Source organism: Pavona decussata, unplaced genomic scaffold (genome assembly GCF_977016875.1).
Source record: "Pavona decussata unplaced genomic scaffold, jaPavDecu1.1 SCAFFOLD_219, whole genome shotgun sequence".
Classification (NCBI taxonomy): Eukaryota; Metazoa; Cnidaria; class Anthozoa; order Scleractinia; family Agariciidae; genus Pavona; species Pavona decussata.
The window spans coordinates 1,786,257-1,847,204 of record NW_028145624.1 but is presented as its reverse complement, the minus strand read 5'-3'; the positions used below and the strand labels follow the sequence as shown (position 1 = coordinate 1,847,204).

The 60,948-nt window shown below is 37.9% G+C and overlaps 4 protein-coding genes across 6 annotated transcripts in view; 2 read left to right on the top strand and 2 right to left on the bottom strand.

Moving 5' to 3' along the window:
- The first annotated feature begins 1,131 nt into the window (after positions 1-1,131).
- LOC146459464 (insulin-induced gene 2 protein-like) lies at positions 1,132-8,396 on the top strand. Its single transcript, XM_085089543.1, has 4 exons — positions 1,132-1,638; positions 3,698-3,864; positions 4,589-4,688; positions 7,381-8,396. Exons 1-4 carry the CDS (start codon positions 1,234-1,236, stop codon positions 7,420-7,422), a joined length of 714 nt encoding a protein of 237 aa, XP_084945669.1. The 5' UTR covers positions 1,132-1,233; the 3' UTR covers positions 7,423-8,396.
- A 2,961-nt stretch (positions 8,397-11,357) lies between these two features.
- Positions 11,358-23,292, bottom strand: LOC146459463 (phosphatidylinositol 5-phosphate 4-kinase type-2 alpha-like). 2 transcript variants are annotated; one of them, XM_085089406.1, is made up of 10 exons: positions 23,048-23,292; positions 22,870-22,967; positions 18,624-18,720; positions 18,186-18,335; positions 16,619-16,804; positions 15,877-15,990; positions 15,031-15,355; positions 14,652-14,752; positions 13,694-13,780; positions 11,358-13,187 (listed from the first exon to the last, which is right to left on the bottom strand). In XM_085089406.1, the coding sequence occupies exons 1-10, from the start codon at positions 23,165-23,167 to the stop codon at positions 13,107-13,109; spliced, it is 1,359 nt and encodes a 452-aa protein (XP_084945532.1). In that variant the 5' UTR covers positions 23,168-23,292; the 3' UTR covers positions 11,358-13,106. The 2 variants fall into 2 exon arrangements, with proteins under 2 accessions (XP_084945532.1, XP_084945531.1); XM_085089405.1 differs by lacking the exon at positions 13,694-13,780.
- Positions 23,293-25,292: 2,000 nt separating this feature from the next.
- LOC146459462 (deleted in azoospermia-like) lies at positions 25,293-34,663 on the bottom strand. 2 transcript variants are annotated; one of them, XM_085089511.1, is made up of 8 exons: positions 34,619-34,663; positions 32,902-32,991; positions 32,604-32,695; positions 31,950-32,004; positions 30,719-30,796; positions 28,614-28,650; positions 28,130-28,194; positions 25,293-27,343 (listed from the first exon to the last, which is right to left on the bottom strand). In XM_085089511.1, the coding sequence occupies exons 1-8, from the start codon at positions 34,640-34,642 to the stop codon at positions 27,203-27,205; spliced, it is 582 nt and encodes a 193-aa protein (XP_084945637.1). In that variant the 5' UTR covers positions 34,643-34,663; the 3' UTR covers positions 25,293-27,202. The 2 variants fall into 2 exon arrangements, with proteins under 2 accessions (XP_084945637.1, XP_084945638.1); XM_085089512.1 differs by lacking the exon at positions 34,619-34,663 and adding an exon at positions 33,619-33,974.
- An 8,931-nt stretch (positions 34,664-43,594) lies between these two features.
- LOC146459461 (dolichyl-diphosphooligosaccharide--protein glycosyltransferase subunit STT3B-like) overlaps positions 43,595-60,948 on the top strand; it is a 23,974-nt gene continuing 6,620 nt past the window's right edge. Inside the window, exons 1-17 of the mRNA XM_085089486.1 lie at positions 43,595-43,800; positions 45,946-46,054; positions 46,362-46,471; positions 47,531-47,619; positions 49,207-49,295; positions 49,661-49,726; positions 50,519-50,618; positions 52,041-52,139; positions 52,785-52,931; positions 53,771-53,819; positions 54,225-54,379; positions 55,320-55,552; positions 56,318-56,532; positions 57,382-57,453; positions 57,849-57,948; positions 59,762-59,935; positions 60,329-60,442. Coding sequence (XP_084945612.1) covers positions 43,607-43,800; positions 45,946-46,054; positions 46,362-46,471; positions 47,531-47,619; positions 49,207-49,295; positions 49,661-49,726; positions 50,519-50,618; positions 52,041-52,139; positions 52,785-52,931; positions 53,771-53,819; positions 54,225-54,379; positions 55,320-55,552; positions 56,318-56,532; positions 57,382-57,453; positions 57,849-57,948; positions 59,762-59,935; positions 60,329-60,442 — 2,115 coding nt within the window. The 5' untranslated portion in view covers positions 43,595-43,606. The remainder of the gene's footprint in view (positions 43,801-45,945; positions 46,055-46,361; positions 46,472-47,530; positions 47,620-49,206; positions 49,296-49,660; positions 49,727-50,518; positions 50,619-52,040; positions 52,140-52,784; positions 52,932-53,770; positions 53,820-54,224; positions 54,380-55,319; positions 55,553-56,317; positions 56,533-57,381; positions 57,454-57,848; positions 57,949-59,761; positions 59,936-60,328; positions 60,443-60,948) is intronic.

Below are 60,948 nucleotides of genomic sequence, written 5' to 3'. Positions count from 1 at the left end.
CTCAATTCCACTTGGTTTATGAATATCGAAACAAATCAGTCTCCTCTTCGTTTGAATTTTCATGCATCCACTTATTACAATTAAGTTATCCACGAATTACAAGTATACTACTTGGAATTACAAGTATACTAATTGTAATTCCTGTTTTCGTCGGTTGATTTTAATACTTCGATTTATCCAAGTTCCACCCGACTGTAAGGCGACCGTTTGTCACAGTTCAGTCAAAGAACTCCTAGCTACTTAGCCGGCTCCCTTAGTTTTAAGTGCCCACCCTCGTCCCAGAGGTTTTCTTTCAGTTTTCTTTGCAAACAGAATTGAGCTGCGAAGCGGCGACAAAGAGATGCGGAGTGAGTGGTGAGAGTTTCAAAAGCAACGTCGATTTTCGGCTTTAGCCTGGTTGCATGGCGTTGGGGAAGGAAGATTTCGCTGCGAATTTCAGCCCGGGCGCAAATTGAAACAACGTGGAGAAAATGAAACCAAGATGAGACATTTCCGTTCAAATCACAATCATGACTTTGCATTTGTTAGTTCTTTCTCAGCCCGGATTGACAGTTGATTACGTTTACACGAGTTTTGATTTTCAGCCTAAGTCGACCGGGCTGAATTTCTTAGCCACGCGATATAGCAGGGATTCTTTGGTTAGTTCTTACTAATTATTTTAAAAATTCTATTGACGTATAAACTAAAAAATGTTTTAAAATACTCGCGACACAATACAATTTTAAAAAATTCTTAACCAAAAGTCAGTTTGCTTGGCAATGATATTCACAAAGCCACAACAATAAAAACAGATCGCGTTCCCGGTGGGACCGAAGTGTAAACTTTAATTAATTTGCTATCCGCTTTCATCCCACCAGAGAAGGGTAAAAACGAGCCACTTAAACAAAGTACTTTGTAAATTTATTGACCGTAAAAAATATAATATTTTATTTATTGCTACGACCTAAACCTAGGTGAACGTAGAAAAATCAATTCATTATTTACATTCGTAATTTTTTTTCTCAGCCGGTGCCAAGTGGCGCGGATTGCAACAAGCGCTATGATTGGCTGATTCGGTATCATATGTCGTGTGATTTTTACCTTTGCCCTTCCGTGGGCACCAGATATTTGGAGCCCTCTGATTGGTCAAATTTCATCAGGCCACTGACAGACCATCGGAAGACTTTCGCTTCTTTAGCCAAACAACTATAAATTTGTGAGAACGAGTGTAAACGTCTCTTTCTCTCTTGCTCAATGGGACTGTCAATGCAGTGCCTACTTTGTGGAAGACGCTCTGCCTCGAGCGGGCAGTTTTTTCTGAGATTATTTCGACAAATAGCCCCGTCAGTTGTGAACGTTTTCGTCCGCGGAGTTGTGCTGTTTATACTCGGGGCCTTCTTTGCTATGGTTCTTTTCATGTTTTCTGTACTACCAGAGGCTCGTAGAAAGCGAATTCCAGCTTTGGACTTTGGAATTATAGCAAATCTATTCAGTGCTGTATGGTGGATCGCTCCTTCATCAGGAACAGCGGCTGCCCTAGTTGGTATTATCTATCCATGCTCGGATATTCGACTTGGAAAACCTCACAGATTGCAGCGAGAGTGGTCCAGTGTCGCCAAATGTGTTGTTTTTTTCCTTGGAATCAGCCACGCTTGTGCTGTATCCTTTCTGCAGTTCTATTTCATGTTTATAGTAAGTATTTTAAGTGGGTAATAGGGACACTTCGTTTAGCTTCGCATTACACTTCTTTCATGATCCTCATTGCATTTCATTTCCGGTTAACTTTCAGGTGAAAAACAAACATTTAAAATCTCAGACGTGGCCAATTTCACCGAAGTATTTTTTACTATACCTTGTGCAAACATTTTATAATTTACAGCAACTAACTGGGGCTTCAATTTGTTCTTTATTTTCATGCATGCATGTCAAATCTCGAATTTCTGCGACATCACGAGAGAATTTCGATTCAAACTGCTTTATTTAAACTTGTCATGTGACTCGAATTGAAACAACAAAGAAAGATAAAAATAAAGTTTTGAGGCATTCTTTTTGGATTGCAAGTTGGAAGGAGTGTTGATGGTTGCTATTTCACTGAAAATACGTGACAATTCTACTCTCAACGTGTATTAATACCAGCCAAAAGAATTACGAAGATCCATACATATTTCACAAGTCACCAAACTGGTTAAACCGGCTGTATGTAATGCATAAGCAATTTATTTTCGTCTGGTTGTCTTTATGAAAAATTTACTGATGGAAAATTGTTTAAAGGGGCTACGTCATGTTAATTTAGCGTCAAAACAGTTTTCTCAGACACGAAACCCTCCTAGAACGCAAAGGGAAGATATCAAATGATTATGTAAAATGGAAAACAAACCATAATATTCTTTTCTAGTGATATTTAAAGGCACAAGGGAAAAACTTTTTTTAAAGTTGCCATAGCCTCTTTCAGATGTAAAATTGTGGGGAACAGCAAAAACCAGCATGCAAAGGAACAATGTTGCGAGTGTGAAAAAACAAATTGAAACTGGGCTCTCCTTAGTCTACTCACTTTTGCATCGCAATGTCTTTGTGCAGCTCCCCACTTATGCATCAGTCAATTCCAGCTGTGCCCATCCCCCCCCCCCCCCCCGGGCAATAGTGAGGCATTTTCCCGCACTGTCCATCCCATGGGTCGGGCATTAGCCTTCCTCCCAATTACCCCGGGGCATTTGACCATCTCGCTCTTTAGAATGCAAATGGGATGCTAGAGTTGCAGAATGACCTATTTGGCACTAAATGCGGGAAACAAGACCTAGCTGGGGCTAAATTTGGCCTGAATTACCTTAGATTTTAATGCAAGTAAGTCAAGAAAGGAAGAAAACAAAACATTTTATGAGCCCCTACCCCGGGGCATTTGAACAACGTTTTGTCCCGGCTGTGGGGGATTTGCCAGCTTATTTTCAAAATATCCTAATTCGCGGGGGTCGGCCCAGGGCAGGGATGGGCACAGCTGGAATTGACTAATGCATTATAATCTGACCACCTGGAACAGGCGAAGTTTCCGAAAACTTGTAGTAAGAATAAAGCAGACCTCACCCCTCCTCCAAATTATAGATACTTACTGAAACCAAGATTTTTCTGGTAGACTAAATAGTTGTTTAATATATGGCCATTTTTCAGGTTATGCTAATCATTTTCAACAGAGGCATGTACCATAATGGGAAATTGTTAATAAATTAAGTGATACTAATCATAATCGTGACAGACAAATTTAATTTGCTTTTCTGGTTGTCAAAATTTAGAATTGCTGTTTTGTCCTTTTAATTTTAAAATCAATGCTCTAGTACCTGAGATTGTGTTATCAGTGGCATAGGTCGTAACTTCAATTCGTCATGAGAAAAAAAGCAAGAATAAAGGGAGCTCACATTAACACTGTTTTTATTTTATTTATTTATATATTTATTATTATTGTTATTAATATTATTATTATTATTATTATTATTATTATTATTATTATTATTATTATTATTATTTTATTTTTTTGCTCCTCTTGCTGCTTTATTGCCAACAAACAATTTCAGCCGGTTAGGTTTGTGAAAACTGACCTGCAGTCAGTGCAAAGTCAAGGAATTTTTTTTATCTTGGTGCATGTCACAACCTGGCATGCTGGTGAATTATTAAAAAATTAATATGTTGTTGGTCTCTATTAATTTTGAAATCCTTGACATTTTGGTAGAAAATCTCCTTCAACAGCCCAGCACACTTTTCTCTGTTCATGGCTATAGCATCATTTAGTCTGTGGTGGTTATTTGACCGATCTAAAAATGGCCTCGGTCTTGCTGTTCTTGTGACTGTGTGTGCCTGTGCAGTCCTGCAGTTTTTGATCTACCTTGGAGTGTACAGGTTAGTCGTTTACTTGCAATACCCTGGTGTTGTTGTGCATCTTAAATACATGGGAAAGGTTGTTCTCAAACCTCAGTCCGTTGTGCAAGTTTTCTTGCAACCAAATACAGTCAACTTCCTTTATTGCGGCCACCCTCGGGACCACAAGTTAGTGTCATAATAGTGAGAGTCCGTAATAACAGGAATTTATTTCAGTCAAACATCTGTAATTATTATTCTTTTTTTTTGTGGGGGGGGGGGGGGAATTAGCTGCTGTGCATATTATCAGGGTGTCTGTAATAGTGAGGTGTCTGTAAGGTGAGAGTTGACTGTATAGGTAGGTTACATTTAAATAGGTCATTTGTCTTGTTTTCTTTTTAACCCTCTCACTCTCAAAAGAGTGCCGTATGGTGCAAAAACGCATTACTTGCTTAATATCGGGTCCATTTGTATAAAATTAAATCTGGACAGCAAACAGATCAGCTTGTACAATGATTGCTAAGCATCAAATCTTACCCCCCGCGCACTGAATTCGCATGTGGGCAAGGCTAGCCGTGCAAAAACAAAGCTTTTGTTCCCCTGAGACTCAATATGGCTGCCGAGTGAGAAAAATAAATACTCACCAAGTGATTTGTAATAATTATTGTTAAACTGACCTGTGATTGGATATCAAAGTAAATTCATCTTTATCAAAGCACATCATCACAGAAAAAAATAATTCATTTATGACTGTTGATTCTTTCAGACATGATGAGCCAGATTTTCTGTATGCCAGGGCTTGGATCCCATGGTACTTTTTCTCTGGTGTTGTGACATTTGGTTCAATTGGTAGACAGCTTGCCATGGTGAGTAAAGATTTAACAGAGTATTTTAGCAGTGGTTTCACTAAAAGGCAGCACAGTTTATTTGACATGAGTTGTAGAACCCAAGCAGTTGCCTTCTCACGAAAAACTACCTCGCGTTGGTTAGCCATATCTAGTTTGGTCAGCTTTTAAAAAAATGCTTGTAATGTTGCCTACTACAAAACATTTTAAGAGGGTTGGGTAAGATGAATATACAGTCATGTTAGATAATGGTAAAGGGTTAACATGCCAAGGACAGTCACAGTATTTACACTCTTTTGATTCACACTGGCAAATATACCATCACTGTGTGTGTTGCTGGGCTGCTTGCTACTGACAAATGACTTGACTTAAATGTGACCTGGGTCCCGTTTCTTGAATGTCCCAGTAACTTATCGGGACCAATAAGTATATTTTTAAATGTTTTTTTGCCGATTACGCAGTGATTACAGACATGGTACTAGGCCAAAGTTTTCATAGAATTTTAAGATTTTAAAATTTAGTATTCAAAAATAACAAAAATTAATCATGCCTGGTCCAACAACCATGTCATTGATTTTGAAAACGCGTCAATTATTGACAAAGGCACCTTCAGAACCAGAAAAACATTAGAAGCGTGGCATACCAAAGTGACACCTAACGCAGATAACAATTCTTACCTGTTACCTGGACAATAGTTTATACAACATTCTTTTTAACAAACATTCATAATTTTTTACATTTTTATTATTTCGCAATTCACGTTTTTTGTTTAAAATTTTTTTTCTCATCGCTTTCTTATCACTCATTTTACCCGTCAAAGACTGCAGTTCGGGCAGTCGAAAGCTCTTAGTTTTTAATCATTTTAGCCAGAGATCGCTTTCTTAAATTGAAGGGCTGGGAGCATAACCGACTTATGTCGAATTTCAGCCCGTTTTTCGATGTAGCTCGGATTTGTCCAAACTGTTGCACGTGAACTGCAATTCGATTGAAAACCATTGTCCAGTATTTTTTTTACGCCGCTTTGTGTTTCGTATTAATGCCATTGAGAAATTTTACCATCTTGTAAAGATATATCGGTATCATTATAGACACTGGATGACCAAAAGGACAATGCACTGAGGATTAAATACTTGTATTCAATATACACTCGTTGTCTTTGAAACACGGCACACGAAAGCGGTGTTTTCCGCGGGAGCAACAAAAAGAATGCTGTCACGCTTTTATTTGATTCTGTTACAAACTACTACGTACGTGACAGGAATGTCCGAAATGTAAACAGTTACATTCTCCAAGAGAAAATGTGTCCATTTCCTGGCATAAAATCCAGCTTTGTCCCGTTTGTCGACATATCACTCTTGATAACGCAAAATACTAGCATTCTACACAATTAACAGGAAGACATGTAGCCATTTCAACGATTAACAACGATTAACGGCAGTTCTATTAGAAGGTAAAGACTATCTATTATTTTTAAGAGCAGTCGGTGTTAACCGTTGAAAATCTATGTTGATCGTACTTTTATTGAATCATTGCCTTGAAATTGTCAAGTTAATCGTTACATACCGAATTTCAAGCCTGGCAAACCACAACTAAGGCTTGCAAAACACCTTGCACATGGCGGGATTTGTCTCTGATGCTCCCGCGGGATTTGATAATCCAATTGAAAAATTCGCCATGGCACAGTCATGACTACCAAGGAGGGATTCTTTGAACAACATTTCCACCAGTTCCTGTGAACTGCATTCGTCAATTTCATAGCTTTTCAAAAGATCCATAGATGTCGTGCGTTTACACACTTCACCAAACAAAAGCGAAACCAGCTAGCCAGTACGATGCGCAAGTTGTTTATCCCGACTGCCTTGATCTATTTTGGGCTTGTTACAACCCGCAAAAGCAAACCATGATATCATCTCAAACGTTACTTATAGAAACAACAACTGGTGCGGCTAAACACGGCTCGTGGACAGTGGAAACTTTTAGCCTACCGATAATTTGGAAAACGAATCTGCCGTGGACAAAACCTACAAAAAAATTTGCCTTCCAAGCGCGTTCACTTGTAGTGAAGCAAACTACCAAATCCCCCTCCCCCTCCCCCTGACTCAATGTTGTCTTTTGGGTCACGAACAGTTTCCTGGCAAGCATCACTTCCCACATCAACATTGCATAAGGGGGAGGGGGGGAGGGAGAAGTAACTGTGGTAGAATTATGAAGGGAGAAACAGTAAGTGAGTGGTTTTTTGGCTGTCTGTGTTCGCTTCTCATTGCATAGGGGGAGGAGGTGGGAGGGAGAAGTAAGCAAGTGGTTTTTGTTCTGTTCGCGTTTGGTTTTCTCAAGGAGTTTTGTCCGCGATTGTAAAACCGTGAAATGTTTTCCAAAGCAGGGAGAGCCAAAATTCGTACAAATCCGTGCGAAATCGAAAGCTGCGCTAAAATTCGACATAAGTCGGTTATGCTCTCAGACCTTCAATTTTAACAAAAATTAACTTCTGTTAAGAAACATTTATCACCAAAGACACTTATCTGGCCGGATAAGTTACCAGGACTTTCATGAAACAGGCTCCTGTATCAAACTTGGAGTTTGAAATAGCGGGTGCTCCAAATCATGTGTAGCTTAAATTCTCCGAGAATTCAGAACGTAGGCAAGTTGTCTTTTTGAGTCAGCCATTATGACTTGAATCTATCTTACTAAACTTGTGGGACCTTTTCTTCTGCAGACTGAATACAACTTTGGAAGAAGTAAAGAGCATGTTGATTAAGCACAGCTGTGATGATGTCTAAGAGTGCAAGGCTGAACACGGCAAAACAGACTTGTTGAGATCGATATGATAATGTCTTAAAGGACAAAAGTTTTGAAAAAAATAAATGAGACTGTAAATAGAAAATAATGGGATTTAAGGGAAGGATTTAGTACATATAGTTTGGGATATTTTTTATTTATCGCTGCAAAAACAATATTTTGCTTTATATTGTCATAATGGTGGTTTTTCAACAAAACGGTTTTCGGTTACATTATTGCCAGATTATTATATTTTGTAAATATTGGATAAAAAGGAAGAGCGGATTATGGCAACAAAAAATTTTGCAAGACCTGTTCTTGTTGGGGCTCTTTTTTGACTGTTTTCTGTAACTTTGGCCCGCACAACTTGTAAAACTGCGTTGTAATGGTACCTCCTTCTCCAAACCTGCATAATAATAATAATAATTATTATTATTATTGTATAGCTGTATAGTACACACGATATCATATTAAGTTATTTAAGGTTATTCAGATTATATGTCTTCTATGTTCAGTTAGCGATGAGGTGATGGTGTTATATTGAAGGCTGAGTGTCCTGGTTGCAAAAATTATGTAACGTTTCTCCAGTGGTTATGTCTGAGATCTGTAATTAAGTGAAGTACCAATACCAATTCATTAAAATTTCTGGCTGGTACCAGAAATCTTTCAGTGGCAGGGCGACGGTCGAATTGGTTTGGCTTTGAAATGAATCAGTTTCAACCACTTTGTAATGGAGAGATTAAGAACTAAATTTCTTGCAGGGCAGGTGATTCGTGTTCTTTTTTGCAACATAAGGAAGTGAAATATTACAAATTGTATTGAAGCCTTCTTTTTCTTGAAAAATTATGTTCATCTTATTTGTTATACTTGGAAGTTTTAATAAGTTAAAATCACTGTTTGCCTTTTGTAATAATAACTGATAAATAAAATTAATATACTTACGCATTAAAACTGTTTCATTGTATGATACAATTTTAGGGATTTGATTGGCTTAGTGGCCATGGTATATGAGCCATTATGCCATGCCCAAGAAATAGCGACTATTGTATTGTCTTCTGGTTGTTCTTGCAAAGCGAAATTGGCAAGATCTGATCCTTGTAGCAATATTTCTTGGTTGTTTTTTATTAAACAATAAATAATTTATTGTTCCACTCACGCTTGTTGGATATGAGATAATATTATAGCCAACCCGGCGCTACGCACCTCATTGGCAGTCTATAATCTCATATCCAACACTCCCTCGTGGGATAATTTTATTATCCTCTCCCATAGAGCAGCCTTTCAGGGATACTGGAATAAACTGGACAGAAGCAAATATTTTAAATAGAACAACCTTGGCTGTTCTTCATGTGCAGAGGAAGAAAACTGTGCTGATGAAAATGAATGGGATTGTTGAATACCCAGAATGAAACAACTGAGCAATAGAGAAACCACGAGACTAAGCGTTCCTTTATTGGTCTTCATTTGACATCACATCCCTTCTATCCCCAGTCTCCAAACTTGTGCGGTAATGTACCCAACCAGTGGTGAAATTGGACGCTTTACGCGGGGGAAAAATTTGATAGGAATTTTTCTTTAGATTTTTATATGAGAACATGTAGCCTCCCACGCAGATGTTCTTAGGGGTTCGTCACACGTTCCTGGGGCAGGAACGCGTGACGAACCCCTAAGAACGTCTGCATGGGAGGCTAGAGAAGATGAAGATTTGTCATATATGCTTTAATGGTAGGACTCAACAATAAAAACAGCTTGAAGCTAACTTCAGCTTGCTAACAGCCCAGGGGCTTATTATACTCAGAAGAGTTTGTCATCGGAAGGATGTTTGGGGACTGAGCACCTTGAAAGGGAGGTTACTCATGACGAGGCATTTACAAACAACCTGTTCTGTCAAACGACAGCTGTGTGTCTAGAGACAAGTTTACGGTATATCGGGCCAGCAAATCATACCCTCGCGATTTGTTCATATATGTATCTATGAAAACAAGCATGTTTTTTTTTTTAGTGGGGGAAGTAGCATTCCAAGGGTGAGTTTGGAAGCTAAGGTAAAGGTAAGGTAAAATCTTTATTTAGACACGGTGTTTCCTTCAGGAAGGAGGGATCTTGGTCTCGCAACCCCACGGAAACTTTACATGAGCACCCCCTCTCCCCCTGGGATAACCGTACACGTGCAAATCACACTATTAGTGACTGAAGGTCGTCAATAAGAAAAGACGTTTATCCCGTTGTTAAATATTACCCTGCGAGCAGAGGCCCTTCGATCTTCCTAGATAAGTCTCTTCCCAACTTATCCAGGAAGATCGAAGGGCCTCTGCTCGCAGGGTAGTTAAATATTGCACAAGGACCACAAGCTGTAGCAGTGAGATTTATTTTAATGTAAAATATTTTAAGAATGTGTAAATAGCTGACAAACAAGGAATATGATTATTACATTAATAACACAGTATCTCAATAAATTAATTTTTATAAATTGGGAAAATGTAGATTTGGTAAATAGGAAACATGCCGAGGCAAAATAAAATTGACAATGAGAAAACACAAAGAATTTAAAATTATTTTTAAAAATTAATATTTGATACGTTTTTACAAGCAACTGTTAATTTTTGAAAATTTTGCTTATACAGGAAAATTGTATTGATATAAAAGAAAATTTTTACAAACTTTCTTTAATATCATACAAACTTCAATTGAACAGTATCGTGTTTTCTTGTGCAGTAGATTCAAAACTGACATAAGATTTCTGTAACATTTTTCAAAGACAACAACCAACTTGACATTTTAATTATTAATAGGTCTTGTAACAGACAAGTGCTGGAAGGAAATAATTAACAATTAGATTATTCGCTCTCAATTTCTATCGCGTGATAGCTGATGAGGGCACAACCCGAATCAGCTATCACGCATAGAAATTGAGAGCGAATAATCTAATTGTTTTAGTATAAATCTACTACTCGTTCAAACTAAACAAGTAAATTATCTATATCCTCATCGCAGACACTTCGAAAACGCGACGAAGCAGCCGCCATTTTGAGTAGCGTAGCCAATCAAAGAATGGCATTCATGATAGAACACTAGTAGATTTATACTAATAATCAGGTAGTCACAGACACAGTCATTAGCCGACACCCAACATAGACAGACAGTTCTCCTTGGTACACACTGACTTGTGGTCATAGCAACAATCAAACAATACATTAACTTTAATGGTATGGTACAATGGACTTTAGAGGAGAGTGGAGACCACAACAGAGATGGTAAACTGAATGAAGACTTGCAAATGGTGCAGGACTTCAACTGACAGTGGAAAGTCTGGACTAGGGGACAAAAAAGACGGTCTCCACTCTCCACTAAAATACTACACCATTAAAATTATTTTTGTGAACCTTCATGAACTCTTTAGGTCACAATAGTGAAGCTCCTCACCATATCACTAAAACATACATGCCATGAGAATTAAGGAAACTAACAACATAAATGCCTTCATGTCTAAACAAATTCTCCTAACAGACACCATAAGAAATATATGAAGCATGGTGGAGAACATACATATTTAACAATTATTCCACGAGCGCGCGTTGGATATGAGATGATAGATAGCCAACGAGGCGCGTAGCGCCGAGTTGGCTATAATCATCTCATATCCAACAAGCACAAGTGGAATAATTGTTTTATTAAAAACAACCGAGAAATATTGCTAGATCTTACTGATTTCGCTGTGCAAGAACGACCAGAAGGCAATTTAATGGTCGCCATTTCTCGGCTATGGTATAATTGCTCATATACCATGGCCGCTAAGCCAATCAAATCCCTCGAATTGCATTATACAATGATGCAGTTTTTAATAATGATAATTATATTGGGGCTCATAGGATAACTGACTGTATTTGCTTGCCTGTCAGAATATTTACTCAAACTGAAGAAAATTTCCACTTAATGTATGGAGTACCAGTAATTATTAACATTTCTTTTAGTTATAAACTCCTTGCAACTTTCAACCACATTTTGGACAATTTCACAGGAACCTGTAGCATACCTGAAGAAATGGTGGTTGGATTTACAAGTTTTTTCTACATTGATAGACCACTGAAATACTTTTCAAAGTTCACTCTATGGTGGATGTTTGTTATTTTCAAGGAAATGCTATTCAGAATTGAACTACTATTAACTGTTGCGGTTTCTCGTAAACTAGGAATTTTTTAGATTTCTTAAATCATGTTTAAAATCAATGACAGTGCATTCTGAAAACCAAAGCAGCATTTTGAAATGCTTTCACAAAAGAAGATGGAGATTCTTTAAATGTAAAAACAATCTTTTACAGCTTGTCTTACTTCTTCTTACTGACAACTACAATACTATTTTAATTTAAAACTTAATTCTTAATCCTGTGTTTTACAAGACCAATAATGTAATAATCTAGTTTGAAAAACACTGCAGAGGAAATCCAAATTTGAACTACAATGTTTTTCTGGCAAATGACGCTCAAAAGACATGAAGACTGCAAATTACACCACAACTAGAAAAAGTCATTGAAGAATTTCTATTATTCTATATACTCATACACAGTTAACTTTTAAAACCCTACCAGTGATCAGCATCAAATTTCTCCTTGTAACATCAATGCTTATTCAACCCCTGAGGTCATGAGCAGTAAGGATATGAACACGCAAGGTGAATTTTCTTGTTGTTTTAGTAACTTCTCCACAGTACTTTTATAAATAAAGTACAGGGATAGGATAGGAGAATTTGCTCTTTGATATAAGGAGTTAAAGGGTTGAATGGGAATCATAAAATCAACATTCAACGAGTTGACTTCTACTATACTTTGTACCACCACTACCGTAAAAGCTAATTAAAACAGTTACAACACTATGCTCTAACGGGTGGGCTGATATCAATGCAAACTGCGGTGTGGTAAAACAAAATCTAATTCAGCATTTAACAACAACGAAAAGAAATATTTGGTAAAAGAATTTGCCTTGAGAAATGTGATACCTGAAACCAGTAACATAAACTGCAGGAAGAGGAGTCCAGTAGCTAGTCTTAAGAAGACTTCCATGGCACAGACTGCCTTGCAACTAGAAAGTGACTGTCATAAATTTAAATAATGGTAAAGAATTAAGATTTATGTCGTGACTGTGTATGTCACAAATTAAAAAATAACAATTCAGTTCACATTCAATGTACATGTACAAGCCTTGGAGATCCAACTCTTTAAAGTGTTAACTACATTAATTAACTGTTACAGTCAATCCACATCACACGTGACTGGTATTTTTGAAATTTGAACGGAGTTTTGAAATTAACATGTCAGTTTTGAACATCGCCAACGAGATTTCAGAGTTTCTATAGAAATTTCCCTAGTTTATTGACGGTATAAAGCTTTGACTTTTTCTTTACATTACAGCATTAAGTATTTCAAGAATAACAATTATTGTTTCCCTTGAGAATTTTGAATCTTTTTTCCCCTTAATGCGTCTTTTTCAGAAAGATTTCCAGAGAAATATTCAACATTCCATTCAAATGCCGGACATTACAAAGAGGATTTCGAATGTTCATTTCATTCTCGGAAATACTGGTCACGCGTGACGTGGATCGTCTGTAAATGCAAATTGTATGTACATTGCAGAACATACTGTATCTATAGTCTAATTTTCTGAGCTAAATTGTCTATTCAAATATCCTCTCCATTAACTCCAGAAATCTCTTGGCATAAATCTCTGGTTTTACAGTGGAAATTTCAGCTCCCGCCTAAGGAACAAGAATAAAAAAGAAGAGATAAAGATGGGATAAATATAACTTGTGGTGGTACTAACTGAGATAAAACAAACAGCCCTGTCAGAGTTGAATCAGTAATGGGTTTGTGCCAGTACATGTCTTACACTTTCGTTACAGCTGCAGACTGGAAGAACCTTAATTTTTTTTTATTTACATACTTTTATTGCAATTACTTGACAGTTTTATGCTCACTGGATGAAACTGTGTTACATGTTAAACTCAGGCTGAGGCATCTTTAATGTGTTTGGAATGTATCTTTCATTAATATTCTTTAGAAATTCAGTTATTGAGATGAGTTGTTAGACAACAGAAACAGATAAATATTAAAGAGTTAGTTGGTAGACAAGGGGTAATATTCTACGAAGAGTGTAGCTTCCTCATTAAAGATTTATTTTAATTTGTTTATAGCATTAATGCAGTTGTATATACCAAGGTGCAAAGAAAATAAGTTAGTAAGGTGTTGAAAGAGAGCAAGTTACCCTAGGAGATGTTAGCCAGATGCTCTCACGCTGCTCGGCAATCCCTGTCGTTTGCCTCACACTCACACGCCAGTGTACTGCAGCAATCTATGACATGGAATGTCATTGAGCATGGTATTGGCCCAAACCCAACAATGAAAGAATTAAATTGAAATGCCCGCAATTGAATTAAACAAGAGTGCATCCATGTCTACAACCTCTCGCAGCAAAGTTTGATACTGTTTAGAAACTTTTTCCCTCAGTCAGACTAAAGAATAATTCTTTAATCTGAATAAGGGAAAAAGTTATAAAAATATTATTATATTACGTGATTAATCAAGGTACACATATGTTGTTTATTTACGCGGGTGAAATATTATTGAAATGGAAAATGTTTAAAATCAAAGGAAAACAAAGACGTCACCTATAGTTATCATAATATTAATTGCACACAAGTTCACTCTACAAAGTGCTCTTAAAAGTTACATTCTAACACTCAATACTAGAACTTTTATTGCAGTCTGTTGGAGTTTCTGTGAATGGGTGTTTAGACAGTAAATGCAATTTAAATCACATAACATTACATTCAGTTATATTCTTTTTATCCATAATAAACTATTTGCTAGTTTTTATCTATTGATTTCATTTAGCTCATTCTTTTATTCAATACATCAAAAGTTCAACATCTCAATATTCATGTTACATTAAGCAAGATAAACTAAAATAAAGCACAATCACCATTATTCTTTTCTTTTCAAAAATTGTGTACTTTGAAAGAAAACGTAGAGGATTAAGTAGAACCAAGACCTAGCAAATTAGAAAAATTGCTAAATATTGTAAAAAGTGAGCCAATGCTGAAGTGACCTAGGGTTTTTTTCCATGTGCCCTTTCAAATGATGGAACAGGTACAGTTTGTGTTGGCTGACCCTTAGCACAAGGGCAAACTGTTACGACTATAACCACACAGCTACTCACTCACCCCATGTTTCACAGTCTTGGCTGCGTGAGCCGCCTTTTTTCCTGCACTGTAGAATGTTAGGACATCTATGATTCCAAGGAAATATAACTCTCGTCTGTTTTCTAAAGGGAGAATAATTGTATTGACAAGAGAACAAAGAGTTGTCAGATATTTGTGAAGAACCCCAATACCCACCCCCTCATTGGGTACAGGCCCCCTACATTAGCTATATAATTATACACATTTCTGACCTCCCTCCCGCCCCTTTTGGTAAAATGAATTAGTGAAACTGCAGCTAGCGAAAACTTTGTGAAATCAGACCTGCTAAAATTCTATGACTTTCAAGGTATAATATTATTTTCCATGACCAATACAAACATTAGGAACAAATTAAACATACCATCTACACTTTGAAACACTTCAGTAGCATCCTCCTCCTCCCTTTCATCAAGTTCAGCACTTCCAAAACTTGTATTTCTCTCCCGCTCGCCATTAAAATTAGCTGGAGGAGTCGTGGGTGGAGTGTCAGTGAATGACATATCTCCCTCACCAGGGGAGTCGGATTCCTGAGGTGAATCTCCCTCACGAGGGGACTCAAGATCACTGTCTTCGTTACTTTCTAGACCACCAAGGAAATCATCAACATCATCACCAGCCTCAGCAAGATTAATATCATGAATGCCCAGCAGCAGACTGTAGTCCATGATGTTAAGTTGTGTTAAAAACTGCACAATTTGTAAAAAAAAAAAAAAAGGAAAACAACCAAACAGGTGAGTCAAATTTGAGTACCTAGACAATAACACCCTTGTTGCAAGTATGTAGACTAGTTGGACAAGTTGGTTTAGACCTTGAATTAACAGTCAGACATTAAACTAATGGTCTACCAAGTTTCTGAATACACGGCATTCATAAACAAAATTTTCCTTCACTGCTAAACATAATCACACTTGGGGTGTGGTCTACCTGTGAGTACAGCTTTATCTGTAATCTGCACTGCAAAATCCTATATCTCATGACAAGAGAAGGCCTTCAGTTCTCCAAACAACTTGCAAAATGACTGTTACAGACGTATTGTACACCTCTTGAGATACATGTATGATCAGGACCTTTTGACACAGGAATTAGTAACATACATGTACTGTAAAATGTGATTTTGTGTCCCTTCAGAGTATGGCAACTTACCCATACATGTACGTTTGAGTGAAACTGCAGGTAACAATAAATATTGAAAAAAACGTTAGCTGACCTCCACATCATCTTTGATTCTTTGGAGCAAGTCCTTCTTAACATCATCACCAATGCGTAACTTTGCATTGTCTTTAGTGAAGTCATTGTCTTTCAGAGTTGGATTTTCTTTTGTCTGAAATGTTATGCAAGCATTCAGTTAATAAAAGATTTGAACTACACATAACTATACATACATCCCATCTTAATAAAAAAAAGAGGTACCACATCTGAAATATATCACAAAGACTCTGGGGCCAAAGTTGAAAATAAAACTACACATAAAGTGCTATATGCAAAACTGTACCAAGGATTAAATTAAAAATAACCTTGTTTGTGTGCACATACAACATTCATTGCTGAAACAAAACATTTATAAAAATTCAGAAACATTTTGCCTTTTTTTGGAAGCAGATCTTGCTTCCTTGGCAAAATAATCAAATTACTGTGCACACACCCAACCAGGAAAACAAAATGGGAAACAGTGACGCTCATAAGCTTTAATGTTTCAGCAAATGTTCCCTCATCTGTAGGGCAAAAACTGTTTCCATCAAGTTACAGGACTAAAACAGGATCTCTGAGGGCTAACGCTCAAAACGTTAGCACTTAAATCTCTCCACAGTGGCCAATTTACCTTAAGTTATCGATGCTGTTGATAAACCAAACATTCCTCTCTGAGAATACAATAAATTACATCAAAAAAGCAAGTCTTAATCACTTGCTTTACTTTTTAGTTATAATTTTAATTAGTCAGCATCTTCTACCTTTTCTTTGCTGCTTGCTTGTCGATCTACTGTTGAGCCTTTTAAGTCGTACTTCTTGTGAACCTTATACTTTGTGCTAAACACACTCTTCATAACCAAAAGGTAGGTTTCCTTGTTGTCCACAGTAATCCTATACACACCCAAATACTGAGGCAACAGGGTCTTGCCATGCTTTTCTACAATGTACTAAGGAAAATAAAGGAAAAGTTACTTTTTTGTAAACAAACAAGCCACTTTACTTGAAAACTTAACAAGACCTCTATGACAACAATATCATTAATAATTATTTCAATGTAAAAGTCATTACGAATAACCCAAAATAAAATAAAAATTCTGCTCTTTGTATAGAATTGGGAATACCGTATTTATTCGTCTATAAGCCAAGTGATTTTTTCACAAAGCTTTACCAAAACTTTATGTCTCTTTGAGCACATGACAGTAGCCTGGCCTACGCCAATACAGCAGATAATCAACTTTGTTTGTTTGTTTTTTAATGAGGGTGACACTTAAAAGTCTGTTACAACTGACAAACCTGCGGCCCTCAAATTCCAGATCGAATTGGAATTTGGACATGTTGGTTTTTGAGGAGAGGGGAAAACTGGAGTACCCGGAGAAAACCCTCTTGGAGCAAGGATGAAAACCAACAACAAACTCAACCCACATATAGCGCTGAGTCCGGGAATCGAACCTGGGCCACATTTTGGGAGGCGAGTGCTCCCACCACTGCACCATTCCTGCTCCCCTGTAATCTTAACTCGAATGGGTAACAATCTTTAAGGGGGTCATTCCCCTCTGTAAGAAATGCTATTAAGGTTGCTTTAAACTCAATTCAAAACTTAAGAACACCATGTAGTTCAATGCAAGGATGACCCTGTGGAAAATACTTGGTATTTCATTACTGTTAGTTTTGGGGTTCTATCCACTGGAGTAGAAAGATGAAAGCTATGCAATTTGTTAAGTTCTGTGAAAAGTGATTATAAATAAATTAACAATGCATGTAAGATCACATGTATCACTTGGCATACATGTGTATGTTGTAGGTTAAAATGAATCGAGGTTAAAATGATTTCAACCTAGGTTGAGTTGTATTTTCCTTTGTTAAGGTTGGGTAGTTTACATCTGAAACAAAGGAAAATACAAATCACGCTAGATTGAAATCATTTTAACCTGGGATTCATTTTAACCTACAACATGTACATGTACTTTATCTTATTTATCTATACAAATATTTTTATAGGAAATGTCCACATCAAAAGTGGTGGTTTAAATGGAATCCTGTATTTACATTGAATTATTATAAATATTAACAGCAAGGACATACAGATGTAGTTTACACTGAAACACTTGTAAAAACATACAAAATTGCCAACTAAAAAAGATGGAACAAAAATAATTGATTTGTACGATAAGTATGCATTTTATGTAAAATATGTACACAAATTAGTATTTTATTTTATTTACTTTTCTATTTGTTGTTAATGATTCCTACAAAAAAAAGTTAGAAAATTTGAGAAAAGTGAAAGCATAATACAGCACTGCACATTTACAGGAACACTAAGCAACTCACACGATGATACTGGGGAAGAATGTTGTGTAGTCTTTCAATGTCTTCACTCTCTATTGTTTTGACATAGAACTTCTTGTTTTTTGAAATAAAAAACTTGGCACCACTGCGACCAGGTGAGGGCATAACCATAGGGGACACCTGAAAGGCTGCCTGCAAAACACACACAGTTACTACAAGGGCAAATGCGAATTTTAAGAGGTCTGGTCACACTCAAATCTTCTCACCAAGGATGTTTTAATTATTGCATGAAAATTTAGTAACTTATCAAGCTCATTAGAAATTCACCTTTTCTGAAACAAATTTGATATCGATTTCCCTCCACTGGTTAAGACAGCAATGGATTCACAAATACTCACCAACATGAAAAAGTACATATGTGCATAGAAAATAGTCAAAATGAGACATTACAGATAATGACACAACAAGCACACCACTCACCACATACTGACTATCATCAACACCAAAGCGATCTCGCAGTTGCCTGAACACCAACGGACAATATTCTTTGAACTTAAAATGACTTGGAAAATTTTCTCTGTAAGGACAAACAATGCAAAGGTAGATTAAAATAGGAAATGTCCATTAAAGAAGCAACACTGGCTGCCCTCATGTTAACATTCCCAAATTACTGGTATTGCACTGAAGATACATGTAATAACTGGGTCACTACAAGTAGGAAAATGTCTTATCCTCTTTGTAAGCAAATGTTAATTACATGTACAATAGTTTTTTGAAGCTTGAGTGCAGAGACTTTGCCCAATAAAGCCAATGCAAGAGATTTTCACGAAGTACTCTTCTTAGTACTTCTGTCTAGGGGCCGGCTGGTCACAGTGGTGGCCTCAGACTTCCCTCCACTGTGACCAGCCGGCCCGTAGACAGTAACATGCTCCCATAGCTAGCAATCCCTGCAACTCAGCCATGAGCCACACGCATAGTTATCCAGGTACCCATCACACTGCATTAGCAATGGAAGAGGGAAAAAGAGGAGGGGGAGGGGCAGAAAAAACAGAGACAAACCAACCAGAAACTACTCCGAAATCCACTACACTCTGCCATGCTCAAACACCCTACCACAAAGAGATGCTCTGCGCATGCGCCAACATCCAAGAACTGCTGACTGCCCTATTAATGCCAGCTTTTCTTTTTCGTTAACTTAGTTAAATTACATTGAACTACATTAACCAGTCTTGACAAAAATGTCACAAAAATTATTTCACCACGTCATTGAAATAAATAGAGGAATACGTTTTTAATTATTACTTCTTTTGCCCTGAAGAGTCATGCAAGATCTTTTCCTTTGAGTAATTCATTAAAGACCTGATACTAATAATAGTAAACAGGATGAAGGTTGTGGAAGGTGTGGAGCAAATCTGGTTTTGAGTACGACCATGAGGTGGGAGGTCATTTGATTTTCCCCATCAGTAACGAGGAAGTTGGACATTTTCATCAAGACAAGCTGACAAAATGCACCCTCTTCCCAAAAAGATGAATAATAAAAACTTCCTTATTAACCTTAGGCTATGGGAATTTGAATTAAAGTCTGGGAGAACATGATAAGATGTACTGTAATTTAACCACAAGATATAAGCAGGTGTTTCCCACAGGCAAACTTCACAATAAGCATCTCTAAAGCTCAAAGGGAACAAGGAAATATATTTTATGAGGGCGGCGTTCAATTGTTTTCCATCTATCACAGCCTGCATAACACATATATTGTATCTTCAGTTATTTATTTTATTTTACAAAAAAATACTGGTTATTATGTTTAGCTGGCCATAACTTATTCATTTCCTATGTGTTTCTAAAGAAATGGTTAAAGCAAATTGAGTTTTGTATGTGTATTTAAAATTGAAAACACTTTCCAGGTATGAAATACAAGCACAATTTTAGGAGTGCAGCGTTTGCACTGCAGTTAAATAATTATTGTGTTCCACCAATGTTTTCATTAATTCTACAAAGCCACATACCACAGACAGAATGTTTTCTATCTTTTTTAGCAAATAAACAATAGGTAGTTAACCATGTTCCTATCAGAGGTACAGAAACAAGGCTTTCCACCAATATTGGAGTATACGTTCACACAAGTTTTCTTGCTAAAATCATGGACTATATCACTCTAACACTGTACATAGCTTTTTCAAATGAAAGACTTGGACCAAAATTTTAAACTGGTCCAAACAATTTCAAACTGGTTTGAAAAAATTTGAACCAAGAATGAAATTGAACTACAAGTTAATGTGCACGTTCTAAGAGTGATAGTTCTTCGTGGAAAACTGTTACTAATGGGAAGTTTAGATGTATGATCCTTTTTTTAAATAACCAACCCATGGAAAACAAAACATTTTACTGACTGAGATAGCCTAATTTACTTTCTTGTCAAAGCTTATCAAACAAAACCCTCTGTGTGCATTCATATTCACTATGTCAACAGACAAATATATCCCTTAACAAAATGAACTTCATGAAAAAGAAAAAGCATCATACCATATGCAAAAGAAAAATAATCCTACTTTTCACATTATAATGAACAAGAAAGCCATAAAGGCTTGATAACTAGCCTCATTTATGCCCCACTCTATACCACTTACATTTAGCCCAAGTGGGAACTTCAATCCAGAGACCTATGGCATGGGAGTGCTGCGCCATATCACTTGCGCCACACAGACCTGACTTCCAGACCTGTCCAAGTGTTCTATTTAATAATTGCTTTAACCGCCAAACAACTTTGCGACACCCCCAAAAATATACATTACAACCTCAGAACAACCTCAAACATTTCCCTATCGTATTTTCTCCTTCCATTTTGTGCGAACCCCCTGCTAACTTTGAGTACAATCTTGATTTACTCAAGCCTTTGTTTACGGCTCTCTTCTCACCAAAATAAAGACGTACATCAATTTCATGTTCACATTATCAGATGGTGAACTTGGGCTGGTAAAGTATTACCTAATATTCAGTAGAAAAACAAATTTTCTCCCCGCCATGGCCAAGACTCGCACTTCCGAATGTTTTGATCGAGTGAGTGGGGGTGAGTGACTGACGCAAAAAAATACAGAAAAACAAGAAAAAAAGAACGGGCATTACTAGAAGCAGCGCATCACGCAAGTGATGGATGCTTAATTATTGCTATCGTAGAAATATTAACTTTTCCTGACTCACAGGGAGAGAGAGTACCTAGGAAAGGCAAAATTCACCCATAGATTGAAAAGGCTTTGATAACATCAATGTATTCCAATCGATAACAATCTGTTAACCTTGGCGACCTTGGTCAGATAGAATGACTGATCAAGACAAATAATATCATTATGGCTGTATTCATTTCAACTAGAATTTAACTTTGCATAATATGGACATCAAGTAATGTTTCATTTCTGGTATAACAGTACCCATATAAAACTGGTCAGGCACGACAGTGATATTAGAAATTGGGATCTGTCATAATGTTCTTTAAACACCTCTGTGCAGTGGGAATGGTTTGTAAATTATCTGTGAACTCTAACACCCTTCCCTTGATATAAAAGTAAAATATCACTTGACACTTGAGTGCCAACAGAATTCTATAAAATGTGTTTATTTTTTGAAGTCCATAGAAACCAGTATTGAGTAAATTATGTTAATTTTAAATAACCTTTTGGTTTCACAGATTTAAATTTGTAAGTTTTTTATTGTGTCACCGGTGTAGAGATGTCTGATTATTTTGGCCAAAAGTAAGAACAAGGATAATTTCAATCTTCTTACTCAACCAGAAAATTGGCCCAATTTTATGTTTCATTATCCCGTAACAGTGTGAGGTCCTTAAGAAAAAAATTATTGCTGAGGGCAAATCAATCAAGTCTGTGAATAGAAAATAATGAATATTGCACATATTCCACCTCAACTTCAAAACTATAGTTTACACTCCCTTGTCAACTTTCAATATCCATAACAGATTCAAAGAGGAAATTAATTCCAAAAATAAATCTGACAAAAGCCAGTTCGAACAGCAGATTATTTTTAAAATTAAGAGATATTTCGTGCAGGGGCAAAATCTTTACCGCAACTGAATTATTCAAAATATGACATACAGAGTAAAATTACAGTGAATCCTAGCTAACTGATTATTCTTATGTCTGCAAAGATGCGATCGAAAGAAAAGCTTTTCCATTCAAAGGATTAAGTTTCAAGAGAACTTTATTGTTGAGCACCTTTTCGGATATAACTCTGAGTGCAGCTTGTGGAAAACAATCGATGCTTGAAACTATTAGAGCTAATGAAATTCACACAACATTACAGGTGCCTCCACCACTGATCATTCCAACAAGACTGTTACTTGTAAAACCAAAACCATATTATTACCAAAAGCTTAACTTATTTCCCTTCAAAGCGGTCGTGCTTTACCAGGTTTAACGATGGTGTATGTACATTAACACCCTTGGTTTTTATCAAACCGAAGCGCAAGCTGCAATGAAATTTACCGCGACACTACGGTTGTCTGGCACTTTGCATTGCCGCTGAAGCTCGGCGGCTTGTTTCGTTTTTTGACGGCACCTTTAACGCCAAGAAAAAGTCAAAATACGAAGCGGAAACTTTAGAATTCAGCCACCATAAGTTCTACAGCAGATATACAGCGCCTTCGCAACAAATAAAAGTGGTAAAATATAACAGAACCTAAAAATAAACACAGTAAACCATTCATAATACTCACTTATTGAAAAGGTGGTTGTCCACGCGAAGTTTCATGAATGCTTTGAAGTCATCCGGCATCAACATGGCTGGATTGTTCACATGCGACAGTTCGTTGATCTACAAGAAAGCAATCCAACACTAGCTTCAGACTTGACCCTAAACAGTATTGTCCGCAAATTTGCAAATCTCGTGCTTACCGAATGGCTAACTCCCCACATCAACACGCTAAGCAGAGGATCTTTGGAGCGAAAGACTTTCACCTTTTGGCTCATTACTCGAAACCTCTTCTTCTTTTTCGTCTTTAAGTGGCTAGACATCTTGAAAACTGTTTTTCCTAGCTACAGATACTCATTTGTTCCGTCTAAATCATGCTGGAAATGAGAAAAAATGCCCGATTTGCTACTCCTCAGCGAAACTTCTCTTTTGGAACCCGACAATAAATATTCCCACCTGACTAAGACTTCCCATAATGCAAGGCGAAGCACGGGAAATGAATAACCGTGAGAGGGAGGGGTGGGGCAAACCAAACATCCTTTCAGCACGGTCCAGTGGGAAATACTTCTCAACTTTTAATGTTACCTTCGTAAATTTTCTTCATATTTGTTATGTGTGGACTATTGGGGGGTGCAGGAAAATCGCCCTTAAATATTTATTTGCGCGTTTTGAGAGATAAAATAGATAATTCAAAATAAAATATATGGCTTTTTAGACTTTAAGTGACAATACAATCTTCGCAATTACTGTGCGGTTTATTGATAATTCCACCGACATTCTTCGCATATTCTTCTTCAGAAACGTGAAAAGGCCCTCTACATTATTTTCCAATCTTTGCCCATCCAATTTTGACGGTGCAGCTGAGTTGTGACCATTTGTTACCAACTCACACGGAAAATATGGTAGCTGGAATATTCTCACAGAAACTATTCATAAATGTTCACGAAGCCTGATGGCCAAGCCCAGTGACATACAGCTCACATAGAGTTCTTTTGGGCGTCACCAAGTGTCGCTGGGCGCGTTCAAATAAGCGCATTCCATCCTCTTTACAGCTTTCCGTGCAACTTCAGTCCAGGATTTCCACCCAAATGATCTTCTCTCCTTCTCAACTATTCGTTGCCATTTGTCTCCGTCTCCAAGTCTAGTGAAAATGGTGATTCATTCGAAAAAGTCAGGCCAACGTTTTCAAGTTCTCCCCTTGTATAAACTTACAAATAAAATTGATTTATTACGGCTCGTTTTTTCCTTGAAAAGTTAACGTAATTTCGTTCCTCTTGTGGGCGACCTAGAAGCAATTCATGTATGAAGAAGGTATATGTATTTTTAAATACACATATCGGGTTTTTCCCTTAAACTGCGGGATAACCCCGATAGCAATAGCCACTACTGGAGGCAAATCACCATTTTCACTTGGCTTAGAGACGGAATACATTTGAAGTCAGTTTTTATAAATAAAAGAATCGACACCTACATCAGTGAAAACTGAAATACGGCGCAAAAAATGGTCAGGTTCAAACACTTTCATATGCCGAGAAAGCTCTGCCTGAATTCGGTATTTTCTAAACCCCCGAAAGCCTGTTCGTAACAGGCCACATCACACTGAAAACATTACATTGTTGAAAGACTGCAAGGGAAGCGAGTTCGCGCTGAGTAAGAGACACTACTTTTCGCAATGACTAGAGAAATCCACGCATTTCATGCCGGCAGCATAATTGCTCGTTCAATGATAATCACTGTGAAAACTCAAGCATTGTCCATTGGGAGCACCTCCCTAATTTACAAGGGGAAAAAACCTGGGAATGACGTTGAGCATTGTCGGGCAAATCCGATAGGGCGCTTGTTCATTTTGTTAAAAATAAATCATGCACGTTTGTGGGAATTTTATCTAATTTTTATTGTTTTTATGTGTGTGAATGAACAGCAACATAAACGAAACATTTGCAACTGGAGAAACTGCGCAAAAGTTACTGTAGAAATAAAAAATGCAACTACCGCGTCGATGTACCTTAAATGGGAAGTGTCATGCGGTTTTTTAACCTCTTTTTATTAAAATGATGAAATAAGACCTTCTCTTAGCTACAAAATAATTCTAGAACGAGAGGAAAGAAAACAACTCAATTCTTGAAAGGAACAGCTCGTGATCTGTTCTACACAATTTTGGAAACAAAACTGCGTGAACTTGAAAATGTTAGCCTAACATTTTTCAAGTTCCAGTCCATTCCGACCTATTCTGTCTCTGACCAGAGGCACTAATCGACAGTTTTATTGCACTTAGGTGATATTTATAACCAAAGTAGACGATTTTTTTTCTGTTGACAGACAAACATTTTTGGGTTTTGAATTGACATCAAATTCGCATTCATACTGGCTTCCTCTTTAAAGAAGCGTCGATCTCGGTAGGGAGTGGAATGCCACACAACTGAACCACTCACTCAGGATTACAAAAATACTTCATCTTTATTTTTCTTCGCTAAAATGTAACCAAACGAAGTTTATATTTTGACTATAGACTTTTGTTAAAACTACTCGGGGGATCCAACGGTTCATTTTGGTGGATACTGTACGGAAGGCCTTACGCCCTAATCGCCTCAGAAATTCGGATTTGGTTGTAAACTGAAAATACAAAGTTTCTGTCGTCAAAACTTGTCCGCTCAAAATTTCGTAACACTGGACTGAAAACTAAATCCTAATCAAGTTTTCAAAGGGCAACTGATAGTTAAAAATGCATTTTTGTAACAGCTAGTAATTCGGGGCGTAAGATTCTGTCACCTTGAACACTCCGCAACCTAAATTTTCAGCACCCGAACAGACCAAATTAGGTTACTCAAATACGACTTTTTAAGGGCAGAAAATGATCTGTGATCATGTGAACACAGGAGACAACGTTTTAAATATCTTCCTTAAATGATTCCGTTGGGTATTACCCCTGGCTACTGCAAGCATGCGATAAACCCGGGGTATCAAATCCGTGAAAGCGATGATTGATCGATGACAGTCGATGGCAATTCATACTAATCGATATCAATTAATCGATTGATATTGATAATCGGTAACCAATCGATGAAGAGGATTTGTGTCACCTTCTATCGTTTGCCATTGATTTCTCATATTAATCGATGATCTTATCAGTATCGATTGGTTGCACAGTCTTTCCCCCTTCAGAGTTGCGTTCTTGAAAGCTAAACGGGAATAAGCGCCTAGTACATATTATGACATATTTTATTTCAATTTAAAAGTGTTTCCGCATGCGCCCCGCTTCTTGTAAGCAGTAAAAAGCCCGCTACTGTTTGCTGTAAAATTAAAATGATGACATCCTTTGACTACGAGTCTTACGAAGAGTTGAACTTCTTGCATACTTGAACCAGACGTTTTCTGGCCTGTCCGAAAGTCGTGCGCGTAGGTATAACAAGGTATTTTTTGCGTCGGTAAAACTGGGTTGTACATACTTGTTTTGAAAATGGATGGACGGTTTTTGTGACTATTGACTGGTCATCGATTGATCAATACCAATCGTTATAAATTAATTAGTTTTATGGATTGATTGATTGATTGATTGCTTTTTTGATCTTCGATTTCCACCAATTGGATACCCCGTGAATAAAATATTACTTTATTTTACTAAGACTAGGGAAAGGGTAAGACCAAAAAAAAGAACGTCCGAACGTCGTTTTGCGGAGCACATTAATTAGTGTCGTTGTCCAAGTAAAAATGCTATTAAAAAGTTGTTATATTATAATAAGGGCCTTTCCCACAATAACGCACACATCATTTTGGCAAGAGACTTAACTTGTCGCAACAAACTAACAAAATCGCAGAACAAGCTAAAATCTGATGTCGTCAAAATTCTTGTAGAAAGGTAATCACTGAATACTTAATGATTGGCACTTACTTATTTTTTAAAACGTCACAATCTTGTGATCATGAATGCCGAGTTCGATTTATAACGTTTAGCATAAATCAATGTTGCACGTGCGCGCTATTTGTGCTAGAAGCCCTCGAGAACTTGATACAAATGAATAACGTTTTGTTTGATTCACGATCATACACGGCTTTATAAGTACAATAAAATAGTCACTTTAAATCCTATCAATTATTTACTACAATAGAATACACTTCTAAACACCTACGTAAAAAGTGGATTATAGTTCATTCATTCCAAGAAAGCTTGCTTTTAATCAAATGAAATCATTTTTTACTCGTGACGAATGAAGAATGTCTTGAATTAGTCTTGAGAATGTTTTCCTTATTTACACGAAGTTTTCTTACTTAATTGGGAGCTGACAAAACCTTTCCATTTTGATGTCATGGTTAACAAGGCCTGGTTAACAAGACTGTATAACAAGGCCTCGTTTTCAGTTCTAGTAATAGTGCACAGGTAGCCAATAAACTTGCTCAGCCGGCTGAGGAGCCACTTGATGGACGGTGTTTGCGCTTGCTGGAACCGCTGTCCAGTTTCTCATCGCAGATGGCAATGGCTGTATTGTGGGTATTTGGGGTCCCTGAAATACAAAGACCAAAAACTAGTCAGCTGACCAGAATTCTTCTTTTCTGCCAGACTGGGATTGCAACATTCTGGTGATGGAGAATCCAGTAACTCACAAGTGAACTGAATTTGAATTCATGTCGTTGGGTGGAAAGACTGCAACTTGAACCTTACGTGCATACCGGGTAGTCACGGGTCACATCAATCTTCCCCTTGAAACTTACTTCTCTTCTCCTTCTGTTCAGAAAACAGGCAGAAAAACCAGGACCCGGGAAGGAGATTGGTTCGAAATTCGAAAGGTGGTGCAAATATGAACGATTATGAGATTACTGAAAAATTTGCCAAACGAGGATGCAAAATGATCGAGCCCCAGTCCAATGCTGTACAATAATAAAACCCTTGGCCGTTTGCAACAGCTCCCCCTTTAACGGCTGATTTATACTACACCAACAGAAAAAGAAATGGACTGACAAATTGCAACGGTGAATTGGCCTATGCGATTAAACCTGCCAATCGGCCGAAAAATCGGTGCGTGCAAATTGACCTTAAGAGTGGGTTCCAATAAATTCTGCCAGTGGCAGTAGAAAGGAAAAAAAAAAACCCGCGTACGCGGAAATAGCCTCCGGCACGCCGTATCAGCTTTACTTAGTCTGACAGAATTAAGAGACTATTTGTTGGCTAGCTCTGGCCATTGTTCCCGTAGCTTCATTCGCAGGCTTCTTTAAGCTCGTCCCGCAATCTATGAGTGTATCCTCACCTTCCAAGCTGCCTCTTGGAGTTTTCAGTAATATTTAAGACTTACCGTGTTCATGCCTGTGTAATACACCGGCGTCATGTTTGAAGAAGGCGACGCCCATGCTGTAGGAGCTGAGAGAAAACAAAGGCGTTAGAATGAATTGCTTCCTTGATAATCGTATGAATCTCTTCTCAGAGAGGTGCATTCGAGATTTCTATTCATACATTCCGCAGTAACAGTGAAAGAACGTAATACTTTTCGTAAATTCGTGTGTCCGACAGAGGTGTCTGTTCACTAAATATGTATCTCAAGAATTCATACGGCTTACTCTTATCCTGGAATACGGTCACTGGAGTCTTAGGAGAAAATGTATCTGACGACAGGAGCCCATTAAAAGAAAAAAATTAAGTTTTTAAAGACTTGGGTATGGTCTTAACACGTTCTTTAGAATTTGACCTTTTCCTCCGGCTCAACGTTCGTATGAATACGCTTTTACATGAAAAGCAAACAAATAAAAAAAAAGTGCATAGAAAGATTTCCTTAATCTCACCTGCTACAGGCATGGTAATGATCTGCTGTTGGTTGGTCTGAAAGTAAACAAACAAGCCTAATGTTAACACGCAAACGTGCTGTTGAATTTGCTGCTCCCGTTTCGAAATTTCGAGTTCGCGTCCATTGCGTTCAGAAACACATTCCCCTTGCACGACTAAAAATCCACTCGCATTAAAATAGATGAACTTACATTCATTTCTTACGTTTATTTCAAAGCGGTTCAAAAGATCTGGTATTTGACTGCAACTGAATTCAATTGCTAGCCCCTTAATTCTGGTCTCCGAATATTTAAGGCTTCATTCGCCCATTCAAAGCCGTGGCGTCCATTGCTTGGCCTTAGGCTACGCTAACACTAACTTTATACTGGTAACAATCACAGATTAGGGAGTGCGTTCGATGTCACCAGGCTCTCTCTCCTCTGCCAAGTTGGTGATGATGTCATCCCGCCCCTGAAAATGCCAGATACGCGTCCCAAGATCCATTAATTCAATCAACGTTGTCCCATACAATCTCGACTCCAATCTGTATTAGGAGTGCGTTCTTTCTACGTCGACCGCAATAGGCCTTATCACGGTTTTCGACGCCATTTTGACGAGTAGGCAAACACGTCTGAAATAACAGTGTTTGTATGGAAATCCGATGTCAAGTAACTTTCATGAAACATCGCTTCTGAAAAATTCATGAATTGGAAACTTTTAGCACTAGTAAAAGGATTTTAAGAAAAACATTGGAGGGATGTAGCTGTGCTAGAAAGCGTCCAGTCGTGTTTTGAATTTTCCATACATTTGTCTGTATAGCGAACCAGCCGTGAACTGCTACTAAAAATAGTTCGCGGGAAAAAAATATAGACAAATGTATGGAAAGTTCAAAACACGACTGGACGCTTTCTGGCACAGCTACATCGCTCCAAATCTTTTTCTTAAAATCCTTTTACTAATGCTAAAAGTTTCCAATTCATGAGTTTTTCAAAAGCGATGTTTTATGAAAATTATTTGACATCGGATTTCCATACAAACACTGTTATTTCAGACGTGTTTGCCTACTCGTCAAAATGGCGTCGAAAACCGTGATAAGGCCTATTATTGCAAGATGATTCACAGTGTACTGAGAGAGCAGCTTACACTGCAGCAAGGGGATACATTTCTTGCGTTTATCCGCAAGATATGGTGCTTTGACTTCGCATGAGTGGGAGAGATCTTAGTCCCATCCATTGCTTAGTGACTGCATTAAATGCCAAACGAACTTCAAAAGAGCAAGGCTGTTTTTTGCAGGGGTTGGAGGGGCGGGGGAAGGTGAAGAAAGAACATACCTTTACAGTCAATCTACGTCACATGTGACTAGTATTTTTGAAATTTGTTTCTTTTTTTTGTTCAGTTACGTCATGCGTCTTTTTCAGAAAGATTTCTCTTGAAAGTTCCATCATTCAAATGCCGGACATTACAAAAAGGAATTTGAATGTTCATTTCATTCTGGGAAAAACTGGTCACGCGTGACGTAGACTGACTGTAAAGTGGATAATAGGCCTTATCACGGTTTTCGACGCCATTTTGCCGGGTAGGCAAACACGTCTGAAATAACAGTGTGTGTATGGGAATCCGATGTCAAATAATTTTCATAAAACATCACTTCTGAAAAATTCATGAATTGGAAACTTTTGGAACTAGGGAAAGGATTTTAAGGAAAAAAATTGGACGGATCTAGCTGTGCCAGAAAGCGTCCAGTCGTGTTTTGAACTTTCCATACATTTCCTTGTATTTTTTCCCGCGAACTATTTTTAGTAGCAGTTCACGGCTGGTTCGCTATACAGACAAATGTATGGAAAGTTCAAAACACGACTGGACGCTTTCTGGCTCAGCTACATCCCTCAAATTTTTTACATAAAATCCATGGTTTTCCTAGTGCCAAAAGTTTCCAATTCATGAATTTTTCAGATGCGATGTTTTTTGAAAATTATTTGACAACGGATTTCCATACAAACAATGTTATTTCAGACGTGTTTGCCTACTCGTCAAAATGGCGTCGAAAACCGTGATAAGGCCTATGTTCAAGGGAAAGTATATGCTTGTGAAGTTTACTTTTAGAATATCTGGAAGTAAAACTTACTGGTAGTTGCTGGGGCATTTGCTGTTTTCTGTAAGCTTCTGAAATGTTTAATCTTTTTTCTTTAAAGAAAATAGTACCCTAGGAACAAAGGATGGTAGCATTAAGATGTTTCTCTGCAATCCACAGTGAGGTCTATCACTCTTGGTCAAATGAAAAAACATTGAAATTAAAAAACAAATTTTAGGTCTGGTGGAATAGAACAACTAAAGACTTGTTAAAGTGAAGAAACATTCTCCAGTAACACTGGGAATCCTAAGCATACTAAATATTAACAAGATCACATTTTGCTCAGATGTCAAGAGGTTGTTCGCTAATTGCCGGTTCCAAAGTTAAAAAAGGAACTGGTCTAGTTTATACATTGTTGACATTGAGTAATATGAAGAAAGATCGCATAAAAATTAGTCAGTTCACCAAGTTTGGTTATGTTTTATTGCATAGTAACCAAACAACCAACCCCAAATCCATACGAATGTCTCTAATTCTGAGATGGCGTCCCCCAAATCCATAAAAAGTCTCTAATTTTTCCTATTTTTGAAAACCTTCTACGTGGCTGCAATCTAACGACAGAACCTCAAACTTGGTAAACTGGCTAATTTTAACGTGATCTTTCTTGTGATGGACTCCAATTTCTGATCAAATTAAAATTTAAAAACCCGTCCCCAGTCTCTATTTGAACTTCGAAACGGGCAATTAAAACTGGGCGTGGTAAACCATGTGAAATTATGCTTTATTCCGTGGAAATTTTACTGGTAATTAGTTTACGGTGAATAAACATTTGATGAAATTGTAATCTGCGCGGTATAAAGTTTTCATTTAGCATCGGAATGAAAGTGTACTGTATTGCGTGTGTGGACTGATGAAATCGTAAAATGAGTCATTCAAATGAAAACGTCGGAGCGGTACCTTTCTGTCGTGATGTGTTTGTTTATCGTAATGTATAAAATTGGCCAAGTGACAGAATCGCCCAAAATAGTAGCCCCCCGAAACTTTCTCCAGTTTTAAAACTACAGTTTTACGTCTTGCATTGACTTGTTTTCTCATTCAAAATGAAGTTCAGTGTGCTATACTGATTTCGTCCGTTGGAATTATCCCAAAAATACAACTGATATTGGGAAAAAGAAGCCAAAGATACCGCTGATTGCTCGATAGATAAGAGAAAAACGTCTTAACAACAAAAGTTAGAAAGGTCATGTTTCATTTTCCAAGCTTTCTGCGCTCTCAATTGACTTACCATATTCATAACCTTTTGCGCGTCTTGCTCACGGTAGAAGGTGACAAATCCATAACTAGTTGAAAAACGAAGGATTTATAAAACTTCTTACTCAATTTATGCTTCTCTAATTAGATTTCACTACCCAAAACAAAAGCAGGGTTAATCAAAGTTGTATTTCGAAATGTTTTTAAAACATCTTTAATGCATGGGTGTCAGAAAATGCTTCAGTTGGTATAAAATCAGCTCACAACATAGTCCTTCACAAAGCAACGATTCAGCCGGCAAAAATCCAGAAAAAAAAAACCCTTTCAGCACGCATCTTTCTCTTATTTACCGATTTAATTATAAGCTTAACATCTCAAATAAAAAATATCAAAGTGTCTCACAAACGAAGGTTTGCATTTAAACACTGATTTAAATCCTAGAACTGCTTCAGTAAAAGGAAGGGTTGAATTAAAGTCCACCGGATTTCAACTTGTGAACGCTTTTTTGACAAGAGGACATTCTATACGAATATTTCTGAATTCATGTTCGTAACGGAGCATGCAATACAAAGCTGTGATTTGCAAATTGTAGAGATCAATGTCAAGTATGAAGAGCTTTAAAAGTAAAACATCAAGCTGACACGAGAATTGTAGTCTTTTTTCCTTCAGGATGCACTTTACAACTTACCCCTTACTCAACCCCTCTGTATCGCGAATTATTTTGGCATCTCTCACTGCTCCGTAACTGCTGAAGAACTCTCGAAGTTCTTCTTTTGTAGTCTAAAAGTATTAATTAACATCAAAGAAAAAAGATCAGCCGTTAACTAGATTATTAAAGCACGCGCCACTCTACCGGCCAACTAAACGCTTGAACAATATGCTTAGAAATCTTTCAGACATGCAGTGACAAGGAGACTCTGCTGTTTTCAATAATAAGAACCCATATATTACGCAACACTAGCTACAAACATTTTTTGTTTACTTACGTTAAAAGCAATTCCCCCAACAAAAATCCTGTAGGGGATTTTTAGTAAGCCTTCCGTGGAGCAACAACCACTCTCAGTTGGTAGATAGGCCTGAATTGAAATAAAAACATTCTACAAACAGTGCACTCTACAATGACCGATGTCTTTTTTTGGAAGTCGCTTGATGTACATGTATGGTTTCCTCAGTAAAATGTATAAACACTAAAATAAAAAAAAAATCGAGATTAATTCAATATTCTTCTTAAAGTATAGCTCAGTTACGTGCGTTTTAGATTACTTTTGTGAACTGTAAGCAACTGACTATTTGTAAACTTTAAATTAAAATCAAACGTACGATCAAGACCGAGCAAATTCTGATTATTTTCAATGGAAATCGGTAGCCATTTTTCTCTTCTTCACTGGAAAGCTGATTATCTTTGGGAACATCACTGATTTTGTAAACAATGCTTTGAATTACTGCTGAAACCTTTCTTTTTTCACACGTTCACAATCTCACGTTTAACAAAGCTATTTAAAGAAAAACAACAATAACACTCCTATAATGTTAAAGGGTGGCCGCGACAACGGCTGTAAAAGAAAACCTGTAATTAAATTCACTTCGCGTTTGCAACTTTTTGTGCAACTCGTTGTATGAGACGATTATTACATAAAATGCAATGTAAATCATCCAAGTTTCTACAGGAAACGTGAAATTGTAAAGTCCTCTGTAATGCTTACCATCTCGAGCAGATTGATGATTGAACGTTGCGAATGTACGTTGTACAAGGAAGCGTGCCGTCACTGCAAATTTGAAAGCACACGAGTGCCGGGGGGAGGGAGGGACTCGGACGGTACAAGCTTAGAACGTTTCTGCATTTCTCGTTGAGTGTTCTTTAAAACTGAAACGTAAAATCGACGAATTGTGATAGTGAAACAAATTTCACGCCGTCGTTCCTGGAAAATGTAGCAAAAGATTCAATGACTTAAAGTGTTTATACATGCTTTTTAGGCGTGGGAAATTTCCTGCCTGGGAAAAAGTTGCACTCGGTCGGGAACAAATGCCTTCGGATTCAGTGAAAATTCGGTCGAATGTTTATGTCAAGACAAGGAGACTCGTCCCGCCAGAAAAAATTTGAATTTTTATCACTAAAAATTAACCTGTATACTTTATGCTGTTTTGAGTAGCCCCTCCCACAATAGTTTAAACTCCCCCCCCCCCCCCCACCCTCCTCTTCTACAGCAAAGATTTTCGGAGCATTGGAATTTATTTACTGAAAATTCATCTTAAAAAAGAGATGATTGAGTAATATGCGACTAATAATTTAATATTTAAATCCTGGTACTGTTGTTGTGTTTTTTTAACAGGTCACAAAGGGCACCAGAAGTCAATCACGTATATCGGCCGCATAGGCATGTCAGTTTTTGTCACTTGTTTTTTGTTCGATTGCTTGTATGCGCTGAAAATTATCTGGACAGAATGGAATTGTTTAAATTTCCAAACTTACTTTATAAAGCTTCGAATTCTGGTAATCTTTTGAGTATTCCCTCGCAGAGGCTTTTGCAATTCAGGAGATTTAAAGGCATGCTCTCTTTCCAACAAAGAAACGTGAAACTCCAACCATACATCGTAACCGGAATATTTTACAACCTCTGATCTGTATACAATACTTCATCTCAACTCTTGGTGTAGCTTTGGTTTTCAAACAACGATACACTCTCAAAAGTTAAACATACTAACCTTAACAGCAGCGTCCCAGAACATTTTTCGAGCCTAGCCGCTGTCTGGTTTTGTGTTCCGCGTGTTTCTTGTTAATTACCTTTTTCCTTGCTTTCGATGTAATATTACCTCAATACTTGAAAGGGTGTGTCAGTGCTGTCAAACTACAAGGGACCTTAACTGTAGGAACATTGTAGCACCGCAATACGCGCAAATGACGGTAACGATAAGCTCGAATCTCGCCGCTATTCAAGGTGCCAAAAGCATTTACACCTTTAGTATTTGTTCCCGACGCACTTCCTGTGAGACATCATGCCTCAGTAAATACGCTACCCGATAGTTTTTTTTGTTTGTTTTTTTTTTTTTTTTTTTTTTTTCACCGCCAACATGGTGTTTGGCTTGAACAGAACTTCTCGATAAAGCAGACTTCTCCGAAAAAAGGATAACTGAGAATATCGAGAACTCGCGGTCAAAACTGAAATTTCGGATTTCCTCATATTCTGTCAGGAAAATCCCTTTAGAGAACTATTTGCGAAAAAAACAAATTTTGACGACAATTTGGTGCATTTTCAAATCGCTCGGGAAGGAAGATAGCTTGATTGGTGTATTGAAATTGGTGTATTTTAAAGAAAATAATATTGCTTTTAAGCTGGTTACAACGCTTTCAAATACAGAAACTGATAAGTTTGCTGAAAATAATCTCTAGATCCCAGGCGCTTGGTATCGGACGACAACTTCTCAGTTCAAAAACCAATTGCTTTATTTGAGATTCAAAATACTTTGAAATCAAAATCTTTTCTATTGCTTTTTCAACCGGCCCTCAAATAATTTTGAGTGAATATAATTAATGTAAATATATGACTGAAACATATATTTTGAACTGTGGGTGTAAGATCCTCGCAGTTAATACGCAACTTAAATAGTTGCGAAAAGAAAGCCTGAAAAAAAAATTAGGTTTTAACGGGATCCTCTGCGACGCCGTGCAGTGCTCTACCAACTGAGCTATCAGGCCAACTGGGAGCTGGAGATATTGTGAGTTCGTAATATACCCGTGAAGGATGAATAAATAAATGTAAATATGAAACATATATTTTGAACTGTGGATCAAAGATCAAAGATCAAATAGAAGAAAGATCCTCGCAGTTACTGCGCAACTTAAACAGTTGCGAACTGAATGTGACAGTTAAAAAAGAGGACAATGAATGTAGCCAATACGGGGAGTTTGTTTCATCTAAGAGGAGGGTACGGTAACCATGTGGTACACTGTATAGGGACACAATACTCTGTTCTTAGGAGGAAAGGTGTACATAAAACTTAAAAAAGAGAAAATAAAATTAAAAAACCTCAATGGTCCGAGCAATCATTCTATCGTTGTAGCTACTTTAATTTGAACGAATTTTGAATCTCCTTCAGTACATAGAGACCCTTGCACGTAAAAGGTATTCAACAATAAACCTAAGTATTTCCGCACTACAGATGTCATGAATAGTAACTGCAGGTTTCTCATGCTCACAAGCCGCGGAAAAGCAAAGCAGCATGCCGTACCTCAAAGGCCTTTATTCGTCATAAGTTGGTTTCCTTCACCGATTCACCGATGCCGTGATGCTGCTGCTGCTGCTGCTGATGATGATGATGACGATAACGGTGATAATGATGATGATGATAATACAGGCATATCTGGGTTTCGCGACGAAATACGCTTGCGGAATCGGCTAGTCACGCAGGGGCTTGAAAAATAAATTTTCTCCCTCTCGACCCAAGTAAACTAAACAGTATTTTACACTCACGAGCGCCGATGGGGACCACAACGCCATTTGTATCCATCAATCGATAGAAATCGATGACACACTCGTTTCGTTTATCTAGTACATATATATTTATCTTGATTTTTACCGATTTCATCGATTTATATCGGAAGATGTTTTTGTGCCAGTGACATCAGCTCAGCACTGGAATTTGTACAAGAAATAACAACTGACTTCATGCAAACAGTACGTATTGACTAACGATTTTGAAATATTATAAGCGTTCATCACTTTCCGTTGTTGGCTGATAACGACCAGGTTTGTAGGCTCCAGATTTTTCCATTAATATTTTGAAAGTAAAATAAAATGTTGACAGGCCCAGACACGACTCACAAGCACGTGTTATGATGGTGTGAAAACAGTTTTGATCTCACGAGTATATCTGTCTTAAAGATTTTCTTTTTTTGTATGAGATAAGTAAGCAATGGTTGGTTTTGCTCATCAAGATGTTTTTCAGCCGGTTAGGCAACGCCACCCGGGTGGTACTTTGTGACCAAAGGTAGAATTCTGTTTCGCACTTTCTCTTTTTGTCGTAAAGCCGACTTCCGTTCAGTGAATTTAACCTCAGAGATAATCGTTTTCAATGAGATTGTGGGGGAAGCCTCTAGCCCGAAGGCGCGTTTTGAGTCCCAGGAGCAGTTATTCGGGTAAAAGGGATTTTCGTGGGCAAAAGTTTACTGTAACAATAGGAGAACCACTGGGTAATTACTCTTACCGAACCAGTTCCAGAAGAATTTGAATTTCCCGATTTTGATTGGCCAGAAAATTTTTTTGCTGCGGCCACCTTCGTGCCCATTGCGGTTCTGTGTAAGTATTTTTTGCCGTTGAATTCAAATGAATTCTCTTGAAGAACGAGCCTAAGAATTTCTCTGAGAGAGTGAGCAGGGATAGAGGTGTTGTCCCTGTAGAAATTCTCGTATGTTCTGCATACTGTGTTTATTCCCTCTCCTTGCATCAAGGGAGACCGTAGGAACGTGTCCTCTTGGAGGGTGGTCCTTTTTTGTAACCGGGTCCTCAGAAAGCTTGTTTATATATGATCACACAATGGGCAGTTACGACCTAAAGTGTTGCCATGTGCTTTACCTTACAAACGTCAATCTGGAGTGACATTTAATTTGCTTTTATTAAATTTTCCACTGTTTAGGGCCGGTAACCAAGGCGGCACATTACATGTACTTGTTTCGTCCATTTCATTTGTCGAAAACGTGATCTTGATCAGTCCACTCATACTGGACTCATCTGGACTCCCATTTCACGTTTTAAAAGAAAAGGTAAAGCTTGGGCTTCAGAAAAACGTAAGGTAAAAAAAACTGTTAAATAGATGGGGCTCAGCTGAACGGTCACACTTAGGGTGCGTTCGATTGACCCTATTCCGAAATAGGAATACACACAATGATGTCAAGAAGAGGTTTTTGTTACTGGAGTACAATTATCGTGTATCAGCGCAAGTTTGCAGAAATGGAGTCCCAAATTTACCTACAAAGAGAAATCTAACTGCTATTCCGCTTATTCTTATTCCGTAGTACGGTCAATAGAACGCAACCTTTAAATGTTAACTTTTATTTGAGTGACAATATATGTATGATGTGGGAAGCTGAACTGATAGCTGGTTAAACGGATGCGAAGGGGTACCAATCGAGACAGTAACGAGAATTGTTAAGCACAATTTATACTTAGAATGTTATCTCGTGTGTTCCCAGATGGTTTTGTGGAAGCTAATACAGTCGAACCTGTATTAAGCGGCACCGTATTAAGCGGTCACCCTCTATTAAGCGGTCAGTTGTCAAAGTCCCGAAAATTACTTCCCTTATTTACTGTAATACTGACCTGTATTAAACGGTCACCTCTATTAAGCGGTCGCGGTCACCCTATACTAAGTCCCAGCGAGCTGTTTCTATTGTCTTGACCTGTTTTAAACGGTCACCTTGTGAAAGGATACCACTTAAATATGGTAACAAATAGCGTGCCAGGCAATTGAGCTTCTAATGAGCTGCACAATTGTTGCGTTAATGTTTTACTAGTCTGTTTCAATACCATGCTCTTCTTTGTCATACCATTTTACCGCCGAACTTTCTTAACCAAGTAAGGGATGTATTCTGTGCAACCTGTATTAAGCGGTCACTTAGCCATTCCCCGAGGGTGACCGCTTAATACAGGTTCGACTGTAGTTAGTATGATCTTTTCGCATCGCTTCAGCTGAAATTTACGTCCCAGAAATTTTCAGGGAAAGGCGCCTTATTCTCCTAATTTTACAACTGAGCTGTTGCTGGCTTTACGAAAGTGCTAGCTGAACCTTTTTCTTATTTTAACAACACAAGGTGTGCCCCCGAAAAAACGAAAGGAATTGTAAGTTTTCCAGCGTTAAGAAATTATCAGAGCTAACATTTTGCCGAAGAAGATTCGGTTAGATTTTCTCTACAACTAAATCCGAATTTCTGAGGCCGGATTAAGGTCTAATCCTGAACAGATACCCCTTGAAATGAGGCGCATGGTGTCCTTGTAATATTGGTTGGATGACAATGATTGATCTTTGTCGAGGGCTTTTACAGGATGCCATGTACAAGATAGCAACGACATTTACAGCATAAAAACATCCCCTTTAATAGTGAGATGGTAATGGGTTTCATGCAAGTTGAAGACTTGGAGTTGTTAAGACACGGTGTTCAGCACGTTGTACACGTGTCTGCGTACTGTCACCCCCTGACATGGTCCGTATTTGAATATGTGCATTTTCAATGCACTCTTCGGCGCGTACGTCGCTTAGGTTAAGCGCTATCAAGGCAAACCCGTTCAGACTGAAGTGAATGTACCATGACGTCGGACACCCAAGAATTCAACTGCAAAACTCCGCTAAAAATCTAAGATGAACAGTCCTCAGTCTATTAATCAACATGTACAAACTTCAATTAAATTAATAAAAATTCAAAACAAAGTGTCACAGCACCAGATATGCCTTTTTCCCTCTGCATGCTCACTTTTCCAAATTAAATTAATACGAGGAAATCCGAAATTTCAGTTTTTACCGCGAGTTTTCGATATTCTCAGTCAGCTGCTCTTAAATTATCACAAGCTGTTTGAGCACTAATACTAATTATTCAGTAAAAACTGAATCATTGTATAATGCAATTTGAGGGATTTGATTATGGCATATGGGCCATTATACCATGGCCGAGAAATGGCGACCATTAAATTGTCTGCTGGTTGTTCTTGCACAGCGAAATCAGTAACTGATCTAACAATATTTCTTGATTGTTTTAATAAAACAATTATTCCACTTGCGCTTGTTGGATATGAGATGATTATAGCCAACTCGGCGCTACGCGCCTCGTTGGCTATTTACCATCTCATATCCAACGCGCGCTCGTGGAATAATTGTTAAATATATATCTCGGGCAATAAATTAGCACAGACCACACAAAAGTATTATACCATTGACCTAGGCGGAAGGAATGGAAGAGCAGGCAGCTAGCCGGTCTGGATTGGATTAAACCCGGGATTAAACCATTAGAAGGAAAAGACCCGCGGGGTTAAAAAAAAAAAAAAAAAACTCCCCAATACATGCTGTTATAGGTATGTGCGGCGCCAAAGGGTGTGCCTTTTGAGCCGTTCTGGTCTGAATTGATGGATATAGATTTTAACGATTTTGGTCTGAAAGTCTGACTGAATGGCCATGGATTTTACAGAAACGGGAATCAGGGATTATAAGCCTGGGAGCAGTGGTTTCTCCATCGGACGCTACGCTTCGAAAATGGATTATAGGAAGGACTTCTGAACATGTGTATGAATTTTACAGGCCAGGGGCCCGTTTCTCGAAAGACCCAGTAACTTACCGAGCCTGATAAGTAATTTTGGTGCCAAATGTTTCTAACAGAGGTCAATTTTTGTTAGCTTTGAATACTAAATTTTAAAATGTTATTATTCTATGAAAACATTGGCGAAGTTCCATGTCTGTAATCGTTGTGTAATCGGCGAAAAACATTTAAAAATATACTTAACGGGCCCGGTAAGTTACCGGGACTTTCGAGAAACGAGCCCCAGGTCTGAAAAGGGTACCGGAAAATTACATATACTAGTCTGATATAGGGTCAGGGTTTGGAGACCTCCCAACAAAAATTCAGAGGGGGTATCCCAACCTAGACTGTTCACAGTCCCCTATTTTTCCTTGGGATTTGCGTGACTCGTACGCTTTGATCGAACTCCCTCCATCTTCGTTTGTAACGGCGAACGCAACCTGGGAAGAGTCCCTAAACTACCGAGGAGGGCCCTAGTGAGGGTACGTTGAGTCGGGGAGGAGAGAAAAATAGGGGCTTTTCTGACCGCCTACCCACTCGCGCTCCCCTCAGTAGTTTAGACACTCTCCCCGTACGAGACACGAAAATCCCAAGGAAAAATAGGGGACTGTGAACAGTCTAATACCCCGGCTAATACCACCCCGTCCGGTGAAGTGGCTTTCCATATTCCTCCATAACTTGAATCGCGTGAGATTTTCCTCTTGGCAAACATAGCTGTCCTTATTAAGCGGATGTTCGGTTGCACTTTAGCAGCATCCTCATTTTAAATTTCTAGAGCCGTTATATATTTTTGTGACTTCTACTCTGACACCGTAGAAGGCTAGTTCTACAAGTCAGTTGGACTAGTCTAGCCGTACTGTGGCTCATAAGTGCCATGCAATATTTGTGATTTTTTATCGTTTTAGCGATTTTTCAGCGACTTTTTTAGCGACCGTTGTAATGCGGGCTCAAGTTAATTATCAGTAGAAGATGGCGGACTTGGACTTAGAAATCAATGAGGTAAATAACTCTTACTGTACTCTTTATATTTGATGGAATTCACTAAAGTTGCAAGTACTCGGGCATGACAGCTTCCGTGGAAGAACTTTGAATAAGAATAACGGTAAATATAAAGAAAATCATCATGATCGGCTCTTCTTGTTTCAACCACGTGCACGAATTTCCGCTTACCAGTCAGTTACTTGAGCCAGCTAAAAAAGTGGCTAAAAAAAGTCGCTCAAAATATCGCTAAAAAAGTCGCTAAAAAAAGTCGCTAAAAAAGTCGCGAAAAATATCGCCAAAAAAGTCGCTGAAAAAGTCGTTAAAAAGTCGCTAAAAATATCGCTAAAAAAGTCGCTGAAAATATTGCTTAAAATATTGCTAAAAAAGTCGCTAAAAATTTCGCTCAAAAATTCGCTAAAAAAATTCGCTAAAAAGTCGCTAAAAATATCGCTAAAAAAGTCGCTAAAAATATCGCAAAAAAATAAAGTCGCTAAGACGATTTAAAAAAATTACAATTATTGCATGGCACTTATGGGCCACCGCCACCGTACTTATGAGCCACCGTCTAGCCGAGTTTCAATCGTTTTCCTTCAGTCTGAGTGCCACGCAGTACAAGCATCCCTAACAAGTGAGCCGGAAAAGAAAAAGTGCCACGGCTTTTTCCTTTGTGTCGCGCGTTCCGTTGCATCCGCCAAAGGTCAGTGCATCTATAGCCTAGACTTGCCCAAAGTCGTCTTTTTATGCGCGCCGAAAAGAGAGACAAACAAGCAACGAAGTTGTGAACGAGCGGACTGGCCTCCCACAAAAACGGACTTTGAGAAAGTCTACTACAGCCAAGCTATATATAGCTTATGCAGCCATTTTCTGGGGGGCGGATCTAGGATTTATAGAGAGGGGGTTCGAATAACTGACCGCCAAAGGCGGGAGTATCTAGGTTGGTCCGGGGGCATGTTTCCCCGGAAAATTTTGAAATTTTAGTCCTCGGAAATGCGTTTTACAGCATTCTGGGGAGCAAACCGAAGTGCTTCAGTATTACTGAAATTTGAGCGAACTTTCGTGTCAAAACGAAAATGTGATAAAAGGGCAGCAGTTGTCGAGGAGCGTCCCAGTTTATATAAACAAATCTATGCATGTCGTGGTTGTTGAATTCATGGTGATGCTTTTTACAAACCGATGTTTCATGAAAAACGGGATCCACGAGTAGCATTCCGTCCGCAGGAATTGTTTTGCAAGTCGCTGAACCACAGCATCATAATATACAGGCTTGTTGTGATAGATATTCATTAGTTTCAAGCCAGATAGCCTTTCGGTCGTCATGAACATCCTTTGAAACATTTGAGGTTATAATGCTGAACAGTGAAAAAACCAACTTCGTTCCCAGGGCCTTTTCCCTTGCTTGGGGGCGGGACGCCCCCAAGCAAAGGAAAAGGCCCTGGGAACGAAGTTGGTGACAAACAACAGTAGTAACGTGAATAAACTTGAATAACAACGAACGTTTCCAACCGGTAAAATCAGTGACAAAATTTCTGTTGTGGCTTTATCAAATGACAAAGGCTTTATTTTCCTGTTTTACTTATTTTGTAATTTTTACTGAGATTCTTTAGGAGGTTTGACCGAGCTCCCCACCCCTCCCCCTCTAGATCCGCCCCAGATTTCCCAGTCACTCCAAGGTGGAGGGTGTGCAATATTCTGGGCTGAAAGTTGCACAGAAAACTGATATTAAAAATTGGGGTACTTTTGAAAGCCAATACTAAAAAGGGCTCCATAGTGGTACATGATGGTACACAACGATGCTCCTGGATACAGCTATGTATAGACTGCTTGCAGTCTGTTTCTCTTTCGAAGAACTGGGACGAGGGGAATTGGAACCAGACGAGATCGGCGCTCGGGTCGTGCGTGTTGCCCGTTCCGAAGTTTATCAAGGGAGTGGGCCCTATTAAGAAATGAAACACATCACCAGAAAGAGCGCATAAAAATTAGTAAGTTTACCAAGTTTGGTTATGTTTCATTCTGTGGTAACCCGGCACTGAATCTAGTGAGAAATTGAAGTTAAAGGAGTCTATTTTTTCGATTAGGTAGCCTTATAGAATTAACTTTTTCCTTAAACCGAAGTGAGAGAAGTGATCTGAACAGCCGATCAGATACTGGCAACTGAAAAAATAAACAACATTGCCTTCGTATTAATTTGAGTTTCTGGAGTTATATTTTCACTTCATTTTTGTTTATTCATTTAGTTTGCGTATTAGGCCGGGTTGACCCTGCTGGCTGGGGCTTGATAAATCACATGATCCATTTTTGACCATTTTTCCTCTGTCCCGATCCCAGGCCCAGAGAATATTTTTTTGGCCGGGAACAGATCAGTAGACCGGAACTATTTTCACAGCTGGTAACCGCTGATTGGTCAAGCCGCAAAACGTGGCCTTCATTCCAAAATGGAGGTCGAAGTTAGGGAAGCGTCTGGCACAAAAGACAGCAAAATCAACTCCAATGAGGCAAAGGCGCAGACGATAGGATGGCAGTCCCTCCTTACTTTTACCATCCTGTCCTTGGCGTGGCTGGTGGGTTTTGCAAGCCGTCTTTTCGCAGTGATTCGTTTTGAAAGCATTATTCACGAGTTTGACCCATGGTAAGTAATTATTAGTAAAGCAGCGATTTCCATTCCTGCCTTTTTGTATTTTCCGATTGTTCCTGAAAAAGGGAACTTCGATCTTGAAGAAACTCTGTTGCGGATGTTGGAAAGAAATGGGAATCTTGATCGTATTCTCTGAACTGGTCAGCTGTTTTCAAGTTTTTGGCGTTTTGAGTTAGCTTGAATATATACGAATTAACTTCAGTCAACTTTAAATGTCACCGTAAATTTCAAAAGGAAAAAGAAGCGTGGTATTCTTTCCAATACCAAGAAAACTGGAGTAGATTTCTATACTTGAGCAATATTATTTGGTTTTCTTTCAGGCGTCATTTCGCTCTTTTTAAAATAAAATACAAAATCTCTTCCATGTGCATGTGGCGGTAATTTTAATGCAAAATCCTTGTTGCTTGGTCACGATTCGAAAGTGTAAGGATTACTAGTCAATCCGTAAAATCGACATGCGTTGTTAACGACACATTTTAGTATTTCAAGCTTCGTTGGCTTTTGCAGGCAGGTTTTCTGTTTGTCGCTCTCAAGATTTTAACGAACAAAAGAGAATATATAGGGTCGTCTTTTTTTTAGACTAGCTTCCGGACGATCGATATGCGATCTGAACTCTTTCAAATATTTCCTTTCGGTCGTGGCGAAAATGGAAAAGATGATGTAGATTTCTTCAAATGCAAATTTTTTTTAATGAATTGCCAAAAGCTGCAAAGAACGTGCGTCTTATTTGTAAATTATTTGTGTAACTGTCATTTTGTTTTCAGAGCAGCATTTTTCAGTCTTCAGAATATACAGGTGTTTGCACTGCATACTCGCCATGTATAAAATATTGAGGCTACTTTATCTTTGAGATTATCTGAAGATTTTATCTATATATTACATTAAATTGTTATATTGAATGACCTTATCTTGTTTTACCATTTTCAGTATTATATTAGATCTAACTAAAATTTAACATCATTGGCTCATTAGCATACAAATAAAGCAGCTGCTGGTCAAAATGGTGTTTCAGAAATGAAATTGTTATTATTTTTGCATTTGAGCTTATCGGCAGATGTTCAAAATCTTTTTGTTGTGGTTTTCTGTTTGATGTGATCAGATGGTGAGTTAGCAGGGAACTACGAAAATCTTATTCTCACTGCAACTGGGAGTCATGCCAAGCTGAACCAGCTTTCGTTGTATGCTGTAACCTCCTGACAGCATGAGGCCTCGCATTGGAACTGTCTTACGCAAAACAAACGCTGAAAGACGAGAAGACTGAGCAGACAAACGAAAAAAAGAGAGAAAAAAATGAACGCGAAAAATAGGTCGGGCAATGACAGATCGCAAAAAAATAAAGCTGAACCTTGGCCAAACCAGGTGACCTGAAGAACCCTGCACACTAGAACTCAGACTCCCATACATGTGTGTGAAATATATGCTTTCTGATTCATTTGTTCCTCAGCCTGCAGAAAACCACATATATTTTTAAAAAGGTTGAGGGAAGCTTGAGGGTGTGTAACACCTTGGCCCAGTTGTTTGAAAGCCAATTAATGTTAATCCCTGAATAAAAGTTAACCGTGGTTTCCTTTTCACTCATTAAAAATGTTTTTAAAAGCTTATCTTGTGGTAATGGTAACTTAAGGTTAACTGACCTTTGTTATACATATATCTTTTTGCAAACTTTTGTCTTCAAGGCACTAGGCCTTTAGGCTGTTCTTCAGGCTGTCAATAAGGAACCGTGGATGGAGATTTTCCCAGACTATCCCTTGTACTTTGACAGAAAATCAGAGAGTGAGAATTGAGAAGCTTCATGTTTGTATGGTTTTAAGCTTGCACTTAAAGGTGGTCCGTGGACTGGATTATTTCCAAGACATGTTTATTTGAGCGGTGAATTATATCAGCCACTTCTATTTCTAAATACTCAATCATGCACTTTGTATCCCTCTCGTATGCTTTGTAATAATAGTAGGAGGGAACAAAGCCAGGTCCCCTTTCTGCTTGGTCTTTTCATTATTAAGGCACTGTCAAGTGAGCTGTGTATAGTTGACTGGTTACGGGTGGCAAAATTGCAGGCTGTCACTTTATGTAATTTTAAGAGGGTAAAGTTATCAGCAAGTACCTATCTGAACAACTTATAATTTATTTATCTCCCTTCAGGTTTAACTATCGGTCAACTCACCACCTTGTGTCACATGGCTTTTACAATTTTTTGAATTGGTTTGATGAGAGAGCATGGTACCCACTAGGGAGAATTGTTGGAGGAACTGTAAGTACTAAAATTTGCTCGTATTCGCTGACTACCCTATCAACTTGCAACTTGGCCACCATATTTCATGTGTCATTTTCCCACTGATGCAGTACCAACCCCTTTAAATCTATTTGGAGCGATATCATCATCATCATCATTATTACAGATTGACTTGTGTACAACCCAATTTGTTTGAAAATTGTTGTTCAGCCAAATAAATTGTACATACGCCACTGCTGTTTGTTTTGCCTTAGTCTAAACCGTTAAAACATGTATCTTGATTGTTCATTTCTGCAAGCTACATGTACATGTATTTCCTTGTCAGGTTTACCCAGGTTTGATGCTGACATCTGCATCGCTTCACTGGGTTCTTAATACTCTAAATATCACAGTGCACATCAGAGATGTATGCGTGTTTCTTGCACCCATTTTTAGGTAAGTTGAATTCTAGATTTAGATCTTACTTTTTTTAAAAAAAAATATAAAGTTATTAATCTAGTAAATGATGACGGAACAGAGCACTGTCAATGACATTACCCATTTTTAGGTAAGTTGAATTCTAGATTTAGATCTTACTTTTTTTAAAAAAATGTATAAAGTTATTAATTTAGTAAATGATGACGGAACAATGCACTGTCAATGACATTAACCCATTTTTAGGTAAGTTGAATTCTAGATTTAGATCATACTTTAAAAAAAAAAAAAGTTATTAATCTAGTAAATGATGACGGAACAATGCACTGTCAATGACTAAATTTTTAGGTAAGTTGAATTCTAGATTTAGATCATACTTTTTTAAAAGAAAAAAATAAAGTTATTAATCTAGTAAATGATGACGGAACAATGCACTGTCAATGACATTACCCATTTTTAGGTAAGTTGAATTCTAGATTTAGATCTCACTTTTTTTAAAAAAAATGTAAAGTTATTAATTTAGTAAATGATGACAGAACAAAGCACTGTCAATGATATTACCCTAGATAAACAAACATCCATCTATCCTGGAAATATATGCTGTAACAAACAAATGAGTTAAAGTGTATAAAATTATGACAGAATTTTTTTTATTTACTTGATCAAATCGTCTTGTTGTTCTTGTATGAAATTCGAAAAAAAAATTGATAATGAATTTTTTCTTGAATTTTCATATAAGAACAACATTAACATTTGATCAAGCAAATAAAAACTCTCTTGTCCTAACCCACGTTAGTGGGGAGGTAAGTGTTTTGCGCATATAACCCGAGGTCGTATTAACCTGCCACGGGGATGTGTCCCCCTGATTATGCCATCTTGTTGTCTGGTTACTTTGTCTCAAGACTGTTATCTAGCTACATGCTTTCTCAAACTAATAAATATTATTCAGGATACATGCAGGAAAGTACTCTTTGGTGTGAAACATTTTCAAATAAAAATCATAACTTAGCTAAATGTAATGAGGTTGTTTTACTTTCTTCAATGCCTTTTTTCTACTGAATTATTTTCTATTCCCTCTAGTGGTCTCACAGCCATTGCAACCTACTTGCTGACCAAAGAACTGTGGAATGACAGAGCTGGTCTTTTTGCCGCTTGTTTCATAGCCATTGGTGAGTTGCAAAATCCTGTCAGTTAATAAACGATTTGAGGTCATTGTGGCTGGGTTGCCACAGTTCTGGACAGGTACAATTCCTTCATGAATGTATATCAGGTGAAAAGCTGATCATTGTTGATTAGATTTTTATTAGTAATTCCAACAACAAGGCTGTCATTAAGCTTTGGAGAAGCTACAGTCTTGGACAAGACTGTGGACCCACAAAAGTCACCATTCATACATCAACAATTCAGCCCCCTCCCTGTTATCTGCCACTGAAAAAGACTCAGGTTATCGTCTGACCTTGAATCAATTTTGAGTGAGGTGGAGGGGAGAGTACATTTTCTTTTAAGTTTTTAATACAAGTACTAACATTTACAACAACATTATAATTATCAACTAATAAGTTTCTTCAGTTAGTGACAAGCTAGGTTACAAGTTTTGCTTTATTTTTTCTAGTTTTGGCAGTAAAAGATTGAACTGTCACAAATTGACAATTTCAAAAAAGAAACAACGACAATAACTTAGAAAAACGAAATAAAAAGAAAAAAAAAACGTCACAAGTGCATATTAAGAGGGTGCTTAAAGGTATTTTGGAAGGTAGTAAAAGTCTTATTTCCGATAGCTATTTGTTTTTGAATATTCAGTTTTTTGCATGGAAGTGCAAGAAAACTATCAAAGGAGAGTTTTATGTTGTGTAGGCAGCTGCAGTATATTGAGAATTTCACAATTAGAAGAGTGTAGTTTAATGTCTAAATATCTGTGTTCTATATTGTCAAAAACCCCATACCGTATCCATTTGCCTATAAGCTGATACCGGCTATAAGCCGAGACCCTAAACTTTTGGCCATCAGAAGCTGTTAGGTTTTAATGAAAAATAAACCCAAACGTTCAGCTATAAGCCAAGACCCAATATTCTATTCAGGTTGTAAAGCACTCCATGCGCCACCAATTAACATAAACCGTAAGACAAAAGAAGCTTCCCTCTCGAGAAACACACGCAACTGTAAAGAAGTTTAAGAATAAACATGTTCGTGAAATCACATTTGTATGTTATTGGTCGTTTAATTGAAAACAGCAACAAATTACAGATAAGATTAATTTAATGTGATCCAAGTATACCGCTTGTGCAACAAAACAATCACCGGAGTTCAGACATTTTTTTAGAGATAATTAAGCAACAATAATTATTATTGTACAAAACAGTAAAAAAGTAGTTTATGGCATTTTGTTTTTGTTTTTTTTTTTTGTCCAAATGGAAGCTTTATTATCTCTGAAAAATGCATGGTTATCCCAAATTTTCTTTTTGGATACCAAGAGCACTTGCTAAGTTTTGCTTTCTCTGCATAGTTTTAAACTGCGCAAAAATTTCCCTGTATTAGTAGGCACCACCCATAGGAAACCTGAGTGTCTTGAGATGTGCAGAGTGTATGCGTAGTAACAAAAGTAGGCACCGTCCTTAATTAAGTGTACAATTTGCTGTCTGATATATGTTGTCAAATTTAGCAAAAGCTGTCTTCAGAATCAAGTAAAACCTGTTGGTAAGAAGACTCACTATGCCGGATGTATATGTTTAACATTATTTCATTTGTTGATATTTCAGTTCCAGGCTACATATCCCGCTCGGTGGCAGGCTCTTATGACAATGAGGGGATAGCCATCTTTGCTCTGCAGTTTACTTATTTCCTTTGGGTAAGTCAATATTAGAAACTGTCATACCATAAAACTTTACACTTCTAACAACAAGCTCTGATTTTCGTTTGGTGTAGTTTGGGCTCAGGGCTTGAGTTTGAAAGCCTATGAAATGGTTGCAAATCTTGCTGATATTTTTAAAAGCTGTATAAAGTATGGAAAAAGAAAAAGAGTCTTTAGTTGACTTCTGTTCAGTCCGCTAAACGTTTTTTTCCTTTAGAAGGATAAGCGATGTTTGTGCCAAATTTAACTTAAGTGTTTACTTTTCATCTCAACTGTACAAGCTGTTGCCCTTCTGCGTGTGATATACAGATTTATCATACACTTTATCTAAAAGTTTTGTTTTCTTTGTTATCTGAAAACAGGTGAAGTCTGTTAAAACTGGCTCCATGTTCTGGGCAGCATGTGCCAGCTTGTCCTATTTCTACATGGTAAGTGGCAAACACTCATATAAAAATTAATACTATCGTTAGTGTCCCTGTGCTAAAAGGTTGCTACAATCGTGGACAAAACTACAGTAATTGAGAAAAATGAGAGTTTTACTCAAATATTTTAATCACCAAACACGGTCTAGAGAGTAGCAAACCTTCACCCCCCCTCCCCCTAACTCAATGTTGTTTTGAAGGCCAGACATTGATCCAGCCTTTTTTTCAGTGGCAGACCCACTTTGATGAGAGGGAGGGGGCTAAGGGGCTGTGTTGTTGATGTTTCATTGTAGTGGTCAAATTTGTAGATCAACTATAAAGTTTCTCAACAGTTTTGTCCATGATTGTAGTTCTGATAGAAATGCGATGTAAGCCTTGCGATTAAAAGAGAAAGATGTATTTATCAGTCAGTGACACAGGTATTTTCAGAAAAAAAAATGTGTTTTGCTAGGTTTGTTAGTTTTGCTCTTGTGATCTCTAGTGTTGAACCAACAATAAATCAACACAAATTAATATTAAAGGAGAAGGTCACTTCAGAAATTCCCCTCCAAAATCCAAATTGAGCGCCGCCATTTTCCTTAGTACTTTAACTTAGTAGCATGGATGCCTTTTTGTGAAAAAAAAATATATATATATATGTGATTTCTGAAGTGTCCTTCTCCTTTAAACAAAAGTTGCTCGTGCATACAGTGGGTGACAGGTTAGTTTGAAAGCAAGCTCTTTCAACTCCAAGTCTGTGATCATTTGATGTCTTGTCATTCATCACACAACTTTTCATTCGTGCTTGTGTTTTGACAGGTGTCAGCTTGGGGCGGCTATGTGTTCATCATCAACCTTATTCCTCTTCATGTCTTCTTCTTGCTACTTATGGGACGGTTCTCATACAAGATTTATGTCGGTAGGTATATTGTAGCACAGTCAGATACAAGAGCAGGATTGTTCTATGAAAATAACAGCAGTCAATATTCCTTGTGTTACCCAGGAATACCAGACTAATTACAGCTGCACCACAGCATGATCTGGCTGCTACGTTATCAACAACTAATCAAGGCTAAATAAATATTAATAATGGCCTCGAGCTAGCACACAGCTCATGAAATTTCAAATTCAAGCATGGACTTGTACTCATTCAAAGGAGGCTTTTTAGGGGCTTATTCTCCGGGAGTGCTTGTTTTGGGGGAAACTTATTATTGGACGGAATTTTGCTTTTTAGAATTTGTTGGGCTGTACAATAAAACAGTTGTAACACTAAGCTAACTAACTAACACTTAAAACAGCCAGAAGTTTATGTTCAGGAGGGCTTATGGCAGCATGGTCGAGTGGTTAGGGCGCCGGACTTGAAATCCAGTGGTCCCGGGTTCAAGTCCCACTCTGACCGCTAGCTGGAGTTGTTTCTCGGTAGCCCCAAGTTCAACTCCTCAGACGCGCTTGTAAATAGCCAGCTGGTCTACCTCCTGCCAGTTGGGATTTTTAACCATGTTATTTTCAATTTATATTATTTCTTTACGAGGTTTAATGCTCGGCCCCACTAGCATTAATTTTGTGCTATCAACACTGCCGAGGGTAAATAAAGGTTATTATTATTATAAGCTGATCCCAGCCATAAGCTGAGAACCCAAACTTTTGACTGATAAACTAAGCTTTAATCATCATAAAAATTAAACCACAACATTTGGTATATTCCAAGTGTGGAGTTATCAAGTTCCACCTTTTCTCTCTAGTCAAATGTCAAGTTTGCTTCCCTTATTTGTGGCAGTTTGAGTGAAAGCCTTCAGTGCATATCATTTAATAGCTTGATTTTCAGCTGTCATTAGGAAAATGATCCCATGTTCCTTCTTGAACAAATTAAAATAATGTTGAATTTTCATCACAGACATGATATGCTGCTTAGACATCCAGCCACCTATTCTTGGGGAGGAATACTAGACCTGAGCACATTATTTCTAACAATGAAAAGAAGAAAATACTTGCCTGCTAATGACAGTGCATTTGTTGTGATTTAAATTTTTTTTTTGGTTCGAAATTTTACAAACCAGTTTCAATGATTTTTAGTTTTTCTTTGTTCCTCTTTATGTTAGTGGGATTGAAACACCACAAAATAAAAATTAAAGCAGTTTGAACAATTTTAGAAACAAATACAATTTTAACCCTTTAAGCCCAAACGGTGATCAGCATTAAATTTCTCCTTGTAATATCAATGCTTATTCAACCCCTGAGGTCATGAGAATTAAGGATCTGATCACCACAATATGCGTATGTTTCAAGAGAAAAAATTAATATAGCTGTCAGTCACCACCATATCATTGTATTTATTTTGCAGCATATACAACCTTCTTCATCATGGGTCTCCTCATGTCTATGCAAGTACCTTTTGTCGGCTTTCAGCCAATCAGAACCAGTGAACACATGGCTGCAGCAGGTGTGTTGTCAAACTTAACGTAATAGGAATCTTTTTCATTTTTGGTAACACCGTCTAATTGTCAAAGAAGTTGATGTTGATCATTACCTGGGTGATTGTCTCAAATAGTCACACTATAAAACATTATTTAGAATCTTCAAAATGGAGGTTTTTAGTACCCACTATATTGGGGATCTTGGAAGAAGATATCTATCTATAGGTTTCTTCCGTAACAGTACCTTGAAAATCTTTGTTCTAATGTACACTTATACAATTGTACTACACTCTCTGTAGAATGTTTTTCGATTGAGTGTCGAAAGTAATTTCGTGTTTGCTTTGGTTTTGCCTTTCGGCACTCTGTGATTTGTTAGCAAACTTCTCGCCGCTTTTTCAAACAATGAGAAGCCAAACTAAAACCAATTATAACTTGTTTGCATGCTTTTTCCTGCGGTTTATGCTGCTTACATGTATTTGCTTTGAGTCCAGATTGGTTCATTGTGTTGTTTACATCTGTTCTGATTGGTCAAAGTAATTACTTAAGTTTTGGTTTTATGAGACTCAAATGAAATCGCTCTAAGGCAATCCAAATTAGGTATTACATGTAAATATTTTTCTCTGAGTATCATCTGTATATTTATTCATCTTGAAGTTTCCTTTGGCTTTCAGGAACTTTTGCCCTTCTTCAAGCCTACGCTTTCTTGGTTTACCTCAGAAGCAAAGTGTCATGGTCTGATTTCAAGAACATTTTTTTCTTTGCGGTTGTAGCTGTTGCTGGTCTTGTTTTTGTTGCAGTCATCTTCCTTACCTACGCTGGTAAACTTTCCTTTCCATTGCAATTTGTGTATTTGGAGCCCAGTGGCTTATCATCAAGTGTTTAATTCTACCGTCAGATTCCACAGTAACATTGAAGGGTTTTCTGCATAAAGGGAATACATTGCTTTTTTGGCTAAAAGTAAGAAAACACTCCAAGCTTGCCCAAGTTTGGCTGTACTGCAGATTTTGTGCATTGAAAGTGGATGGATCCATCTTTGCTATTTGTCTAAAGTCTGAATTTTGAATGATTTGATGACATAAAACTGATGTCAATTTATTTCAGTTTACTATAGAATAATTATTTTCAATTGTTTACAATACACTCTGCAAAGTACAGACCGTCTGCAGATGAAACATCCATTCAATCCATTGATGTTTAGAAAATTCTGTTCTAAAACATTTTTGCAAAATTACAATTATCGTACTTTACTGCAGTTAAAATAAATATACTGGAACCTGCAAGTAGCTTAGGCTAACCGTGGCGGGTTGCTAGTTAGGATAATAACAAACCACCAAAATGGAAATTGGTAGCATTTTTATACATATTAAACAAAAGAAATGACTTTAATGAGCAAACTAAGAAACAAACTAAATGGTTATCCAGCAAATTAACAGCTGAAAAGTTTGAAATCTTTTAGAGTTTTGCGCACAAAGTCCACAGTGTAGGCTAAAACTGGGCAATTTTTAAATGTTTTTCTGATGTTTTGACCAAAAAAAAGCTTTAATTTGCGGAAAACCCTTCAATTACTCCCCTGGACCTTTCAAGTGATATTTGCTCTGTTTTCCAATGCTGGTAACTCCATATTGCTCGTTTATTTAATATCTTCTGTATTCTGTAGGGTATGTGGCACCATGGAGTGGACGCTTTTACTCCTTGTATGATACTGGGTAAGTCATCTTCTTTACTAGCCATACAGGGCCTGGATGTTTTGCAAATGAGTTACAGCTGTAGTATTTTTGCATCCATGTGGTGTTCTGTGGTCCTTGTTAAGCAGCCGTCGCTTGCGTCTTTTTTCTTTCCTTTTTTTTTTTCCATTTGGTTAATAAAACAGTAAAAAATGGTAGGTCACAGACTCCATTTGTGGAGCTGACCTGTTACCATGGTAACCACTATGATGTCAGAACTAGCCTTAAAGTATTGCCCAACAACAGAGTTACAAACTTAAGATGTTTATAGTTTGCTTACATGATCAGATAAAATTCTTTGTAATCTTTCATTATTTCACAAACACTACAACAATGAAAAACTCTTACCAGCCTCCTTATATAATTATATTTAATTGTATTTTCCAGATATGCCAAGATTCACATTCCAATCATTGCGTCAGTCTCAGAGCATCAGCCCACCACATGGGTGTCATTTTTCTTTGATCTTCACATCTTAATTTGCACCTTTCCCGCTGGCCTTTGGTTGGTAGTGAAAAAGATCAATGATGAAAGAGTTTTTGGTGAGAGATGCTGTCGGTAGTTATCTTTGCAGTTAAAAACTGGACTGGGGCCTAGTTGTTCAAAGCCCAATTAAGCTAATCCTGGTTTAACATGAACTTTGATTCAAATTTAATTACTATGCAATAAAGATTCTTCAAAAAGATTTTTGTCCTTCAGTTTTTTACTTAGACTTTTCTTTACCTTAACCTTGAAATAATTAGCTTCCAAAAATATTTTCAAGGAGCGAGACGAAAACCTCCTTTAACTTTTAATCCTGGATTAGAGTTAATACATGTAGGCTTTTTAACAACTGGGCCCAGATCTTAATCTTTTACAATCAACTGAAAGGTTTGCTGCAAAGGGGGTGTATATCACGTTTGCCCAAAAATCCAAAAAAGGTCTCCAGTTTAAATTTTTGTGGGTTTAACTAGTGCATTTTACTTTTTTGTCCCAAGGCTTATTTCCTTGGTCAGTGTAATGTGATGAAATCCTCTGAAATTCAGTCTTTACAGAAAAAGCAAATATGAATCGACATTCAACAAACAAAATCAACAGTGCATGATTTTTTTTTTAGATTTTTATTAGTCTTAGACACACAATACATTGTACAATATTTACAGTACTACGAACTGCATACAATCCTTATAAAGTTACAATACTTACTATACTAACCATATAAAATCGTGCTATATACTTACAATACTAATAATACTTACACTGCTCACAATGCTTACAATATTTTACAATATCTTGCTTTTAACAGTGCTTGATAAAACTGGGTAACTTTGGAACATTTTTCTGACTTAATGCACAAAAAAGTGACACTAGCCCGTTTCGCAGGAGACCCTTCAATTCTTGATAATTGTGTTCTGGAGCTCTAGAGGAAAGCAGCAATGTTCAATAATAATTAAGTTCCTTGTGTAAGAGGTGTGTCTAATTTCAAACTGTTTTCCTCTACAGTTGTTCTGTATGCTACAACGGCTGTGTACTTTGCCGGCGTGATGGTTCGTCTAATGCTGACTCTGACCCCAGTTGTCTGCATTCTAGCAGCCATTGCTTTTTCTGTTACTCTGGATAACTACCTTGTTGATGATCGGCCGTCTGAAAACAAGGATGCTGGATCAGGTGAAGCTGATGAACAACACAGTGATGAAGAGAATGACAAGAAAAAGAGAAAAGATCTTTATGATAAGGTGCGTGTTCAGATTTACTTATGATATAATGTATTTGAAAGGCTCAGGGGCATAACCGATCTATGGGGCTTTTCAGATTGCATTCTATTGTGTTAGTTAAGATTTACCGGAGGTTTTGCATGTGACCCTGAATTCCACTGCTTTGCACTTCATTTTGTGATAAAATGAAAATCTTGCCCATCATCATAGCTTTTTATTGCAAACAAAGTGCAATACAGTGGGTAACTCATAGTGCCATTCTATCTGGTTGTATAAAACATTTTGTAAGATAAGAGGGGTTTTCTGCAGTCGTTCCTTGTGTTCCAAAGAATTTTCTTGAGGCCTATATTGGATCACTTGGCTGAAGGCAATTTATTGGGGATAGGGAACATGACGAGAGTGCAAGAAACTACTTAAGAATGAAGGAGGAATGCATATATACTGCAAAAAATTTCCCACTCATCTTGAGAATGCTTTTTGCATGAGAGTTGCCTACAACCATTCCCAGCATTCTGAACGATTTTCTTGTGCTGTCTTGCATTCAGTTTCCTTTACTTGTAAATCAGCCGATCCACGATAGTTTACAACAAAGTTCTCCAGAATGAAAGTGATGGTTGTAAGAAGTCTCTAACTTAGTGAAGTCGGTTTATGCAACCAGGCCCTGATATTGGTTGTTCAAAGCGGGATTCAGTCATCTTTGAATTTATCATTATTGATGATAAAATAAATGAGGATTTCCATAAATCATCCTGTTTTGATTAACTTGTCGCTGGCTTCTTTTTACAGCCTGGCAAGAAAAAATCTCCAAACAACAAACAGAACCACAAACCGGAAGAGATGGAAAAAGAAGAAGATGGAGGAATGATTGGTGCTAATCTGAAGGGAATGGTGGTCATGTGTATTGTAATGATGCTGATGATGTTTGCCGTGCATTGTACCTGGGTGACAAGCAATGCATACTCCAGTCCTTCAGTTGTATTGGCTTCTACTAATTATGATGGGTAAGAATTCCTTCAGTTGGCATTTTTCTAGCCTGTATAGCTGGCGGTTCCATTGGGGCTTGGTGGCCCGCAGCAAAGCCACAAAAATGAGTGGCAAAGCTGCAAGAAGACACTTGCCGCTCATTTTCATCTCATTTTCGCAGCAGGCCACCAAACCCCAACGAAACAGCCAGCTACACAGGCTAGTGCTAAGTTTTTATTCCCATCTGTTGCATTAGTGTATTGCATGTGCACTGGCTGACCACAAAAGGCCCAAACAGCAACAAAGTCTAATTTCTCTTACAATATCAGTACTTAATCTGAGAATAACTGAAATGATTGATTACCAAAGATACAAACTGCCTTGATTCGAACAAATTCTCCCAACTGGTACTATAAGAATATGGATGGAGATAAGTGAGGAGAATTCATGCATTGTGATATTGGGCTTCAAGATGGCAACCATGTATTGAGGTTGCCAAACAGCTTCAGACAATCTATTTTTGCATACAGCACAACATTTTCCCCAGCTGTATTGGCAGACCTATTAATTTCATGGGTTACAAATGTGAAGATGGTGCCTGTATAGAAGTTAGATCCCTAAAGTAATCCTTAGTTGTTCTTCCAAAAAGGGGTGCAAATCCATGGATCAATGTGGTGAATAATTTTAATGGCAAGAAGGTAAACAGCTTCCAGTAGGTTGAGTGAAGTGATGAATTCGTTAATTCTCTGTAGATGGTATGTTTCTCAACCGTGAGACTGAAAGGTTTCAACAGTTATAACATAAAGCCTCCCCACTGAGTAGAAAACTTAGCTATTGTACATTCTTGGATTTTGATATTTGACATTGCTTTTTTTGGTTCTTTTTAGGAGTCGAAACATTTTGGATGACTTCAGAGAGGCATATTTCTGGCTGAGACAAAACACAGATGACAATGCTAGGTATGAAGTTCTGTGGATTCCTGCTGCTTATGTTGTTTCATTAAATTATAGCAATAACTGTCAGTCCTTTATTAGGCTATTTGTAAACGTTGGGGATAAGCTTTAGTGTCCCCAAAAACTTTCCCCTTTCAAAAGGAAAAGAAACATTACTGGTAAATAAAGGGGGAACTAACTAAACCACAGAAATTATAAGAGTTGTTGCTCAGGGATTTTTAGAGATGGGGATGAGCAGGTATGTAGGGCTGTAGCATATTGTGGATACACTCAGGAGCTAGGTTATTTAAAGCTTTATAGGTACATGTAATAAGGGCGATTTTTAAAGCAATGCACTGTTCAACAGGAACCAATGTAATAATATATGCTAATAATGATATGTGTTATTGTGTTTGTTGAAGGGTAATGTCTTGGTGGGATTATGGATATCAGATCGCTGGAATGGCCAACAGAACAACGCTTGTGGACAACAACACGTGGAACAACAGTCATATAGCTCTGGTATGAGGACCTCATTGAAGTGTTAAGTCACATTTCAGGGCAAGGGCCTACTATTAGTTAATTTAATTTCATTATCTCTTATTATAATAATTTCATCGGGCATTGCGGCGTATTTTGCGGTCTAAAATGAAGAATTCAGCGGGCTAAAATATATTTTAGCCCGCTGCTCTGAGCCAGCTCTGAGCCAATAAGAAAGAAGAAAAAAACGTAGCCAGCCAATCAGAATTGGAAACAATTCAACTGTTCGCGCCGTTTTCTTGTTTGTTTGACTGGAAGCGCTGCCATCTGCAAAGAGATTGTTTTGAGCTACAAAATCGATGGAAAACCTAACGAAGAAGCAAATTCTCAGTCGTCTGAGCTAGATGAAGAGGACTTTAATACAGAAACTGGTGGGCGATGGGTGGAAATAATGCCTGTAGTAGCTCCACGGCCGGAGGCGAGGTGAATGTTACTTGTCTTCTTTGAGCGAAACCAGCTTAGTTAACTTGCACAATTAATTTTAACAGTCGTAAGAGACTATTTCTTCGCAGTTTACAAAATTCTGTTATTTTCCTTTTGAAAACTTAGAAGCAAAGATTCTTATGACAAAATTTGCGGTGTTCTACCAAAGTTTTAACTTTTTGTGACAACGAAAGCTTTTGTACAATAAAATAAACGCCGACGTGATTCCGGCAGCGTTCACAGAAGATATCGTGATCGCTTACTGTACTGTCTTTGATTCCTTTTGTGAATGCCCTCTGAAATTATTATAATAGTAATAGAGTTGATGTTCTTGGGCGTAAATATGTTTTTGGCCCTTCTCAGAACTCATTTTAGCCCTCGCCTGCGGCTCGGGCTAAAATGAGCCTGAGTTGGGCCAAAAACATATTTACGCCCGCGAACATCAACTCTATTGTTATATTATCATTGTAATTATTGTGGTGGCCTAATGGTGACTGGAGCTTACTAGTGCACCTGTGTTATGCAATAAGAATTCTATTTAAAAGAACATTAGTGCTAAACATGACGCAACAAGGAGGTAAAAAAACAGCAATGAAGAGTCCAACCTAGTCTCAAGCAACTGACTTTCTGATCTTTTAATCAAAACCACCACTACTCCACCATGCCTCCATATTACAAATGTTAGGGAAGTGGTCAAAACTACTATACCCACCAAACCACAAAATATATGGTGGTCTCTGTGTGTACACCCCCCCCCCCCCCCACCCTTCCTCAACCTCAAAGATGGAGTCTTTATTGCATAGTAAATAATAAAAAAAAAAGAGCAAGGCTGATTTCACGGTTTTGGAAAATATACTTCCCTGACGGTGAAATCAGCCTTGCTCTTTTTTTAGATAATTTGCTTTACAATTTTTTTGCTGATTAGATCCTTCACTACAGGATCCGGTACTTTTATTTTGTCACGGTGGCCCTTGCAAACACAGCTTATTACTGGTTTTTACTTTATTGCATAGCCACTTCTCTATCCAGCAGTTAAAATTGACAACGAGATTCAAACCTTACTTTTCCTGTTTATTTAGCGTTGCTGACTCTTGCTATCTTAACATTTCAGTGTAAACTCAAATTTTAAAGCCAATAAAATTTTGTCGGTAATGTTCATGACATAGGTCGTGTCGTCGATAACCCTCCTACCCTTTACAAGGTGGGTCGTCTTCGAACAAACTTGTTATGACCAGTTTTCTTGCGTGCAGTGTTAGTATTTCTTTTACAAAAACAATCAAACACTATTTTGATGCCATTAGCTCGTTGCCCTAAAAGGTCATCCACGTTCTGTTCCGTGTCTTTGATCGAAATCTCCAAATTCCATTTTCAGGTTGGAAAAGCCATGTCATCTAATGAGTCGTCAGCGTACAAGATAATGAAGATGCTGGACGTGGATTATGTGTTGGTCATATTTGGTGGTGTGATTGGCTACTCCGGTGATGATATCAACAAGTTCCTTTGGATGGTCAGGATTGCCGAGGGCGAGCACCCACAGGAAATCAAGGTTATAATCGAAATTTTTGTCTGGTTCTAGTTTTCAAAACAGTGTTGTCTTTTTATCGCGCGTTCACGGAGGAAAACGCAAGTTGAAGAAAACACGAAGTCGTAATGCAGCTATTAATTTAAAGCCGGCGGGGGGGGGGGGGGGGGGGGGGAGGCAGGGCATGGAGTGGGGATTTGACATTTTTCTAAAATTTTGCCGTCAAATTCCCTACCCATGGACAACCCATTCCAGTCAAATGCACAAAAATTTCTTCACTCCGGGAAAGCGTGGATTCACGCGTGAGGCTCGCACGCTCGTAAGGTGCACTCCCGACTGTCAACTCCTTCACACACACCCCTACCCTACCCCCCCTGTTCCCTCCTCTCCACTTCAATGCTTTTTTTTTTGTTACAGGAGTCGGATTACTTCACTCCCCAAGGGGAGTTCCGTGTGGACTCAGCTGGTTCACCCATACTGTTAAACTGCCTCATGTACAAGATGTGTTACTATCGGTTTGGTGAGATGCAGGTACGCTTGTATTAATTGAACTCATAAATCCATTTGGTTAAGATGAATATTCACAAGACCGAATAGATCGATTTTCAATTGACTGTCGAAAGTAATTTCACGTTTGCTTTGGTTTTGCATTACTATGCTCTGTTATTGGTTAACAAAACTCGCGCCACTTTCTCAACCAATGGGAATCCAAACCAAACCTAATCGTGCTTTCACCGCACAAGTTTTCCGGCGCTTGGCGCCAGTAACATGTATTTGCTTCGAATTCTAATTGGCTCGTCATGTTGTTTACATCTGTTGCAATTGGCCAGAGTAATTACTTTGGTTTGGGTTTTACAACACTCAATTGGAAACCGCTCTATCAGCTATAGTTAAACCCTTTCACTCCCATTATCTGAATGTTAACTCTCCTGACTGACTACCATACATTTCTTTTCAAAGTAAGTTCACAGAATTTGGTGTTACATCAAACAACATCACCTAGTTGATGATTTCCTTTAGCGAATGAGGAGGGAAGC

Excerpts from the sequence above, each read along its gene's own strand:
- LOC146459464 (XM_085089543.1), top strand. The coding sequence starts at position 1,234 with ATGGGACTGTCAATGCAGTGCCTACTTTGTGGAAGACGCTCTGCCTCG. Across the intron at positions 1,639-3,697 it reads GAATCAGCCACGCTTGTGCT|AAAATCTCCTTCAACAGCCC; the intron begins GTATCCTTTCTG and ends ACATTTTGGTAG. Across the intron at positions 4,689-7,380 it reads TTGGTAGACAGCTTGCCATG|ACTGAATACAACTTTGGAAG; the intron begins GTGAGTAAAGAT and ends TTTCTTCTGCAG.
- LOC146459463 (XM_085089406.1), bottom strand. The coding sequence starts at position 23,167 with ATGTCTAGCCACTTAAAGACGAAAAAGAAGAAGAGGTTTCGAGTAATG. Across the intron at positions 14,753-15,030 it reads AGTGTTTCAAAGTGTAGATG|AAAACAGACGAGAGTTATAT; the intron begins GTATGTTTAATT and ends TTCTCCCTTTAG. Across the intron at positions 13,781-14,651 it reads CCAAGACTGTGAAACATGGG|ATTGCTGCAGTACACTGGCG; the intron begins GTGAGTGAGTAG and ends TCCATGTCATAG.
- LOC146459462 (XM_085089511.1), bottom strand. The coding sequence starts at position 34,642 with ATGTTCTGGGACGCTGCTGTTAAG. Across the intron at positions 32,992-34,618 it reads TCTGGGACGCTGCTGTTAAG|GCCTATCTACCAACTGAGAG; the intron begins GTTAGTATGTTT and ends ATTTCAATTCAG. Across the intron at positions 27,344-28,129 it reads ATTACACAGGCATGAACACG|GGACCCCAAATACCCACAAT; the intron begins GTAAGTCTTAAA and ends TTTGTATTTCAG.